Below are 72089 nucleotides of genomic sequence, written 5' to 3' on the forward strand. Positions count from 1 at the left end.
ATCCAGAGGCCTCCCTTCCCTAGCATTTTGATAAATAAACCCAATAACCACCAATGTACTACCATCGCTCCCAGGAAATCCTATAAAAACACTTTAGAGAAAGGGAATTAATATACCATCTTTCTGTGGTTTTTACAACTACATTCAAAGCAGTTTACATAGTATATACAGGTATTTATTTGTACCCGGGGCAATAGAGGGTTAAGTAACTTGGCCAGAGTCACAAGGAGCTGCAGTGGGAAGTGAACCCTGTTCCCTAGGATCAAAGTCCAACCACTGCACTAACCGCTAGGCTACTCCTCCACTTATGCAGTCAATATTCAAAGGGTTTTGGTGGTTAACATTTCAGTTAGCTGTGGAAACCCCAAGGTTTGGCTTTCCTACCCCTCGCAGTGGTTAAATTATATCTGCATAACTCCGTATGTACATAAGATTTAGCCACATAAAGAAAGGAGGTGTTGGAGGTATTCTTGAGTGTATTGTACCTGTGACCTCACCCTGGGCACGATACTTCACCCTACAATACCCTTAGAATACCTCGGGCAAAATATCGTGTATCGGACAGGGTTAAGGTACAGACATTAACACTAGCCACGTCTCCCTGTTTCTAAAACGGGGAGAGGAATGAAACTAAATTGGTTATATATTTTTTAATGTAACTCAGGAAAACAAATGACATTTACATTAATAATTCAATAACTTATTATTTTTATTTATATGATGGGTATGTGTAAAGTTCAGATCCGTTTAACAAATTCAATATTATTTCGATAATACAGCCGGGGACACCCAAATCTCAAATCTAAATGTTTAGATGGTCGACCTTAGAGATGGGCGACCTCAGTTTTCACCAAGGAAACCAAGGATGCCCATCTCAAAAACGACCAAATCCAAGCCATTTGGGCTTGGGAGGAGTCAGCATTCGTAGTGCACTGGTCCCCCTCACATGCCAGGACACCAACCGGGCACCCTAGGGGGCACTGCAGTGGACTTCACAAATTGCTCCCAGGTGCATAGCTCCCTTACCTTGTGTGCTGAGCCCCCCCAAAACCCACTCCCCACAACTGTACACTACTATCATAGCCCTTAGGGATGAAGGGGGGCACTTAGATGTGGGTACAGTGGGTTTGTGGTAGGTTTTGGAGGGCTCACATTTACCACCACAAGTTTAACAGGTGGGGGGGGGGGGGTGGGCCAGGGTTTGCCTGCCTGAAGTGCACTGCAGTACCCACTAAAACTGCTCCAGGGACCTGCATACTGCTGTCATGGAGCTGGGTATGATATTTGAGGCTGGCACAGAGGCTTGAAAAAATATTTAGAAAAATCTTTTAGGGTGGGAGGGGGTTAGTGACCACTGGGGGAGTAGGGGGACGTCATCCCCGATTCCCTCCGGTGGTCATCTGGTCATTTAGGGCACATTTTTGTGGCTTGGTCATAAAAAAAATGGACCAAGTAAAGTCGGCCAAGTGTTCGTCAGGGATTCCCTTCTTTTTTCCATTAACAGCCGAGGACGCCCATGTGTTAAGCACGCCCCAGTCCCACCTTCGCTATGCTTCTGACACGTCCCCATGAACTTTGGTCATCCCCGCCATAGAAAGCAGTTGAGGACACCCGAAATCGGCTTTCGATTATGCTGATTTGGGCAACCCTGGGAGAAGGACGCCCATCTCCTGATGTGTGTCGAAATATGGGCACCCTTCTCTTTTGAAAATAAGCCTGCTAGGCTGCTCCCTACAACATTCCCTCTGTTCATTAAAATAGGGGTGAAATTGGTTTTAAATTTTGATCCTGGATTTGCAAGTCAGAGGCAAGGAAAATGGATTGTTGGGTTTTTTATGTTTTGTTTATTTTGTTTGATGTAAAGTGCTTGCTTGCCTCTTTGAAAGCTAGTAGGCAGTGCATCACCGTGTCATAAACTGTCAAAACTTTGCAATTGAGAATGTAACTTATCCATTGGAGTCCCAACTAAAGATACATGGTACAATAATTGATTCCTACATGTTATTCAACATCCAAATTCAAGTAGTCATCACAAAAACCGGTTTGGGGGGAGGGGTGAAACTTTTTTGCCAATTCTTGAAAGATAACTGGTATGTGGGCTTTGTACCTTTCCTTTCCAAAAGTTTCAGACTGGATGTTAGCTGGTAGCTTAGCATATACTCTGCATTTTCTACATGTGACCAACTCTACATTCTCTACCCTCCAGTAGCTCCTTGCTGTGTGTGATGTGCTCCCTCACTGCCCCCATTCTCTCTCTCCTTTGTTGAAGCAGGCAGCCTTTGGTCCCTTGGAGCCAACAGATTCTTGCACCGCAAGTTCAAGGTAAGCTCATACCTCTACTTTCACCAGGTTCACGGGTATCCACAGCTGGTAGTTTTTCTCCCATTTTGCACCTCATGTATCTCCCCACTAGGTTCCATCCTTCTTTATGAGGTGAACCCCAGTCCCCTTTTATGAAGTGCCCACCCATTCTCAGGGTTGCTGGGGGGGGGGGGGGGGGAAGCATATATGCACTGAATGTCTTTTCCACATTATACAACACAGTCCTACAATCCTCCATAGTTATGGAACAACAACATTTCTAAATTCTATCCTGCAAACCATTTTCAAGGTGGCCACAGGTGCGTCCCTACCACAGCCTTGAGCCCTTAAGTCATGGTAAGGGAGAGGGGTTCTGGTTACAGTTCCTATTTTAAATTACCTGCAGGTGGCTACAGCCTGGTGCGTATATAATTCCCCTAGCCTGTGCCCTTCTGTATTATATTGCAATTGTGATGAAGTACACATCCATCTAATGCTTTTACCCTTGTTTTCCCTTTCTCCTCAGCACTATATACCATTGCTGATACCTTCAATATGAAAAGATGACCCAACTGTTTGTAGCTGCTTCCTGGCCCTCACCAATGTGGTTTGGTTGTGGGTAAGGGTGTCTGGTGATCAGAGAGCAAACATCGTCTACGCGCTACCTATGGTTATCTGCAAGTTTGTACACTAGTGCTAGACAACATACCTATTATTTACACAACTCTGTGCTGTAGGACTCTATGGTAAACAGAAATGCCCACCCAGCCTCATGCAGTTTAGAAGGAACAGGTGGCCTTCTGTATGGCCACACTTATGACACATATGTAACAAAGTTTCTCTGTCACACTTCACCTGTCATGCAACCCAGATTGCTGCCTCCTCTCACATCAACCCCAGCATTTGATAATATGTAGTGCACAAAGTAGAGACACACACCCTGTTATATGAAAAATATGAAATGTGTATTTAAGTAAACCAAAAAAATAAAACTATTTACATTGGTTTTTTCCCCCAAAAGTCTTTCAAGAGAGGCCACGTCCTCCTCCCTGCATGGCCTTGTACAGCAGGCTAATGAGCAGCACCAGGAGCAGCCTCTGTGCCCTGAAGTGCTGCTCGTTAGCCTGCCGCATCGCTGACACCTCCTGCAGCAACTGGTTTTTGGCTAGAGGTGCAGTGCTGGGGATGGGGATGGTGTGAAGATGGCTGGTGGTGTTGGGCCCTCCTCCTCCTCAAGGGGAGGCATATCATGCCAGGGGTCCTGCTCCTCCTCCTCCACCACTGATGCAGGCAGTCCTGCCTCCTCCTCCTGCTCCTCCTCCTCCTCCTGCTGGCGCCCTGTGTATGTAATAGGATTGTCCTTGAGATCAGCACATTCAACATGGCTTGCATAGTGCAGGTGCTGGCTGGCTGGCATAAGGCAGGAATGGGGAAAGGTGGGGTCAGTGGTGAGCCCTGGGCTAGACACATGGGGTCTGAGATGCATGAGATGACATGACAGGGACCCCTGGAAGCTGGTCTGAAAAAGGAGTACACTATAAGATGTGTTGACAGGGAACACTCATTCCTCAGCAGCATCTTAGCATTTTGAGTTGTGACTATGGTAGGATGACCATTTTTTTAGGGTGGGGGGGGGTGGAAGCACTATTTCTTTATACAACTTTCAAATCATTCTACGACATCCACTAAGAGCAGGACATCAGGCAAGAATACCATGAAACAGTATCCACCCCAGAAAGGGGGGTACAGAAGTGAGGCAAGTCATCTCATTCATCTCAGAGGAGGTGTCAGGTTCTCAGGTTCAGAGCCCGCGGGGCCGGGCTCTGGAGCAAACGTGAGCCCTTGGGCTGCTGCCGAGGAGCGACAGCAGCAGGCAAAACCCACCAACCAACACTGGGTAAGCACACCGGCAGGGACTGCAGGCACTGCCCAGCGAACCGGAACACCTGGACTGGAATCCCCCGGACTGGAGGACACAGGACTGGAACACTGGACAGCAATCCCCCGGACTGGAACACACACCGGACCGGAACACACTGGACTGGAGCTCACCAGACTGGAACACACACCGGACTGGAGCACACTGGACTGGTCCCCCGGACTGGAACACACACCGGACCGGAACACACTGGACTGGAGCACACCAGACTGGAACACACACCGGACCGGAACACACTGGACTGGAGCACACTGGACTGGTCCCCCGGACTGGAGGACACAGGACTGGAACACGGGACTGGAGCACACTGGACTGGTCCACACAGCTTCACCTGCACTTAGCTACTAAGCCCCCCAGAAGTTGAGCTCCTGGGTTCGAGTAGCCGACAGGACTTACTGGATACCGGATGACATAGGGACCAGGACTGGAAACAGAAGTGCTCCTAACCCTAAACTGATCTACGTGCTCCCAAGCCCTAAACCAGCAGGAGTGTTCCTAACAGTAAACTGACAAAAGGACTTCCTAAGCCCTATACTAAACATGAGCTCCTAATCCCTGCTCAAGAAATGGACTTCCTAAGCCCTAAACTAACAGAGCAGGGAACTAAACACAAAGCTAACACAGGTGCTACTAAGCACCAAGCTACAAGCAGAGCTTTACACTAATAAGCTAAACACAGAACTAACCAGCTACCTAAGCACTGCTCTAGCAAGCTAGATACAACTAACAAGGTGCTTCCTAAGCACTACTCTGGCAAGCAACCAGAAGAGCTCCTAGCACTAAAAGGGAAGACAGGGGAGCCACAAGGAAAAAGCAGTGAAGCTAACACATAAGCCAAAAGTGCTTCTAAAGCACCAAACACCAACAGCAAAGACTGCAATGCTCCCAATAGCACAAACACCAGAAGTACTTCTAACAGCAAACTCTGCAGTGTTCCTAACACCAAACCCTGAAGTACTTCTATCAGCAACAGAGCTTCCAAAGCCCTACCCACAGCAATGCTTCCAAAACCCAAGAGGGAACAGCAGGGGAACCAAAAGGGAAAAGCAGGAAAGCTAAACACACAGTCACCAGTGCACACTGCACTAACACTAACCTGGCCCTTAGCAAAAGCAAGCAGGGAAACTAGACACAAGGTCAGAAGTGCACACTGCACCACCCTACCTAAAGCAAACACCACTGTTGCAAAGGCCCTGAAGGAAACAACACCACTTCCTTATCAAGGCCCTCCCTGATGATGTCACACTCCCTAGACCTAGGCAAAAGCACACTGACCCAGAGAGGCCCAACCCACACCAATGCAAAACCGTGAAACACTTGAAGCCAGTACACCCAAAGAGAGTTAGAGCAACTCAGGCAACACACACACAGGTGCAGTAGTAAAGTAAAACAATTAACCCCATGCTGCTGGAAGCTGCCAGCACAGAGAGACAGAAGCCAGCTAAGAAGCTGACCCCCAGGAAAGAGGTGAGTTTGAGAGGGGTTCAGACCCCAATCATAACAGGAGGTTAGTTGGAAGTTACAGCCACACTCATGGGATGGTAGCTGTAACCTCAGGCCTTGATCTGGGACAGAGGTGTTATGACTTACTATTTGCCTACTAACCATATGGAAACTGAACATGAAATTTGCATTATTAAATAAATACATTTACAAAGGACTACAGGTGCCCTGTTTATAATACTTACGTCGAGCCCTGAGGCGCCATTGCACACTCCTAATTATATCGGGGTGGTCCCGCCGTATGCGCCAGAATCTTCTCCTCAGGGACTCCAGGTCCCTCCTGATGCCAAAACATCTGTAAGATACAAGTTTGTACACCAGGAGTCAGGGGATGGCCCTTCTTGCCTTCACAACATAAAATCAGTTGGCAACCACATTGTAGAGACACACAACACTGATGATGGGGGGGGGGGGGGGAGGAACATGACCTTGGTATAGGTATGTCATTGAGGTGGACATGAGGACAGAGAGTACCATTTGTGTGCAGTATTGTTGGGAAGTGAGAATGTTTTTCCTTTCTAGTACATTGATTCTATTAATGAATGTGGGTGTGCACCTACTGATTACCCTTGAATGCAGCCTACATTTAGTGCTTACAATGCTGAGGGAGCTCTTATATGTGGAACCTGATAGGCTCTTATATGACTCCAGGCTCTTATAGAGACAGTCCTGGGGGCAGGTGGTGGTGATGAATGAATAGTACCCGTCGGTGCCTTAGGTACAGCTCAATCAAGCGAAGATTTTCAGTGAGGCTGAAATTAGGCTCATGGTGCACAGACATGTTTGTCAGGGAATAACCGTTGGAAAACATGCATCGCCTTATATGGATGTCCATGCGTGATGGACATCCTTACATGCACAGGTCCATATATGGACGACCATCCCATGTATGGACAGGTCAGCACGTGGACGTCCTGGCACATATAATGGGTCCGCATGTGGACGACCGTCACGCATGGACATCCATGACATGAATGGGCCGTCGTCACGCGTGCGGGGTCTTATCTGGATGAGTACGTGTTCACAAGTGCGGAACCTTCCTTATATGGATCATTATCAAGTGTGCGAACCTTTTCATATATACACAATAAAATATGTATGTTCCTTATATTTCCCATAGCTCCATGTTCCACAAGTACAGTGCATGTAGTTACGGACATCCAGGTTTGGGAAATATTAGAAAAATTCAGAGTGATAGACATTAACGGACGTTTCTCACAGAACTGCCGAAGGACGTCCCTCTTACAGGCTCCTTCAGCAGGCCTAGTAAGATGGACGTCCATCGGCAGTTCTGAAAGAAACACGTCCTTCTTACTGTACTTTGTGTATGGTGTACAGCGCTGCATATGCCTTGTAGCGCTATAGAAGTGATAACTAGTAGTAGTACTTTGCACTTATGAATGTTCCTTATATTTCCTGTACCTGGATGTCCGCAACTACATGTGCTGTACTTGTGGAACAACCAGGTCCACCAAAGAAGTCCAAAGTATAGTAATAAGGACGTCTTTCCCGTAGAACCTGCGAGGGATGTTGATATGACAAATTGTCAAGTACAGTGAATGTTTTAGGGACGTCATTTCACGGTTCTGGAAGATGGGCGTCCTTTTTACTATACTTTGGGCATCCCTGATTTGGACGTTTCGCACTGCAATAATGGAATGTCTAAGGACGTCCATACTATTTTTTCGATTATACCTACTTGATTTTGGACGACTTTGCGAGGACGCCCCTCTATGTGTTTGTAGGATTATATTCCGATTATTGTTCTGGACCTACATGGGCCTACATAACCAGTTTAAAACTCTCTGGATTTTGAGAGGAAACAGCCCTAATTATCTTCAGAAAAAGCTAAAATGGTAAAATCATTCTAGTCTGATGACCTGCACGTTGTACGTGCAGGAAGTCAGACTAGAACGAAGCCTTGCGCGGGATTGGGAAGAAGAGGACCTTGGCTCGGCTGGCGGGGGTTGGGGTCCCCCGCCAGCAAAGGTAGGTGACGGCGGGTTGGCGGCGGGAGGGGGCGAGGCCCCCGTGGCCCCATACTGGCTATGCCACTGCGTGTGTCTTGTTTATTTTTAAAAATATTTTCTTCTTTATTGTTATTTTATAATCATTGTACACCACCCTGAAAGGATACTTTAGATGCAATATATCAAATCTGAATTTTAATAAATCTTGAATAAATTTGTGTTGGTATATAGAATTTTATTTTGTGCATCGCTAGGTTGATTCTCTATAAACTAGGAAAGCAGCAAATAAATATTTTAAAGAAATAAACAGCGGTTCACAATAAGGAAGTACTAAAATGGAGCACTATATTACTACTTCAGAAAATAATAATAATGGCTTCCCTCCTTCCATAATATATTAGAACGGAATCTATGTGGATGCATGAGGGCTTCTGGATATACCAACCTCTTTGAGTAAAAAGTGATTGTGGAGTCAGATGTTTGACTGTTTATAGTCAGATCTGTTCGTAGAGAGTCTATTGATGAACTCTTATGTGCTCCAAATTCTGTTTTTCAGGCTGTGATGAATATTTCAATGGTCTGATAATTATTTCATACATATTATCTTCTTCACAACAACTGGTATTTCTTTTGCTCTTGATATGTGGCCTCCTTAATCCAAAGATATTTTAGATGACTCTAGCTCATCTTTTCATCTTGTTTTGGGCATTGTGCATTCCTTTTTGATGGCTTGCCTGCAGTATGTTAAAAGCCATGGACCTAGTAGTGAACCGACCCGCATAACACATTAAGTACTAGAGCTTAACTTTTTATGCATTTTTAGCGATATTAGCTGTTTAAACAGCACCCTTGAATACATGTATGAGTGGTGACCATGTCACTGCACAATGCTGTTTTGCTGGCCTGTTTTGTGGTATAAGTCACATGCAGAGCAGTTGAATGTTTATCATTCTGCATAAAACTTCTGGCCCTACCTCTGGTATACCTTAGCCCCTCTTCCTCTTACAGGCATAACTTTTACATGTTTAGAGAGCTATACACACAAACATTATGCATGCATGCACTGGTAAGTTTTGCAAAAAAGGATTTGTACATTCATTGTCACCGCTGACCAAACTTCTAATCATTACTCTGCCAGTTCCTGGCTGCTATGATTCATGCAGGTTTGTTTTATACTGGGCTGCTAGTTGTTCCCGTGTTTATTTGGCATCCTTCAGCATTTTGAGATTTAGCCATTTCTACTGCTTATTGCATTTGTTTTGCAATTTTGGAATCTTTGACTATCAAAAGACCCCTGATGCAGGCCGTTTGGCCGAAACATGGACCGTGTTGTGTTTGTCTAATAAAACTTCTTGAGTTGGCGCTCCTATTCTTGAAGTTGTCTTGTGCTTTTGTATTTTTGCTCCTGTATGAGTGTACTTTGGTTTCCCTCTCCAGCATTGCTTGCAAATTCTTTCCAATAGCAGGTTCCTTAAATTCTGAATAGTGCTGTACCTTTAGACCAAGCTAGCAAAAGTCTCCCTCTAATCTATTCCCAATACATAGTGAAAAGGGCCACAGTGCACAAACAGCAGCATGTAGGGAGTATAAATATAATAGCAAGTGTATCCATTAAAGAACAGAGTGGGCAAGAAAAGACCAGCTCAGATTTCATTCAAAGTAGATGCTCTAAACAGAGGGATTACGAATGAGCAACTTTTACCAGCTGCTTAAAATGTTTACACAAAGTGAAATAAATGGGCCTTAATGTCCAAACACGCTCTTAGAAAGGAGCTCATTACTGAGAGGCTTAGACCCAGTGTCAGCCTCAGCAGGAAGCAGAGATTTTTAATAGCCTCACCAGATACAGAGAGAAGCCGAAGAGGTTCTGACCCTTATTAATAATCACTCAGGACACCAAGGAGTCTTGTTTGAGTCTAATTTTGTAGCAAAAATATATTAGAAATGATAGCATTAAAAGCTATTCCATATCTATGTTTACTCATTTGTTTCAGAAAATTAAACTTTCATCCTAGTTTTTGCTATTTGGATTGCAATTTTTTCACATTCAGCTCAATTCGCCACAGCTAGATAAATGGCTGCTAAATGTCTAGTTTCCCTGAATATCTACTGTTGTTGAAGCGGACATTTGGCAACCTTGGAAGGACCTATTAAGTGATATTTGGAACATGCAGGAGGCAGGGCTAAAGAAAACATTGCATTATTGAAAACTATTCCATCTTCAGCCCTTCCTGAAAGAATCAGTCACCTACCTTCTAGATATACAGGAGGGACTTTTACTGCGCTGACTTCCATGGGAAGAAAAAGACCCAGATTCTCAATTGAGGCACCAGGTATTGAATATTCAGGTCATTGACAGCTGCCAGAAGTGATTCAGGTGGCAGCCGATATTTAGACCAGAACCCACATAACAATTCTGATAATGTTAGGACAGCCTTTTTGCTGTCCTAACTTTATCCAGGGACTTACTGGGTTAGTGGACTGAAAATCATCCTTAACCATAAGTCCCGCCTTCTCCCTGACTCCTCCCCACACCATCCTGGCACTAGCCAGATAGTGCTGTGGTGGTCTACCAAGATATTCAGCAGCACTATCCTAACAGATGCCACTGACTATTTATTTATTTATAGCATTTGTATCCCACATTTTCCCACCAATTTGCAGGCTCAATGTGGCTTACATTTGCCGTAATGGCGATTGCCATTTCCGGTTAACAGAAATACAAATGGTATTGCATTAAGGTGCGTACATACGTACATGGTAAAGAATAGTACATTATGGTATTGCATATAAGTTCCTGAGTGGTAGATTGGATTGTAACAGGTATGAGCCTGTTAGCAGGAGATAACCGGGTAAGAGCCTTTCAATATCATCCCCTTAGCTTTTATTTGCCTCCCTGAAGCCCCAATCCCTCAAATATTTAATTCTGCTCAGAATAGTCTCTACGTTAAGAGGAAATTGTCTTACCATTGTGAGCTGGGTCTCCCTTCCACATGGTGGCCAGAGCTAATCCTGCTTAGCTTGGCTGACTGTTTCCCCGGTATGGGCTCCAAACCACCTCCTTGCTGCACGGCTTGTCCTGGTTTAACCGCTCCCCAGCTGACCTGCGCCCAGGATCAGCTCACGACCGGGACACACAAAACTTCAGCAGTCTTATAGTTCTTGAAAACCACAGGTCTTTATTTTCTCAGCACCTTTTAATACAGTCTTAATCTTCAAGCAGTTTCCTCATCAACAATGCAAGAGTCAGTTCAGTTTTTCCACATTCAGCTTACTAACACAGTCCAATCTTAACTCAGAATATCACAAACAGCAAATCTTTGTCTTGCTCCCAATTGTAGCCTCCCCTCATCAGCACTATCTTCTACCCTTTGATAGTTTATGGGTTAGCTTCTTCCACCAGTGGCTTCCCCACTGGATTATTTTCTCTTCTCCAAGTATACACAGCTTGGGCCACACTCCCGCCACCAGAGAGAGCCTTTATCTTTCCTGAGGAAGTTTGAGCAAGCCCTCCAACCTCCATGCACTCCTCCTCTTTCTCTTCTCCTCCTTCCTACTATATCCCATTCCATCTCCTCTTCCACCCTGGGTTCCCCCAGCTGCTGCTCTTTCCCTGGATCAGAACTCATTTCCCAATCATTCACCCCTCCCTCCACTTCCTGAGAGTCCTGCTGATGCCCTAGTGGTTTCTGGGACTGGTAGTTTCTCTCCCTAAGTAGTCGTTTCACTGGGGCTTTGACCACTAGAGGGTGAACCTTTTGTCTAGAAGGGATTAGTGAAGAAGAATCATTATATTTTAAAGGAAAACCTCTTCCCCATCCCGGTCTCAGCATGACTGGAACTGGACTCCTTTCAGAGTCCTCACACCATGCATGGAAAATTATGGGTGTCACCCTGTGCCTCCCTCTCCCCTTGTACTGCATCTGATTTCAATGAAATGGAACAAGTAAATATTTAAGGTAGGAGGTAGGCAAAAGTTCCATTTCAGAGCTATTTCTAAAGAGTCAGTACTGCAATTGTCATAGTATCCATGCCAGTATTAAGACGGGGATTCTTAACAGTGGTGCCCGCTTCCCCAAAGAGTACAGAAAGAGGTCAAATGAGGTGTGGAGAAGGGTCTTGAAATCTAAGGCAATTTATCAAAACATTCTAGACAAAGTGGAGGCAGTTATTAGAAAGAAGGGGAAGGGGATGGGATTTGATATACCACCTTTCTGTGGTTACAATCAACGCAGGTTTCATATCATATACAGGTACTTATTTTGTACCTGATGTAATGGCAGGTTAAGGTACCCTTTTACTAAGCTGCATAGGTGCCTACGCGCATCCTATGTACATCAATTTGAACTACCACATGGTAATTTCATTTTTTACACGTATCCACTAAGCGTGCCAGAAATTTTCTGGCGAGCGGTGCTAACCGGGCGGCAATCAGCATTGTACGCACATAGACCATTACTGCCCAGTTAACGCGTGAGACCTTACCACTAGGTCAATAGGTGGCGGTAAGGTCTCAGGCCCAAAATGGACGTGCGCCAATTTTTATTTTGATGCACATCCATTTTCAGCCCCCCAAAAAAGGCCTTTTTTGCAGGTGTGCTTAAAATGGACCTGCGCACATCCAATACACGTGTCTACACCAGCGCAGGCCACTTTTCAGCGCACCTTAGTAAAAGGTCCTCCATTAGAAGAGTTACTGGAAGTATAACTGTGTATTTCCGTACTTTTAGTGACATGTTAACAGTTACCACTTTCAGTGGCTAACAGCAACATATGTACCTGTCAGTACTCACTAGTGGACATATGGTTTAGGAAGGGGGTGTTTTCATTGATCAGTTAAGGGGTGTGGGAAACAAAAAAGGTTAAGAACCCCTGATCTAAGAGAACCAAATGGAAGAAAAGGTGTATAAACATAGGCGCCCGGTATAAGAGGCTTGGAGAGGCTAAGCCTCCCCCCTGCTGCAGCAGAATGGATCAGCTGTGGAGTCCAGCTGCTCTGAGGGGATTAAATTGTTGATTTACCTCCATCCTCACAGCAAGAGCTGCAGTGAAAACCCTCTAGCAGTTGTAGAAATTGGTTTATGGTTTGTTTACCTTACTGCTGGGAAAGCAGGGGGGGTTGGCTGGAGGTGTCCTGGGTTGCCAGGGAGATATTTAAGGAGGATGACTTCCTTACCTGCACTGAGGACAGATAGCAGCAGAACAGATACTGGGCCAGCATGATCAGAAAAAGTCACCAGACAACAAAGATAGAAAAGATCATTTTATTTTCATTATAGTGTTTGGAACATGTCCACTTTGAGAATCAGGTGCTCAACATTAAAAGCTTATATTTATTTACTTATTTATGGCATTTTATCCCACATTAAACATGAATTAGGGTGTTTTGTGGCTCTACATGAGAATTGTGATGATATGATCCCTTGTTTCATACTGTTGACAGTCTGCATTTTCTGTATGGGTGGTATATTGGTGTATTAGGTCTGCCCAGTGTAATATTTATGGTACAGTAAGGTTCTGAGTGTGTTTTTGGACAAAGTTGTGCATAGTGTTTTACAGTTGAGCGATTGTGGTTAGAATATGCTTTGAGCAACCACTTTCTTTGACATATAATACATATCTAATATCTAAATTTAATAAAAGGTATTAATTGTGACTTTTATTTTTATTTATTTATTTTTTCTGCGTTTTATCAGACAATGGGCGTGCAAGTGGCAGATGAAGTTCAATGTTGACAAGTGCAAAGTGATGCATGTGGGTAAGAGGAACCCGAATTATAGCTACGTCTTGCAAGGTTCCGCGTTAGGAGTTACGGATCAAGAAAGGGATCTGGGTGTCGTCGTCGATGATACGCTGAAACCTTCTGCTCAGTGTGCTGCTGCGGCTAGGAAAGCGAATAGAATGTTGGGTGTTATTAAGAAGGGTATGGAGTCCAGGTGTGCGGATGTTATAATGCCGTTGTATCGCTCCATGGTGCGACCGCACCTGGAGTATTGTGTTCAGTACTGGTCTCCGTATCTCAAAAAAGATATAGTAGAATTGGAAAAGGTACAGCGAAGGGCGACGAAAATGATAGTGGGGATGGGACGACTTTCCTATGAAGAGAGGCTGAGAAGGCTAGGGCTTTTCAGCTTGGAGAAGAGACGGCTGAGGGGAGATATGATAGAAGTGTATAAAATAATGAGTGGAATGGATCGGGTGGATGTGAAGCGACTGTTCACGCTATCCAAAAATACTAGGACTAGAGGGCATGAGTTGAAGCTACAGTGTGGTAAATTTAAAACGAATCGGAGAAAATTTTTCTTCACCCAACGTGTAATTAGACTCTGGAATTCATTGCCGGAGAACGTGGTACGGGCGGTTAGCTTGACGGAGTTTAAAAAGGGGTTAGATAGATTCCTAAAGGACAAGTCCATAGACCGCTATTAAATGGACTGGAAAAATTCCTCATTTTTAGGTATAACTTGTCTGGAATGTTTTTACGTTTGGGGAGCGTGCCAGGTGCCCTTGACCTGGATTGGCCACTGTCGGTGACAGGATGCTGGGCTAGATGGACCTTTGGTCTTTCCCAGTATGGCACTACTTATGTACTTATGTACTTATGTACAATTATGGATTTAAGCTCCACCCCTGGCCCCACCCCTAACCCCGCCCCCTTTAGCCTCCCCAAACAGTTGGGCCACCGACTGCCTATGTGTATAAAAATATATCCTGTGCTCTTTTCTCACAATTTGCAGTGGCCTGTCCTCATATTCCATTATTTCCAGTGCATTATTAAACAGATAGCTAAACAAGCCCAACATTCACCGAGTGACATTTTAGAAAGGACACTTAATTCAGAAAATGGATGTCCAAGTCTGCACATCACATGTGGATGTCCATTTCTCATGTATTTTTGAACAGAATCTGCTGAAATACAGCCTGTTCTAAAATACATGAGAAATGGACATCCATGTGCTAGAAACATCCAGCAGGAACATTAATTTTGCAAACTGAAGCATCAGAATTATGAATGGCGAAAAACAAGGGACAAACCTCATTGTGACTGTACAGGAATGTCCATATTATAAAATGGCTACATAGACATCCATATAGAGCAGAGGGTTAGCCTAGTGGGCTAAGACACATGGGACCCAGTTTCAAATCCCACCTTAGCTAACTGTGATTTTGTTTTTTTATTAAATGTTAATTCCAGAGACAGAAAAATACCTACTGTACCTGAATGTACACCACATAATAACCTTCAGTCTTGCAGGTTTCTTACACATTCAGGTACAATAGGTATTTTTCTGTCCCTGGAAGTCTCACAATTAAAAAAAAAAAAAGAGAGAAAAAGTTCAAGTGGGATTTGAACCTTGATTCTCACTGCACTAAGCATTAGGCTACTCCTCAGATTTACATGGAGGTCTATTAAGAATGTCCATAGTTTCTAAAGCCATTATAGAGCCTGGTATCCCTTGACAGTTTCATATTCAGGGGGAGGGAGGGGAAACGCAACCACTGGGGGTTTAGGTAGGTGATGTGCCTTTATCCCTCCAGTGGACAGCTGCTCAATCTGAGCACCTATCTGTAACTTGGACATGCAAAGTACCAAGTCTAAATAGCAACATCCATGTTTTGCGACATGAACATCCCTTCCCCTTCTGAAACTAGAGATGGATGTCCATTTTTTTTACCCCTCCCTAGTCCCACCCAGAATACTCCAGACCACGTCCCTTTATGGACATACTGTAGTTTTAGACATCCATATCTTGGTTTTATAAAATCAGGAATGCCAGTTTTCAGATATCTAAAACATGAATAGAGAAGAGCCTTAGTTTCCAACTGTTTAATACAGATAGGAAAAGACAATAGACTTACTACATGAAGATTGTTGAAACCAGATTGGGACAAAGTCTGCATGAATGAAATGTCTCAATTCAACAGTCACTGACAGGATGGACTGCTAAATTAGTTAAAGGACCTCTGTGGGAAATGAATGGAGATGAACGCTATGGTTGATGAATGTCAAACTGATGAAATTTTAAGGATGAAAAGGAGAAGAGAAGACTTGTAAGACCTTGCCTTGTTAAGCTGGAGCAAGATGGAGACTTTTTCTCAAGGGTGGGACTAGCTTTTCCAAAGTATCATTCCAATTCCCCTTTATCGATAGAAACAAGATTATATCATCCGCATAGATGTAAAATTGTATCTTTATCTAGCAACAATCCAAGTGGTTAGAGCGACACATTAAATAATAGGGGAGAGAGTGGGGACCCCTGAAGGACCCCACAATCTGGACTCCAAACCATAGACAGGACACCTGCTTTCTGCACTCTATATGTACGAGTAGTGAGCAGTGTTCTAAACCTACTTAAAACCTTCTTGTCTATCCCTTCTGCTCTAGCCCTGCCTGCTTTGTCTCCAGCTCCAGCCCTGCCTGCTTTGTCTTCTGCTCCAGTCCTACCTACCTCCAGCTGCAGCTCTGCCACTCTCCAGTTCCAGCCCTGTCTTGTCTCCAGCTCCAGCCCTGGTCACCTCCAGCTCCAGCCTGCTCTGTCTTCAGCCAAGCCCCGCCTGTCTTGTCTTTAGTCAAGCCTTGCCCACCTTGTCTTCATCCATGCCTTGTCTACCTTGTCTCCAGCCAAGACTTGCCTGCCTTGTCTGCCTCACCGATTTCCAGTGCGAGCCTGCCTGCCTAGTGCTGTGCCTAGCCCGAGTGACTCGCCTGCCGCTAGCTGGCCCTGGCGGTGGCCCAAGGGCTCACCTTCCCTGGGTTCATGATTGCAAACAAGCCTCAGTCTTCTATCTGGAGCAGACCAAAGCCCATACAATCCACCCAGCTTTTTGTTTCTTTTGACCCAAACCAAATGGTGATACCCATTGGCAAACACATGATTTCTAATTGGCTAGCAGATTGCATCTCCTTCTCTTATGCCCAGGCAGGGCTGACTCTAGAGGGTAATGTCAAGGCTCATAATGTCAGAGCCATGGCTATGTTGGTAGCCCACTTCAGGTCAGCCTCCATATAGGAAATTTGCAAAGCTGTGACGTGGTCATCTGTTCACACATTCACATCTCACTACTGCCTAGAGCAGGATACCCAACATGACAGCCAGTTTGGACAGGCAATCGTGAAGAATTTGTTTGGTGTCTGGAATCCAACTCCATCCTCCCTAGGCCCGGTTTTCTTCAGTTGCAGGCTGCACCTTCACAACTAGCATGTAAATAGTTTCAGGTTAATTGGCTTTGAGGCCTCAATGTTTCGAGTCCTTATTATCCTAGCATTGCTGTTTTCAGTGAGCCTGGTAGCTAGGGATTCCCAGCTGTGAGAATACTACTGGCCTGCTTGTCCTCGGAGAAAGCAAAATTACTCACCTGAGGTAGGTGGTCTCCGAGAACAGCAAGCCAAGTATTCTCACATACCCTCCCACTTCCCCTTGAAGTTGTATTCTTTAGCTATTGTTAGTCTCACTTACACACACAAGGACTGACACAGGCTGCACATACTGCAGCAGTACATGTTTATCCGCTCCTACCCTAGCTGAGATAATATTTAACCATCTCTCTGGCCTCAGGTGCACCTTTCTTTAAATTAGTCACCTTATTCTCTACCTCTTCTTACTCTCGTATCTATCTATGGACTAGGTTTACTAAGTGGCGCTATGGGCACGTTAGCATTTTTAATGTGCATAAATGGTGTACGCACGTTAAATGCTAATGCGCCCACAGAAATGTATAGGCGCGTTAGCGTTTAATGAGCCTTAAATTTACAGGCACATTAAAAACACTAATGCACCTTAGTAAACATACCCCTATATGTTAACCATCTCTCCAACCTCATGTGCAACTTTCTTTAAATTAGTCGTCTTATTTTCTAACTCCTCTTACTATGTTTCATCTTTGCTTATACCCTACACTGTTAATTAAAATGTTATATTATCTATTGTGTTGACATTGTAAGTAGTATTCTATGCCATACTTTGTATTGTTATTTGAATATTTTTACTGCTCTAATTGCCTATTGCTCATGTTTGATCTATTCTTACTGTACACCGCCTTGAGTGAATTCCTTCAAAAAGGCGGTAAATAAATCCTAATAAATAAATATGACAGAGGGACCCACACTTGTGCTTTGGGCGGGAAGACACCAGCACATGTGCAGTGGGAAGCTGCTAGAAAATTCTACATTACTTAGTTGACTTGTAAGCTTCTTCAACTTAAATACATATATAGGCACAAAGGCAAGTACATTCACATTTCTGTGTTAACATCTATCATCATTTTTCTTTCTTTCCGGTTTTCTAACAGCTGTACAGTTCAAAAACAAGATCAGATGAGTTTAGATACCACCTGCCTCTGCCATTTTTGTTACAGCAGACTAACACAGCTACCTGTTTTTATAATTTATATCAGATAAAAGCCTCTCCTGTCTGCTTAAACCACTTTGAATATCGAGCCAAATGAATTTTTGCCCCACTTATGAAGTTCACACAGCTTGTAGATATTTATACATTCTGTTCATACTTCCCAAACATGTTCCCAGTGGTCTCTTTTTCTAAATTGATTTCTCTGCTCTCAGGAGGTTCTTGCCCCATCAGCAGCATGGCAGAAGCACTAACAGCCATCCCCAATTTTTTTTTTTTACTGTCTTTTTTTATTATTTATTTTTTTCTGGATCCCTGCAGCTATCATGCTCCCCAAATGGAGCCACAAGTTCTACCCTATTCAGCAGCAACTCCTTGCCAAAATCCTTTCCCTTGCTCTCCTAGATCTTTTTTTTCTTATTCCCATCAGCAGCAGCAGGTTACAACCTCAAGTTTTATTCATTTACATTTAAGCCCAGCCCCCAATTACAGTAACAGTCCTGACCTTTTTAGCAATATGGCTGCCAGTCCCTCTGGATTAATTCTCCCTTGTTTGGGGCTGAGGCTCAAACCATGTTAGGGCTGCTTTGGATACGTTTCGGCCCCTTACGTTTGTGGGTCTCTGAAAACCTCAGGCACTGACATAGCTCAGTCAACTGCAATCTGTGGTCTCTTCCCAGATGTCGAAGCCCCTTTAACAGTGCTGCTGGAGCATGAATTTTGATGGCTCTGTGCCATTCCATTGCCGGTCCCGGGCAGCAGTCCAAAACCGCATGTGATCCAAGATTTTTTTAAATTATGTACACTATCTACTGGAACCATAAGTATTATCATAGTCTGAACATTCAGGTTTTCTGTGACCATTAACTACTGGTGCCAAATGTTGTAGCCAACTTTTTTCAGTCATGCCAAGATTCCCATATAGTATGGCGGACTGCATGTAAGCTCACATTTCAGAAGAGAGTGTCCTACTGAACAAATACTGATCTTTTGACATTTGTTATTTTTGTATATTTTAACTGTATTGTCAGGCTCGTGTTTTATATGTTTAATTAGTCGTCATTAATTAATGTGTCAATTTTCTGGCTTTGTTACATTTTATGCTAATTTTGTTGCATTGTACATGTGTCTGCTGTTAGAGGCTTAATTTACTGTAAATTGCTTTGGACAGTTTACAATAAATTAAATTAATCTTCAGTGGTGTCAATGATGTGTTTATAGAGTCTAACATTTTAAGCTGTGCTATTCTTTTTGCACTTACAGGTGGTAATGGTTATCTCCTGTTATCCAGTGAGCTGTTGCTTAAAACCTAACACTGGCGCTGGACTAGCACCAGCATTCGTGAGCTTACAACGCTCATAGGGCTCTAGCACAGGATACAATGTGCGCAAAGATTAGCACAAATAGCATGCAAATGTAGTCAAATGGATGTTAATGAGGTCATTTCCTATTCCCATCCCAGAGGGAGTACCTACTGACCTCATTAGCATCCATTTGAGTACATTTTAATGTAACTTGTGGCCATCTTTAACATCCACATTAAGACCGGTGCTCAAGCTCTCTGAGCATTGGGCACTTATAACGTGCATGTAAATCTAATAGTTCTGAGCATCAGCCCCTAAGGTCCTTGATCAACTGCACTTTTGGGCTGCACAACTCTATTTCACTTTTTAAACCTTTGCCAGACTTTTCTCATGCATTTTCCCTATCTGTTGAGGTAGCTTTGGAACTGTTTGTACACAGTGTGAGCTCTTTCCTGATAGATGTGTATTCTATTGGGAAAGAGCACACACTATCCCCCTAACTCTACAAAAATCACCAAAAATTGCAAGAATTTAAAATGAAAATTTGGGCACATGCCCAGTTTTCGCTTGAAATATAATTGAATAACAAGCTAATTAGTGCCAGTAATTGGCTTTTTAATAAGCAACTATTGACACTAATCAGATTTAATTGGAATTTATGCACATAAATTTAGGCAAGTGATCCGCACCTAAATTTTATGAGCAAGTAAAAATCAAGGGGGGTGGAAATGAGAGGGTCATGGGCAGAACGGGGGCATTCATAGCATTTGCACACATTGTTATAGAATAAGAGGGATGCATGGCCAATTTAGACGTGTACATTTGCACCACGTTTCAGTTGGTGCAAATGGCCGTGCCTAAAGTTAGGCACGATTCCCGGGCATAAGCGCTATTCTATAAACCGCACCTAACTTTAAGTATGGCTTATCTCAAAGACCGTTCAAATACTGTCCTATGGCAAGAGATACATTCTCAACCATTTTCCTTACTATGCGGAGTTCCACAGGATGCTATTCTTGCACCAATCCTTTTTAACAATTTCATGTCACCACTTTTGACACTTATTCAATCACTAGACCTGACGCCATTTGCATATGCATATGATATACAGATACTTTGTGTTTTGGATCATAATTCTCCTTATGACATTGCTATTCTTAATAATAAACTAGTTATTCACTCATAAACTTAAACTAAACCCAGATAAGACACAAGGAGTCCTTTTCCCCTGGAAGGGAGAGCCTAAATTGTCAGTCCCCATTAGTGTCGCTGGATCTACTATCACCCTCCAGCCAACAGTTAAGGTTTTAGGAATCACTTTGGATCAACATTTAACTTTTCGACCACAAATCTCAGCAGTTGTCTGATCTTACTTTTTCAAATTACGTATGTTATATTCAGTTTGACATTTATTTCAACAAGGATCCCTTTGTGTATTGATTCATGCTTTTGTCATTAGTAAGATGGATTACTATAATGCCCTCTTATTTGGCACTCGATCCTCTGATCTACGGCATTTGTCGATTGTACAAAACTCAGCAGTAAAGCTTCTCAACAACTTGCGAAAATTCCTCTATTATATCAGGAACACTGGCTGCACATTACATCTAGGATAACTTATAAACTTTTGACACTAACTCACAAAATATATCACTCCATTCAACCACTTTATTTTTCTCACTTTCTGATATCCTATACCCGTCACGACCACTTAGATCCTCATCTTAAAATCAGTTAGTTATTCCATTCTTTCAAATGATAAGACCAGACACCATCCCTTCATGGATTTTTAGTGTTGTAGCTTCTACTTTACGGAATTCACTGCCAAATTCTCTACAGTCTGAATCCACTCATGCATCATTTAAAACTGCATTAAAAACATTCCTATTTCAAGATGCCTTCCATTCCTAAGATATGATTATTTAATTACCCCTTTTGGGTTCCTCCTCGCCTTCGCTCCCCTGGGACTGGGACATCAGCTCCCACCTTCTGCCAATTTATGGCTCATTTTCATTTGTTTTTAGTATCTTTCTTCATTTTTTTCTTTCAACAATTGTAGTTTTTTCTTTTTCTGATTTTATATATATTGTAAACTACTCAGAAGGCCTAGCCATGGGCAGTATATCAAGATGCAAATAAACTAGAAACTTATAGAACAGCACTTTTTTTCAGCACCATATATAGAATTCACCCATATGTGACAGCAGCTCCCACCGTTTCCCGTCTCACCAGGTTCAGGGTCTCTACAGTCAGGATCAGGTTCCTACTTCTTGCCTTTATCTGTGTCGCTGGACATGTTTATGTTGAATTATAGATATCACACGACCCCTGACAAAGTCGCTGATCATTGGGGAGGAATATGTTTGGCATGTATTTGCATGCTACTTGCACTAAGAGCCCCATTCAGAGCCCATGAGCGCATTGTTTCACGCGCTCGTGGGCTCTGATCTTGGAGCGGTAGCAAACGTAGGTGCTAATATGGCACTAATAGCCTCTAGCACCTGCGTTTGCTTCTGATCATCGGCCCATGAATCTGGCCCATAGTGTGCACTCTTATCAGCGGACAGCATTTGTTTCAAAGGACAGCCCATCCCTACCCAAAACAATTTGGATTATTACTATATTTTTCTTCAACATTTCCTTGGTCTATCATCATGTTTTTAGGCACATGAGGGTCTTCCCTGTCTCTATAGGTTGTACAGAACAGTTGCCTGATACTGACACTTCTGTTAGTGATGCTGTTCTTGTCACAGTCGGCAATATCTAACCATTTCCAGCTCTGTGCTATAGAATCTGCATGTCTGTTTTAATTTTTTTTTATGCTGCCTGTGAACAATCTTTCCTCCACAAGTGTGAATGCTGAAGATTTCCTCATTTAAACCCATGAAGCCAGAGTGAATGTATTTCAGAGATCATGCAAATGAGACAATATGGAGCCTAAAGAGTGGATAGGCATTTCTGGCTTCTTATCCTTATTTTATTGAAAACTGATGAAAAGCTAGTGACTTTAGGAATGTTATTTTATAAACCACTTTTGTACATAAAATGCTGATTTACTTATTCAACTAGGCCATCTCTAAAAGTACACAGGGTGCAAGATAGTGCATACTTATATGATAGGCGTGCTCCTAGGCAGAGCTTGGTTGGAACTTGGTCAAAGTTGCAATATGGGCATGTATTTTATATAATATGCACAGCTGCATGCATTGTACTCCCCACTCCTTCAATCTAGTTATAATTTCTGCAGGATTTGTGCTAGTATTTTATAAAGACAGGTGGAGGAGCATTTTCAATAAATGTCCAAAATTCAATTGGGGAATATAGCCATTTTCAAAACAGAAAAACAACTATCTTTATTATTTGAAAATGGATATTTACTAGATGGTTTTGTGCTCTGTGCATTTATATTTTGGTCCATTAAAAAAAATGTTGAGGTGAAAAACGCACAAAATCAAGCCATTGGGGTGTAGGAGAAACCAGCATTCTTAGTAGACTGGCCACATAGACATCCTAGGAGAGCAATGGGGCACCCTAGGGGGCAGTGCTGTGGACTTCAAATAAATGCTCCCAGGTACACATCTCATCGTTACTCCCTTATCTTGTCTGCTAAATCCCCTAAAACCCACTATCCCCAAATGTACACTACTACAATAGCCCTTATGGGTGAAGGGGGCACCTATATGTGGGTACAGTGGGTTTATGGAGAGTTTTGGAGGGCTCACAGTTTATATCACAAATGTAACAGGTAGGGTGAGGTACGGGCCTGGGTCCACCTGTCTGCAGTGCACTGCACCCATGACTAGACTACTCCAGGGACCTGCATGCTGCTCTGATGGACCTGAGTATAACATCTGAGGCTGGCACAGAGGCTGGTAAGTGATGTTTTGGGGGTGGGAGGGGGTTAGTGACCATTGGGAAAGTAAGGAAAGGTCATCCCTGATTCCCTCTAGTGGTCAGCTGGTCTTTTAGGGCATTTTTTGTGGCTTATTTGTTAATAAAGCAGGTCCAGACAACATTCAACTTATAGCCCTGGATGTTCAATCTGTTCAAAATTCTGCTGCACGATTAATATTTCGCCAAAGTCGCTATGCCCATATCAGCCCTCTTCTGAAGTCACTTCACTGGCTCCCTATCCATTTCCGTATATAATTCAAGCTCCTCTTATTAACCTATAAGTGCATTCACTCTGCTGCCCCTCACTACCTCTCCACCCTCATCTCTCCTTACACTCCTTCCCAGGAACTCCGTTCACTAGGCAAATCTCTCCTAATTGTACCCTTCTCCTCCATCGCTAACTCCAGACTCGGTTCCTTTTATCTTGCCACACCTTATGCCTGGAATAGACTCCCTGAGCCATTACGTCAAGCTCCATCCCTGGCTGCCTTCAAATCCAGGCTTAAGGCCTACCTGTTTGATGCTGCTTTTAATTCCAAACTTATCACTTTCTCGTAACCTTTATCTTATCTTCCTCTCTTCAATAGTCCCTTTCCCCTTATGTCCTATCTGTCTATCCTACCCATATCCCTTATTTGTCCTATCTGTCTGTCTTGATTTAGATTGTAAGCTCTTTTGAGCAGGGACTGTCTTTTCTTCATGTTAAATTGTGAAGCGCTGCGTATGACTGGTAGCGTTATAGAAATGATTTATAGTAGTAGTAGTTTTTGTTTCATTCCATTATGGAGGAAAAACGTCCAAGTGTTAGGAACATTCAGATCCCGCCCTTAATACGCCCCCCCCTCCTGCATGATATGAATGCACTTTTGGCAGACTTCGTAAAAAAAACGTCTAAACATTTTGTGAGAAAAACGTCCAAACGCAGATATATGCCACTTTTTGGACATTTTTCTCTTTTGAACATGAGCCCTGTAGGATAAAATAGACATTTTCTTGCCTTATTAACCTAGGTACCCTCTTATAAAATTATTCCCTAGATGTTTGAAAAGGGATAATCATGCTGATATATAGAATAATGAGGCCGCTATACATTCCACATCTCAGAGCAGGGCAGGCTTGATTCTGTTTGTGCTCATTATATCTTAATTTGTCACTATCTGACCTTCCATAAAGCCTGTACTCTAGGTCTGAACAACATTTTTTTATTGCCTGCCTACTTCTAAGCCTTTTCTAAGAGAAGAAAAAAAAACTCTCTATGTGACTATCTTTTGCTGGGATTATATAGAGGCGTATTTTCAAAGCACTTAGACTTACAAAGTTACATGGAGGGGCATTTTCGATAGTGCATCTAAGTCGGACTTTGGACGTTTTGCGCTAAACGTACCAAATCCGAATAGGAAATACACCCATATTCGAAAAAAAGAAAAACATCTATCTTTATTTTCAAAAATATCATCTCAAACAAAGTTTTCTGCTTTGCGCATTTATCTTTTTAGGTCATTTTTGAAAGAAAAAAAACATACAAATTAAAAACACACAAAATATCAAGCCATTGGGATGTAGGAGGAGCCAGCATTTTTAGCAAACTGGTCCATCAGACATCCCAGGAAAGAAATGTGAGACCCAAGGGGGCACTGCTGTGCACTTCATATAAATGCTCCTAGGTACACATCTCACCATTACTCCCTTATCTTGTCTGCTGAGCCCTCCAAAACCCACTACCCCCAACCCCCAACTGTACACCACTACAATAACCCTTATGGGTGAAGGGGGCACCTATATGTGGGTACAGTGGGCTTCTGGTGAGTTTTGGAGCGCTCACAGTTTCCACCACAAATGTAACAGGTAGGAGGAGGTATGGGCCTGGGTCCGCCTGTCTACAGTGAACTGCATTCACCACTACACTACTCCAGGGACCTGCATGCTGCTCTAATGGATTTGGCTATAACATGAGAGACTGTCATAGAGGCTGGTTAGTACTATTTTTATTCACATTTTTTTGGGGTGGGAGGGGGTCGGTGACGACTGGAGGGAGTAAGGGGATGATCATCGCTGAATCCCTCCAGTGGTCATTTAGGGCACCTTTTTGAGTCTTATTCATTAGAAAAACAGGTCTAGACCAAGACATTGAAGTTTTCACCCTAGACATTTTGGATTTGTTCCATTATGGTTGTAAAACGTCCAAATGTTAGGCACTCCCTAATAGAGAATTCACAAACGTGGAGAACTCAAAGAAGTCCCATGGATAAATACAAAATAACAGAGAAGTGGGTAAAAACCCAGGAATCCCAGAGACTGGATCTCAGTGAAAATGAATTAAACTTTATTAAGCAGTATATCGACTCGACACAATGTTGTGTTTCGGCCAAAAGGCCTACATCAGGAGTCTACAAATAAAACAATACAAAAATAATATTTATAAAAACAATAATAAATGTAAATAATGACATGAAAAGAAACAGAATGCACATTCCTGGTTTTTTACCCACTTCTCTGTTATTTAGGCACTCCCTAATTCCACCTTTGAAATGCCCCTGACACACCCCTTGTGATTTGGATGCACTGAAGACAAAATGCATAGATAGACATCTGCAAAACACGTTTCAAAATTACCGATTTGGACGTTTAAAGAAGAAATTCGTCCAAATGGTGCTTTATGACACTTTGGATGTTTTTCTTTTTCAAAAATGAGCCCCGTGGAGGGGCATAATCGAAAGGGGCGCCCAAGTTTTCCTGAGGACATCCTCGCAAGACATCCCGGCGAAGGGGCGGGGAAACCCGTATTATCGATACAAGATGGGCGTCCATCTTTCATTTCGATAATATGTTCGGGGACGCCCAAATCTTGACATATAGGTCGTCCCTAGAGATGGTCGTCCTTAGACTTGGTCGTTTCTGATTTTCAGCAATAATGGAAACCAAGGACACCCATCTCAGAAACGACCAAATGCAAGCCCTCTGGTCATGGGAGGAGCCAGCATTCATAGTGCACTGGTCCCCCTGACATGCCAGGACACCAACCAGGCACCCTAGGGGGCACTGCAGTGGACTTCAGAAAAAGCTCCCAGGTACATAGCTCCCTTACCTTGTGTGCTGAGTCCCCCAAATCCCACTCCCAACAACTGTACACCACTACCATAGCACTTATGGGTGAAGGGGGGCACCTAGATGTGGGTACAGTGGGTTTCGGGTGGGTTTTGAAGGGCTCACATTTACCACCATAAGGGGAGGTCATCCCCAATTCCCTCTGGTGGTCATCTGGTCAGTTCGGGCACCTTTTTGTGGCTTGGTCGTAAGAAAAAAAGAACCAGGTAAAGTCCAAGTGTTCATCAGGGATGCTCTTTTTGTTTTCCATTATGGGTCGAGGACGCCCATGTGTTAAGCATGCCCAAGTCCCGCCTTCGCTACGCCTCCGACATGCCCCTGGGAAATGTGGTCGTCCGCACAACAGAAAGCAGTTGGGGATGCCCAAAATTGGCTTTCCATTATACCGATTTGGGCAACCCTGTGAGAAGGACGCCCATCTTGCGATTTGTGTCGAAAGATGGGCGTCCTTCTCTTTTGAAAATAAGCCTGATAGTAACCATGGTGACTTGAAACATGGAATAGAAGATCATTTGTAGGTTTATTGATAAAATCTGTTTTAATATCATTCAAAAACATTAGTTATTTGTTTTTTTAAATAAGCTAAAAGTCTTTTCTCAGTATAAATTTGTTAGAGCCATAGAGCAATTTCTCATGTCTAAACTGCCTTAATTCAGTCTTCTTTCCCACACCACCTCCTTAATTTCCACTTCCATTCCTAATGCCCACTCCAGGCACATCTCTAATTATAGTCAACAATTCCAATTGGGAGGACAAGAGTGGAATCTCTCACAACAGGGTATTTTCATCAGCGAGTGATCTGCCCTAAACAACAATTGAGAAGCAAACACAAAATAAAAGCATAAATAAAAAATAATCTTGAGTTCCCTTATATTAGTTCAGCTATCCCTACTCCGTTAGCAAGATTTTTTTTAAAACTAAACAATTCACCAACACTGACATGCAGATAGCAATGAGGAGGAGGCAGCTATCTTGATAATTGTGGGTACCAACGACACAGGAAAATGTGGTAGTTTGGTTCTGGAAACTAAATTTAGGCTCTAGGTAGAAAGTTGAAATCCAGAACCTCCAGGGTAGCACTCGGAAATGCTTCCTGTTCTATGCTCAGGACCCAAGAGGCAGATAGAACTCAAGAGTCTCCATGCGTGGATGAGACAATGGTGCAGGGAAGAGGGATTTAGAGTTCTTAGGCATTGGGCAACATTCTGGAGAAGGGGGAGCATATTCCAAAAAGATGGGTTCCACCTTAATTGGGGTGGAACCAGGCTACTCATGCTAATGTTTAAAAAGGAGATAGAGCAGCTTTTAAACTAGAACCTGGGGAAAAGCCGACAGTTGCTCAGGAGGGCTTGCTTGGAGTGAGATATTTTTGAAGGATATTATCATAAGAGGAACGTTAGATCATCCATTGCCCCATGTAAGCCGCATTGAGCCTGCCATGAGTGGGAAAGCGCGGGGTACAAATGTAACAAAAATTAAAAAATAAAAATAAAACAAAAAAAAATAAAAATCCTCATAGAGAGGTTGCACTAAAGGCATAGGTAAGCCAGCTGCCTTTAAGGAAAGAGCAGCCAGAGAGGATGGCTGTAAATTATCCCTGTCAACTGCTAAACAGCTTATAGAAACAAACAAAAAGCACACTTTCAAATGTCTGTACACAAATGCTAAAATCAACAGGAAGACCCAAACCAAAACGTTTAGGGTAAACAACCGATGGAGGAAAGAATAAAATATGACACCAGTATAGCACACCAAAATAAATTTACTCAATGAACATAGACCCAACATGGCCATATATCGGTAGTTGCTTGATCAGGGATATAATCTTGACTTTGCACCAAACTAAAATGTTGGTGAATGGACAAACAGACCTTGGTCTTTGATATAAATCTACCACAGCTTGATCAGAGGTTGCACAGACTGCTGACATGGAGAAACTAGTTTTAAAAAAGCCTAAAAACCAAGATGGAAGAATTAGAATATATAGTATGAGGTATATATATTATACACCTCAGAGATCTCGTAGATGGAGGATAACCAATGGGACATTGTGGTACTAGGGTACAAATTATCACAATGATGGGACGGGTCAAATTGGAAGGCTGCTTTTGCTGTATGTTAAAAATGAATTGATCCAGACAGAATAAAATTCAGCAGGGAACATCGCAATGTGGAATCCTTATGGATAGAAATTGAATGTATGAACAAATACAAAGTGATGTTATGGTAGAGTAAGGTTCATGTGTAAAAGACACATTAGGGAATCGTAGAGAGGAAGAGTTATTATATATCCATTACGGGCTTTGGTTTCATTATGTTGCAGGGTACAGGCATTTAAGTTGGGCCGGTAGGGTAGGGCTATACTACCATCTGCTTGGCCTCAACAAACAGACAGATGATGAAATGTTAACAGACATTAGAGGACCTAATAAATTTGGCACACTACAATAATGGGTGATTTTAATTTCCACGAAAACCAACTGTTCATCTGAAGTATAACAAAATTAAAATTAGTTCTTAGTGATTTCCAGAATCAATTATCCAAATATCGACTAGATAAATATTATATTACAAAATGCTAGGAATGTAAAGTTACTCTCAGGCTCATTTTCGAAAGAGATGGATGTCCATCTTTTGACATAAATCGGAAAATGGACGTCCTTCTCCCAGGGACGTCCAAATCAGTATAATCAAAACCCGATTTTGGACATCTCCAACTGCAGTCCGTTGTGAGGACGTCCAAATTTCAAAGGGGCATGTCAGAGGCGTGGTGAAGGCAGGACTTGGGCGTGCTTAACACTTGGACGTCTTTGAATCATAATCAAAAAAAGCAGGGACATCCTAAAGTAAAACTTGGACGTTTTTACCTGGACCTGTTTTTTTTTTAAGAATAAGCCACAAAAAGGTGGCCGAAATGACCAGATGACCACCAGAGGGAATCGAGGATGACCTCCCGTTACTCCCCCAGTGGTCACTAACCCTCTCCCACCTTCAAAAAACATCTTTAAAAATATTTTGTGCCAGCCTCAGATGTCATACTCAGGTCCATGACAACGCATGCGGGTCCCTGGAGCAGTTTTAGTGGATGCAGTGCACTTCAGACAGGCAGACCCAGGCCCATACTCCCCCACACACCTGTTACATTTGTGGAGGAAACAGTGAGTCCTCCAAAACCCACCACAAACCCAATGTACCCACATCTAGGTGCCTCCCTTCACCTGTAAGGGTTATGGTAGTGGTGTACAGTTGAGGGTAGTGGGTTTTAGGTGGGGGGGTTGGGGGGCTCAGCACACACGGTAAGGGAGCTATGTTCCTGGAAGCAATTTATGAAGTCCACTGCAGTGCCCCCTAGGGTGCCCGGTTGGTGTACTGGCATATCAGAGGGACCAGTGCACTATAAATACTGGCTCCTCTCACGTCCAAATGGCTTGCATTTGGACAATTTTGACATGGACGTCTTTGGTTTCGAAAATCACCAAAAGTCAAAGACGTCCATGTCTAAGGACATCCAAATCCAAGGACATCCTTAGTATTTTCGAAACGAAAGATGGACGTCCATCTTTTTTCGAAAATACGGTTTTCCCCGCCCCCAGATTTGGACGTTTTACAAAGACGTCCAAATCCCAACTTGGACGTTTCTTTTGAAAATGCCCCTCTAAATGAACTAAACAATTGCTTCATGGAGCAGCTGGTTCAGAAACCAATAAGAGATGGAACTAGCCCTAATGGATGCAGGATTTGGTGCAAGAGGTAGCAGTTTGGGTCCACTTGGCAATAGAAATCCCTTGTTCTGCTGCTTGCTGTTGAGAGTCTTGGGACATCTAGCAGGAGGGTACTGTTGCACATAACTAAAACTTTTCTTTATTCTGTGCAATTTCCTTTTCTATATTTTATAGATATATGTAAACTGCTCAGAAGGATAGCCAATGGGCAGTATATAAAGCATTGATTAAACTTGAGTTAATATCTGGACTGAAGACATTAAGGAAATCTATTGTGTCAGTATTTAACTTTCAAAAGGGCAACTTTGATAAAATGAGGAAAATGGTTTTTAAAAAGCTAAAATTAGCTGCTGCAAATGTTAGTTTAAATCAGGCATAGACATTGTTTAAAAATACCATCTTGAAGCCCAGTCCAGATATATCCCAAGTATTAATAAAGGTGTATGGTCAAACAACAGCCATCAAGGTTAAAAGGTGAGGTGAAAGAGGCTATAAGAATCAGAAGAACATCTTTCAAAAAATGGAAAAAGGATCCAAATGAAGAAAACAGGAAGTAGCAAAAGAACTTGCAACTTACATGCATATCATTGATAAGGCTGAAAGAGAATTTGAAAAGAAGCCTGTACTTTTTCAGGTACATGAGAAGCAGAAAGCCTGTGACGGAGTCAGTTGGACCATTAGATCACGAAGGAGTAAAAGGGGTGCTCAGGGAGGACAAGGCCATAGATGACAGACTAAATTATTTGCTTGAGAAGGATGTAAGGGATCTACCTGTTCCAGAAATGGTATCTAAAGGTGATGATACAGAGGAACTGAAACAAATCTTGGTAAATCTGGAAGATGTTATAAGCCTGATCGACAAGCTAAAGTATAGTAAGTCATCTGGACCAGACACTATACACCCTAGATTACTGAAAGAAATCAAAAATTAAACTTCAGATCTACTGTTGGTAATCTGTAACCTATCTTTAAAATTGTCCATGGTACCTGAAGATTGGAAGTGGCCAATGTAATGCCAATTTATTAAAAGGGTTCCAGGGGTGATGTCCACCTGTCAAAGAAGGGAAGAAGTGTCTTCAGCAGCAGACTGGCTACAAAGGAGCAACATCTGGAAAGCAGTATATACTAGTGCCCATAGTAAGGGAAATAAGGTTTCAGATCTAGAGGCTGTGATGGAAGACGCTGATTTGGATTTAGTGGCAGTCATGGAGATATGGTTCACAGAGAGCCATGACTGGGATATAGTTATACCTAGCTATAATGTGTTCAGGAAAGACAGGGTAGGAAGAAAAGGAGGGAGTGTGGCATTATATGTTAAAGATAATATTAAAGCCACACAATTGCAGAGCCTACAGGGTAAGGAAGAGGCTCTGAGGGTCAATCTGGAAAAAGGGAATTGAAAATGTATTTACACTGGTGCAAGATATAGGCCTCCTTCACATACTGAAGAAATGGACAGAGATTTAATTGAAGATATTCAAAATATAGCTATGAAAAGAGAAGTACTACTAACAGGTGATCTTAATATGCCAGATGTTGATTGTGGTATCCCTGTTTCAGGCTCTTCTAGAAGTAGGGAGATCCTGGATTCTCTATAGGGAGAATTATTCCAGCAATTAGTAATTGAACCCATGTGGGATGGGGGCTATACTTAGTGCTTACAAATGGGGAGAGTGTTTCTGATGTTCTAGTGGGTAATCATCTGGCATCCAGTGATTACCAGATGGTGTGGTTTAATATTAAGATAGGTGTGCAGAGGATTCATTCAAAAGTGAAAGTTTTAGACTTCAAAAACCTAACTTTGTTCAGATGTTGATGTCAGGATGGGAACATCTGGCTGAAGTAGGAAAGCAGTGGGCAAAACTGTAAAAAGCTATTGTAAGAGCAACAAACCTTTTGTAAAGAAAGTAAATAAAAGTAAGAGGAAAAAAAGGCTGCTTTGGTTCTCAAAAGTAGTAGCTGAAAAGGTAAGGAAAAAGAAGTTAGCCTTCGTAAACTACAAGAGATCACAGAAAGAGACAATGCCTGGAAAAGCTAAGAGAAGCTGGTAGAGTAGCCAGGAAAGCAAAAATGCAAATAAAAGAGCAAATAACTAATACAGTAAAATGAAAAGACAAGATATTTTTTAATGTTAGTAATAAGAGGAAGTGTAAAAGTGGCATTGTGAAACTCAAAGGTGAAGGGGAGGAATATATAGAAGCTGATAAAGATAAGGCAGAATTGCTTAACAAATATTTCTGTTCTGCATTCATAGCTGAAGGGCCAGAAGGAAGACCACAGAAGACAAACACAAATAGGAAAGAAGGTGTGGTACTCCCTGAATAATTTTCAGAGGACTGCATTTGTGAGGAACTAGCTAAACTAAATGTGGACAAAGTGGTGGGGCCAGATGGCATACATTCGAGGATACTGAAGGAACTTAGTGAAGATCTGGCAGCTCCACTGACTGACCTTTTCAATTCTTCTCTAGAGTCAGGAGTGTCACAGAGGGCTGGAGAAAGGCAGATATGGTCCCTTTCCACAAAAGCAGAAGTAAGAAAGAGGTTGGGAACTATAGGACAAGTTTGATTTCTGTGGTAAGTAAAATAATGGAAACATTTTTAAAACAGAGAATAGTAAAGTTTTTGTACTCCAATAGATTACAGGCAACATTAACTAGAGTCAGGTCTTGTCAGACAATTTGATTCATTTCTTTGACTGGGTAACTAGAGAGTTGGATCAAGGGAGAGCACTAGATGTGATGTATTTAGATTTTAGCAAAGCTTTGGATATGGTCTTGATGGACGACTAATAAATTGCAGCACACCACTGGTATCATCCCTTTTCTCAAAGTGAGCTCCATTTACCACTATCCTCTGTTGCCTTTCAGTCAACCAGTTCCTTACCTAGTCAGTCACTTTAGGACTTATACTGAGGGCAAAAATGAGTGTGAACACATGGTCAGTGTATAGGAAGAGTAGCTGCAATCACTAACAGGCCTCAGCACCTAACAGGGGTTGTCTAGATCTAGAAATCTACTTTGTAGTTCTGATTGTCTTTAGGATGTATAAAGTTGGTTATAATCATCCCCATTTGTAGCTTCGTGTGTCAAACATGTATTTATTAGCCTCAAGAGACTGCAGAGCATACCCGATCCAAGAGGTTCTCTGGCTGACTCTTCTGGCAAGAGATTTATTGTGGCCCCTGTATCCAACTGGATCTCAAAGGAAAACAGAAAAACAATTCTCCACAGGAAACAAACAAGAAAAAGAAACAGTGAAGAAGACAAATTTCAAATCATACACCAAAATTGCTCAAATGTCCTTTAATAAAATCTTCACTTGACTTGACACGGGCCATGTTGTGGCTAAATGGCCTGCATCAGGAGTCTAAGATATACATATACTTCAAAATATAATAGTCTAAAATATACATATACATCAAATATAAACATACAAATAATAATATACCAACTGAAACAATGTATAAAGCCATCAAGACATATTTCAAAATGCTTATATAGATCATAATATTGCATAACTTTTTGAAAAAAATAGAGGGGTTACTACATTCTACTTTGAAACAACTTCTAAAAGTACTCAAAAACATTTAAGAATATTTCTAAAAAGGAGAGATAAGTAGAGTACTTTTATATATCTAATGATAAATGTAAAACATCCAAAAGTAATATGTAAGAAACATACATTATATAACACTTCATAATTTACATTTAAAATATATACTTCCAATTAAAGGAAAATCATTGTTATGATTATATACATATAAAAATATTAACAACCATATATAATAGTACTTAAAATCAAAACTAATATCAATCCTACGAACAGCGCACCGACTGGAACCTCACCAGCTTGTCTCCAACCTGTAAGGGTCTGTATAAATTCTTCAAGTTTCCGTTTTACCTCTTCTTAAGGCTAAAAGGCTTTCTCTATAATAATTATTATCAGCCAGTGAATGTACATTAAGCTGGCTTCTTGCAGAGTTTCTCATATGACGAGCATGCTTCCTTCTTTGCCTCATGACGACTGCCATTATAGTAGTAACATATACCCTTCTGGCCAGCTTCTAGCCACCTAAAATCTCATTATCCTTGTGGTCACCTGAGCTCTTGACTTTTGCTGGAATAGTGCTTCCCTGATCATGTCCTTCATATGCTTAGAAGCAACCTTGATCATGCAGCCTTTTGGTCTGGAGAAGCTTTCACCAAGTACTGTCATCCCTGATGCTGATAACAATTCTATCTCATGTGATCGAGTCTTCTAGATCTCTGTCATGACTTTATTAGATAAGTACATAAGTACATAAGTAGTGCCATACTGGGAAAGACCAAAGGTCCATCTAGCCCAGCAGTGGCCAATCCAGGTCAAGGGCACCTGGCACGCTCCCCAAACGTAAAAACATTCCAGACAAGTTATACCTAAAAATGAGGAATTTTTCCAGTCCATTTAATAGCGGTCTATGGACTTGTCCTTTAGGAATCTATCTAACCCCTTTTTAAACTCCGTCAAGCTAACCGCCCGTACCACGTTCTCCGGCAATGAATTCCAGAGTCTAATTACACGTTGGGTGAAGAAAAATTTTCTCCGATTCGTTTTAAATTTACCACACTGTAGCTTCAACTCATGCCCTCTAGTCCTAGTATTTTTGGATAGCGTGAACAGTCGCTTCACATCCACCCGATCCATTCCACTCATTATTTTATACACTTCTATCATATCTCCCCTCAGCCGTCTCTTCTCCAAGCTGAAAAGCCCTAGCCTTCTCAGCCTCTCTTCATAGGAAAGTCGTCCCATCCCCACTATCATTTTCGTCGCCCTTCGCTGTACCTTTTCCAATTCTACTATATCTTTTTTGAGATACGGAGACCAGTACTGAACACAATACTCCAGGTGCGGTCGCACCATGGAGCGATACAACGGCATTATAACATCCGCACACCTGGACTCCATACCCTTCTTAATAACACCCAACATTCTATTCGCTTTCCTAGCCGCAGCAGCACACTGAGCAGAAGGTTTCAGCGTATCATCGACGACGACACCCAGATCCCTTTCTTGATCCGTAACTCCTAACGCGGAACCTTGCAAGACGTAGCTATAATTCGGGTTCCTCTTACCCATATGCATCACTTTGCACTTGTCAACATTGAACTTCATCTGCCACTTGCACGCCCATTCTCCCAGTCTCGCAAGGTCCTCCTGTAATCGTTCACATTCCTCCTGCTTAACTTCTGTTAGATATGTTTGAAAAGATTTATTTTTTCCTGCAGCCTGTTAATCAGAGCGTACCTTTTGTAAGTCACATTTGTTTCTCTGATGCAGTAATTTTCAGAAGCAACCAGAATTTTGTTCACATTAGTTTCTCCAAGGTTAGAGTCATATAGGCTTCAGCATCAGCCAGGAAATGGCAGAATGTTTCTTCATCAGCTGTTCCTCCAGGTCAGTTGCAATTTCACAATTTTGCCACTGGTTCCTGAAACACTTAAAATTTATAGTGCAATTTTCTGCCAAACTCAGCTGAATTGGAATTGATGTGCTGCCTTCCATTGCTAACTTATTTCTGCCATCATGTAACATATTGAAACACTCCCTGTCTAAAGAGTCACAACTTGCTTTATTTTCCACCACAGCAACATGAGGAAGTGAGATAGTCTACCCAAGTACACCTTCCAGTTCCTTGAGAGATCATAGAGATTTATATAACAGTTGGCAATACCTGTGATTGGAGGAATTGAGAGGACAATGATGGAGGGGGTTGGAAAAAAGAAAGAAGGAAGGGGAAAGTGAAAGATGAAGGAATGTAAGAAGAGAAGAAAGAGGAAGGAAAGAATGGAGGATAAATAAGAGAAAAACAGAGAAAGAAGAAGGCAAGAAAAGAAAGATGATAAAAAAGAGGAAAGGAGTGATTTGAGTAAGGAAGGATAAGGGCAAGTAGCAGAAATGAGTGGAAAGTAATAGAAGTAGAAGAGGGAAGGCAAGGAGAGCTGGAGAAGCACAAGGAAAAGAAAAGCAAGAAAAACAGACCCTAGGATTAACATAAGCAAAAGAAATGATGAATTAATAAGGAAAGGTTAGAAAATTAAAATAAATCTAAATGAAAGAATAGAGAAAACTAGAAAGAAACTGAAGAGAGATCAAGAGAGAAGCATGAAGTAAAATAATAAAAAGAATAGATCAATAAATACAAAGGTCTGAAGATATTTTATTTATTGCCCTCCTCCAGCTATAACTGAACAGGTGAGGGTTGAAGCTAGTGTTAAGCCTTTGGCAGGAGAAGGAGAAAGTGTATGGTTAAGAATGGGAAAGTAATGAGTGTCAGCGGGGGAGCCCCAATGGGCTTTGGAACCCGCTCCAAATTTTTCTACTGGGCCCCAGGAACATGAAGTTAATCCCATGACAATTTTGGGGTGGAAAACATTCACACGTCTTGCCAATTTGATCTGTTTACTCTTTTACCCCCCCCCCCCCCCCCCATCCCCGCCACAATACAATGTAGGTAAACTATGTCTATTCTCTACTTTCTCCGCATCCTTCATGCCCTGGAATTCCAGTTGTTATAGAATGAGTCTGTTCCAACATACTCTAGAACAAGGTATATCACGAACTTAAAATAGGATTTCATCTAGTATATAGGGCTTTTCTTCTTGATAATTGTAAGCCACTTTGAACCGAAACTTGCTTTTGGACAATAGCTGGATACAAGAATGAATAAATAAATATAGCTTGAGACAGAGAGTTTGTAGCATCTCCGCAGTTAAAGGATAAGTAGAACAGTAGCTGAGTAGAAAGCAACTAGTACATAATACAGACAACAGGTAAGAAGAAATATCTATCCCCTTCACTTGTACCTTTAGCTGAACAGTGCCACCCAGTGGCCTCATAATAGAGTGCAGCCTTTTTTATTGAAATTTTGAAACAAATACATCTCAAAAACAAGAAAAACAACTGGTTATAGTACCAACCAGTCCATATCATGAGAAGAGTTTGTACATCACAAAGCAACAAATTACAGTAAACCAAAGATGAAGAAAAACTGCAGGCTTTAATTCACAGCTGTTGCATATCTCGTTACCCCTTCCCAAAAGCCAAAGATTGACTTTATTTATTAGTGTCACGTAATGCCAAAATATGCCTTTCTTGCAATAACAGAAGAAACATTCTGGATTTCTGCTCCAGAGTAGAGCCACTCAGAGGTAATGAGTGGGTGGGCTAGTCTTGGTAGAAGGTGTACTTTAAAATTGGAAAGAAGTATAGAGGTGAGTGTTGGCAGGAAGGTGGCCAGTGCCATCTACACCCCAAAGGGAATCCAAAGCTGTAGGGCATGCAGGAGTGAGCTGCCTGCCCAGGGGCCCAGCAAGGACCTTGGTCCTCTGCCCCAAAGGCTGAGGAGAAGGAGAAGGGATGAACAAATAAAGCCTGTTTTGTTTTTTAGCTCTGTGCTTCTGGGTCCAATTTTTTGTTGCTGTCCATTTTGATGTGGCCTTCACTTCTCCAGGTGTTACAGTACATATTGGAGGGAATTTTACAAGATAGATGCTAACAATTACATGCGTATTATACACGTAAAATGTTTAGAATAATAGCCTTGATGCATGAATATGTGCACATAGGTGCATAACTACCAAAATTTCATGTAAGTGATATTCTGTAAATACACACTTAACCTACATAATACATATTTATTTACAAGGGAGTGTTCACATCGGCAAAGCCTGAACAGGACTCTTACTTATATGCAGAACTTATAGAATACTGTAACTCCAAAACTGACTTTGGGAAAATCCACTGCTATTTCTGGGATAAGCAGCATAAAATGTTTTGTACTTTTTGGGGGATCTTGCCAGATATTTGTGACCTGGATTGGCCACTGTTGGAAACAAGATGCTGGGTTTGATGGACCTTTGGTCTGTCCCAGTGTGGCAATACTTATGACATTTATGAGCCAACACTTATAACACCTCCATGGCAGGAATAACTGCTCATGCCTAACGTACAGGCACGTATCTAACCTGTTAGAGGAGTAGCCTAATGGTTAGTGCAGTAGCCTAAGAACCAGGGGAGCCATCTTTGCTCACACCCCATGTTTTCTATTAAAATGTTTTATTTTCTATTGTGTTGACATTGTAATGTAGTATACTATTGGGCTCATTTTCGAAACAGAAGGACGCCCATCTTTCGACATAAATCGGAAGATGGGCGTCCTTCTCCCAGGGTCGCCCAAATCGGTATAATCGAAAGCCGATTTTGGACATCCCCAACTGTTTCCGTCGCAGGGATGGACAAAGTTCAAGGGGGCGTATCAGAGGCATTGCGAAGACGGGATTTGGGCGTGCCTAACACATGGACGTCCTTGACCCATAATGGAAAAAAAGGGCATCCCTGACGAGCACTTGGACGACTTTACCTGTTCCTGTTCCTCCTCTTACTCCCCCAGTGGTCACTAACCCCCTTCCACCCTCAAAAAACATCTTTAAAAATATTTTTTGCTAACCTCAGTTGATATACTCAGGTCCATCACAGCAGTATACAGGTACCTAGAGCAGTTTTAGCGGGTGCAGTGAACTTCTCAGGCCCATCCCCCTTCCCTACCTGTTACGTTTGTGGAGGAAACAGTGAGCCCTCAAAACCCACCACAAACCCACTGTACCCACATCTAAGTGCCCCCCTTCACCCATAAGGGCTATGGTAGTGGTGTACAGTTGTGGGTAGTGGGTTTTAGGGGGGGGTTGGGGGGGCTCAGCAGACAAGGTAAGGGAGCTATGTACCTGGGAGCAATTTATGAAGTCCACTGCAGTGCCCCCTAGGGTGCCCAGTTGGTGTCCTGGCATGTCAGGGGGACCAGTGCACTACAAATGCTGGCTCCTCCCACAACCAAAGGGCTTGTATTTGGTCATTTCTGAGATGGGCGTCCTTGGTTTCCATTATCGCTGAAAAACAGAAACAACCAAGTCTAGGGACGACCATCTCTAAGGACGACCAAAATGTCAAGATTTGGGAGTCCCCGACCGTATTATCGAAATGAAAGATGGACGTCCATCTTGTTTCGATAATACGGGTTTCCCCACCCCTCCATCGGGACATTTTGCGAGGATGTCCATCTTTTGGTTTGAAAATACCGTCAGGGAAGTCCAAATCCTTAAATTTTGCCGTCCCTAGATTTGGACATCCCTAGACATGGACGTTTCTGATTTTCGGCGATTTCGAAACCAAGGATGTCCATCTCAGAAACAACCAAATGCAAGCCATTTGGTCGTGGGAGGAGCCAGTATTTGTAGTGCACTGGTCCCCCTGACAACCAGGACACCAACCGGGCACCCTACGGGGTACTGCAATGTACTTCATAAATTGCTCCCAGGAACATAGCTCCCTTACCTTGTGTGCTGAGCCCCCCATAACCCACTACCCACAACTGTACACCACTACCATAGCCCTTACAGGTGAAGGGGACACCTAGATGTGGGTACAGTGGGTTTCTGGTAGGTTTTGGAGGGCTCGCTATTTCCTCCACAAACGTAACAGGTGGGGAGGGAATGGTGCTGGGTCCGCCTGTCTGAAGTGCACTCACCCACTAAAACTGCTCCAGGGACCTGCATACTGCTGTCATGGACCTGAATATGACATCTGAGGCTGGCATAGAGGATGGCACAAAATATTTTTACAGATGATTTTTGAGGGTGGGAGAGGGATAGTGACCACTGGGGGAGTAACGGGAGGTCATCCCCGATTCTCTCCGGTGGTCATCTGGTCATTTCGGGCACCTTTTTGTGCCTTAGTCGTAAGAAAAACAGGTCCAGGTGAAAATGTCCAAGTGCTTGTCAGGGACTTTTTTTCGATTATGGGTCAAGGACATCCAAGTGTTAGGCACGCCCAAGTCCCGCCTTCACCACGCCTCCAACATGCCCCCTTGAACTTTGGCCGTCCCTGCGACGGAGTGCAGTTGGGGACGTCCAAAATCGGCTTTCGATTATACCGATTTGGATGTTTCGGTGAGAAGGACGTCCATCTTCCGATTTATGTCGAAAGATGGACGTCCTTCTCTTTCAAAAATTAGCCCGAAAGAGAAACTAGAAAGTGTAGAAGAAGTGTGTGTGTACTGCTTATGCTGTAGAACCAGCCCATCATCAACAGATGCCACATATGGAAACCTAGAAAAGATCTCTACAATTCCAAGAATTTCACAAAAAGTACATTTTCAACCACATCTTAAACTTAGTGGCACTATTCAGTCTCCTAACTAACTAAGGGGTCCTTTTAGCAAGCCTCAGTAAAAATGGCTCTGCGGTAGTGACAGGGGCCATTTTTCCAGTGCGCCAGAGCCCTTTTTACTGCAGCAGGTAAAAAGCCCCTAAAAATAAAATGGCCATGTGGTAAGATTACTCTTACCGTATGTCCATGTGGTAGGGAGTACTTACCGTCCCCATTGAGGTGGTGGTATGAGAAATGTGTAAATATATTGCTTTTTCACTTAATATAATTGCAAAGATAGAATATATATAGTTTATACCCTAACTATAGTTGTGTAGGCCCTTTCTAGCAGAGATCACCACATTATAGCTTTCTAAATTAACAAAAGGAACTGTGTTTCTCTGTGTTAGTCTAAAGAGACATGTACAAATTGATAAGAAGCTGAGACAGGAGAGAGAGAAAGGGGGGGGGGGGTGTAAGAAGCCAAAACTGCTGAGACACAGAGAAACAGGCCCTAGAGCTAAGATAAAATGTAGCCAGGCATGAAACCATGATTGAACATCTGCGAGATAAACTGTGAAACTATAAACAAAGGGAATAGAAGAGAGGGGAAGTTGGGGGGGAGGTGAAATATGCCATGTGCAAGACTGCTAAGGCAGAGCTCTCACATGGAAGTCTGAAGATAAGAAAATGCAAACTGAGCAGAACTAACAATGGACAGAGGATCAGGCTTGGTCGATGGAAAATTTTAGAGGGGGCTGTCATATGATAATTAGCAATGATGCAGTGGGGGGGGGAGGTAAATGTGATAAATATCCAATGAGAAACTTAGGGGCAGACACCTAATGTAAAGGATATGTAATCTGTAAACCTTAAGGAAGTGTGTGCCTGCTTACTTTCAGAGACACCCATTCTTGCAAGAGTGTATTTTTTATTTTTGACAATAAATTAATTAAGACTTGCTTCACCAATCTGATTTTGTAAGTCCTTTTTGGTACAGGTTCTCAAGTTATCTGGGGGCTGTTTATAACAGTGGTAAGGGCTCCAGGTAACCGTGCAGCGCATGGTACTGCCCGATTACCACTGGGTTAGCGCCGCGGTAAAAATAACAAAAATATGGCACAAGCTTAAGGCAGAACTACTGCTGGCAGCCACGTTGGGCCAGAAGTAATCCCGGGTTGCGATGCGGCAACCCTTTCGTAAAAGGGCCCTTCAGTCAGCAGGTAAAGTTAGGACAGCAAAAAAGCTTCCTAACTTTATCTACCAAGTTATCCGGGCACCAGTCTGAATACTGGCCGGTGCCCAGTTAACTTCCAGGTTGCTGCATTAAGCCAGACATTCAGTGTCAGAGGCTGGATATACCCCAGCATTGAATATCCATGGTTAATTCAGCCTGCAACTGTGAACAACTTACAAGTTGCTTAATGCCGCTGGCTGAATATCAGGCCCAATATTCTTTACTTTCAATCTAAGGGACCTGTTTACTAAGCTGCACTGTAGGCACGCTAACTTTTAAGCGCATGCTAAAGACACCGATATGGGTGTCTCTAGCATTAGCACGCACTAAAGAGTTAGCACCCCTTATAGTGTGGCTTAGTAAACAGGGCCCTAAATGCATAAGTTTGAATAAGAAAACCACCAATAGATTCTGATGAACAGATCTATGAGGAGCTATCAGATGGGACAAAATAGTTGGAGCCATGAATCATATATTTTATGTACCAACATCAGTATCTTAAATGGAATACGAGATGATAAAGGGATGGGGGGATACATGTTGTGAATAACAATGTTCTTTGGGAGTGGGGATCATTATGGAGGGAAGACCTTGTTCTTGGGAAGGGGAGAGGACAGTGGCATAGGAAGGGGGGCGGGAGGGGCGGTCCGCCCCGGGTGCACGCGCTGGGGGGGTGCCGGCTCCTCGTTCCCTGCTCCCTCTGCCCCGGAACAGGTTACTTCCTGTTCCGGGGGAGAGAGCAGGGAACCAGCGGGGCCGACGCAGCTCCAAGTGACGTGCACTTGGGGCGGATCGGCCCTCCCGCAGGTAAGAATGCGGTCCGGGGGGTTGCTCCGGAGGGGGGGTGCGCCGCAGAGGGGGAGGGGTCGCGCCGTGCTGCACCCGGGGGGGTGCGCAGCGGCAACCTGCCCCGGGTGTCATTAGCCCTCGCTACGGCACTGGGAGGGGAGATTCTGGGGTTGGAGAGCCTGACCAGCTATCCTTATGCAGATCCCACCCTATATTCAGCCGGGACCCATATAAGTTCCAGCAGCCAGAAGAAGTCCAGTCAGACCCAGATATTTAATGCCAATCCTCAAACATGGCCTTCCATTAAATATCTGGGTCTAATTTAGCCATCAACAGTCAGCGCATAAGAAAACATTAAACACAAATGGCTGAGATCAGATTAAATTTAAAGTTTCTTACTGTCATTTTGATTTGAAAAGAAAAATGTCATTTATTTTATTTATTGCATTTGTATCCCACATTATCCCACCTCTTTGCAGGCTCAATGTGGCTTACAATTCAACATGGGTACTGGAAATAGCAGAGAATATACATTTGGTTTTACAGAGGGTTATGTGTTACATGGTGGTGAAATACATGATAGTGTTAAAGCAAAAGACATTATAAGACAATTCTAGAAGTTTTAAAGATTATACAGTTACACATGTTGATCTTTGTGATATATCTTTTCTAAGAGATAGGTTTTCAGTAGTTTACGGAAATTGGTCAGTTCATAGACCGTTTTCAGGTTACGTGGCAACGCGTTCCAGAGTTGCGTGCTCGTATAGCAAAAGGTAGATGCGTGCATTAATTTGTATTTCAGACCATTACATTTGGGAGGATGAAGATTAAGGAATGTGCGAGAAGATTATTTTGCGTTCCTGGGTGGTAGTTCTATTAGGTCTCACATGTAGGCTGGGGCGTTACCATGGATGATTTTATGGACTAGGGTGCAAAGTTTGAACGTGATGCGTTCATTTACATTTCCTATATCATTTCAAATGAATGCACATCCCTAGTAAGGCCTTGTGTGAAAAACACAGCCACTCATGCACAGGGCCGGCCCTGAGTATTTGTCTAGCAGTTGTCTAGGAGAAGGAAGAGAGAGAAAAAAAACGTGTTTTAGAAACCTACTCTTTTAATTATTTGTTTTCTTTGTCCAGTATCTTAGGAGATACATGTTTTGATGTGTTTTGCCTATACTTTTCTACAATTTAATTTCTGTTGTCCTGAGGTAATGTGGAAACAAGTTCTAACTTTTTGTCCTGGATACTTTGAATAAACCTTCTCCATACTATCTTTGAAAATATTTGTATGATGAGATGCTATTTGCTGCTGCTAGCTACTTGCTCAGACCAGAGTGTACTAACCCTGGGAAGTGGCCAGAGAAAAGGCTAGCCATTTCCAAAAACTTCAAATGAAACAACCAAAAGGGCAAAAACTCCCACAGCACAAATAACAAAACCAAGAAGAACAAGGAAGCTATACAACTAAGCTGGTATAGTCACAAAGTTATTTTTTAATTAAAAAAATAATAATAAAATAAAAATGACCTGACACAGTCATGTTTTGGTGTACAGCCACCTGCAGCAAACACAGGAATGTAGCAGGAACAACCAAGATGCTCATATGTCAATGTATCATTTATATATAGCTATATCCCCTTCTGGGTTCACTGCGGTTTATATAAAATAATAAATTAAAATGAAATACAGGAAAAAATACTATAAAATATATATTTTAATTAATATGTGATGCATAGAAAACCAAACAGCAAGTATTCAACAATTATAAAATTAAAAAGGTTTTCAATTTCTTTCAAAAAGACAAACAATTAGCCTCCGATCTAATAGGAAAGAGTAGAACATTCAGAAAACAGACCGCTGCAGAGGTAACCAATGTATTGAAAATTCTCAAAAAGCGAACACCTTTAAAATTAGGAGGACAAAGCAACAGCAAAGTGTGCAAACAAGGCAAGCGACTAGACATCAAAATATTCAAAAGGGTCATCAACAATTCTGATGTAATCCCATAAATTACTTGAAAAAGGGGACAGTTATATCGCTTTCTCAGCACCTCAAACCCATTTCAGAACAGGGTAGAGGACTTGCTGCTCTCAAAACAATTCAATTGTCTGCTATATCTCTGTGTTTAAACTTTGTTTTTGTAATTCCCATATATTCCCAGATGCAGGTGGCTGTACGCTGAAACAGTACCATGTTCGGTTGTTTAACTTTGTGCTTTGTTGTGTCTCTCCCCTGCTCTTCTTTGTTTTGTTCCTTTCCAAAAATACTACAAGGTCATTATCTTTTCTGAGCCTTCTAGTTGCTTGATTTTGCCTGAAAAATTTCAAAGTTGAATGTATTTTACTCCAAAGAATCTTTTCTTGTATCATCTACATATTGAATCTTTCAGTTCTAAGGATTTGGGTGGAATTTGATCATAATTTATAAATACTTTTTTGAAATTATTTTGCTCATTCCAGCTGGAGGTAGTAATGTGATAAAAATAAGCAGACTAAAGGCCTATATTTTGTATAGGATGTTTCAGTCCAAAAATTGATGTTTAGGCACATGAGTTCAAAAAAAAAAAAACTTTAGCATTTGATAAAAGGATCATTGAACACAACTCCAATTCCAGACTCCATTCTTTTTATCTTGCTGTACCGTACGCTTGGAACAGACTTCCTGAGTCAGTACGTCAAGCTCCAGCTCTGGCCGCACTCATATCTAGGCTAAAAGCCCAACGTTTTGAGGCTGCTTTTAACTCCTAACTCCTATTCACTTGTTCAGTATCTATGTCTGTCTTCATTTCCAACATAAGCAATTCCCTTATCCCTTATTTGTCCTGTTTGTCTGTCTTGATAAGTACATAAGTACATAAGTAGTGCCATACTGGGAAAGACCAAAGGTCCATCTAGCCCAGCATCCTGTCACCGACAGTGGCCAATCCAGGTCAAGGGCACCTGGCACGCTCCCCAAACGTAAAAACATTCCAGACAAGTTATACCTAAAAATGAGGAATTTTTCCAGTCACATTGTAAACTCTATCGAAGGGAGAGGGGAAAGATGGTGACCTGAAGCTCATACACTCAACGGCCCAGCTGTCCTCTGAAGTTCAGTTTTTGTTCAGAAATTTCCTCTCTGTGTTGCAGTTGCCTTAACAGAGGAAGGGGACAATGGGGGGTCAGCCGCCGATGACCAGCGTTTTGTCCCCTGTGCAGCAAGTGTGGGACTGCTGTGTGACGAGCTGCCCATAGATGACTGGGTTGATGAGTCCTTTGATTAGCGCCGATGAAGGAGCGTCGATGCTCTTGGACCTGGAAACAACTTCATCGCTCAAAAATCATTTAACCACCATGCCCAAAGGAGTGGAGGAGTGAGTCAGGAGTGTATGCTGAAACGGAAGTCGTTTACAGCTGAACCCGTGTTGGCGGTGCTACTCCTAAACCCTTAAGAGTTATCAGCTTGGAATTTTTGGCTCCCGTGGAGGTTGCATTGAATGTCATCTGGAGGGTGCTCCAGGACCTGACGGTGGTAGAGAATGACTTTGCTTCAGATATAGTCTTGTTAATGAGCCACATGGATAATCTAATCGAATCCTTTGAGAATATACAGCAAATGAAGTTCTACTGAAGTAGGAAACGGTTAAGATTTGAAAATGATAAAAGACCAGAAAAATTTGAACAAAATGAATATTGTTACAGATGATTAATATCGAGATTGTTGTTTTCCCAGAGTTCCGGGTATGACTCCTAATGTTTTTTTTTCCTCTGAAATGATTCCTCTTAATATATTAATTCAAAAGGAGTGAAGCCTGTGAAACTGGGATTACTTTAATCAGCGGGAATTGGATTGGAGATTCAAGGGTTTGTATTGTTAAACAATTTCTGGTTTTAAAAGGGGAAAAAAATGAAATCAAGTGTATTACTTTCACTAATATTGGACAATAAGTATGTTTCCAATGAAATTGATGGATTATGCACCATTATGGTCTTGAAGAAACCAACCAGATGATCAATGTGGAATAATGATTTAGATAAATAATAACTGGGGATAATCGGGTTAATACCACGTTTTCTTTGTTTGCTGTTGTTTAAATTGATCTCCTTGTCTTGTTTCACTCTCCCTATTTATTTTGTGGTCTAAGAAAGAGAAAGATTGTATAAAATCCATTTATCTTGTTGAGATTGTACATTAAAACAATATTAGAAGAAAACAATCATCTCTGTTTTACTGTTTTGCAAGTGATCCTTGTAAAATGAAAAAAATTATAAATAAATGATTCAAAAAAACTCTAACGAGCAGGAACTGTCTCTTACCTGTTTAGTATACATAAAAAGACAAAAATAGCCTTAATGAGTCAGACCAATGGTCCATCAAGCCCAGTATCTGCTTCCAACAGTGACCAATCCAGGCCATAAGTACCTAGCAGAAACCAAATTAGTAGCAACATTCCATGCTATCAATCCCAGGCAAGCAGTGGCTTCCCCCATGTCCATCTCAATAACAGACTGTGGACTTTTCCTCCAGGAACTTGTCCAAACCATTTTTAAACCAGATACGATAACCACTGCTACCACTCTGGCAAGTTCCAGAGCTTAACTAGTCTTTGAGTGAAAAAATATTTCTTCCTATTTGTTTTAAAAGTATTTCCATGTAATTTCATCGCGTGCCCTGGTCTTTGTACTTTATGAAAGAGTAAAAAATCCATTCATTTTTACCCGTTCTACACCACTCAGGATTTTGTAGACCTTAATCATCTAGTCAATCATCTAGTAGTGCTAGTAACACAAAGAGATTGACAGTCAACCAGAAATGGCTCTTGGCTGGTGAAATCATCTGTTTGGGGCTAACTGTGAATTTTCAGCTTTCAGCAGCATTTAACCAGTTAGTGCTGCTGAAAATAACCGGTTAATGCCAAACTCAAAACCAGCTATTTTGGAGGCATTCCAGAGGCAGAGCTGACACTTGGCTGGTTAAGTGCCAATATTTAGCACTTAAGTGGCCAAGTTAATTGCATAAATAGACCGCATAAAAGTCAGTCTTATCTTTATGCAGTAACCCATAGCTGGTTAAATACTGAATATGGCGCTTAGCGTTAGCTGGCTCCAGAAACCCGGAAATTCAATACCAGTGCATGGAAATGGCCCGGCATTGAATTTCTGGGTTTTGTGCCAGCGGCAGTTAGCAAAACACTGATTGTTGCTGTCTGAATATCAAGCCCAAAGTCTTCTATAAAAAATATGTATATAATGCTACTGAAGAAGCACATGTCTTTGACAGCATGCACACCAGGAGATGCCATTTTGTTTTTTAAAAACCTGTTTTATAAAAGCAGCATCACTAGGAGGTTTACACGTATGAAAGGCACTATGTATAGTTTAAGTAATGGTTTTGTTACTTTTACCATAAGTGACAGCATTAACACAAGTTAATAGCAGATTTTGCAAAACTGCATATCCAGGGGAATTTGATTAAGGAGCCCAGCTGCTAAATGTAAAATGTTTGCTTTTCACAGTGGTTTTGAAAACCATCAGGTAAGGGCAATTCCCCCTCAATCACCTCTCCAAGCAAGAAGATACCTGGAGGTTATATATGACTCGGAGCAAGTAGATATGTTGATGTGGAAATTTTCAATCAGATATGTGAATTACCACTTTCAAATATGGAATGCACATATACTAATTGGTCAAATGCACAAAAAAACAGAAGAACTACCCTCCACAGATACCACACAGAACAAACAAAACAGTGGAGGAGACCAAAAAACATCTCATACCAAGGGCGTCAAAAGAAGCACTTTATCAGATCTTCACCAAGACCCGACACGAATCATTTTTCATGCAGATGGTCTTCTTCAGAAGTCTAGATGATCAGTAGTAAATACAAAATGCAAACATCGAATAACTGATTGGAAAACTGTCCAACTGGTACCTCTCCACTCAACAGTATGGGAGACCTTCCACCAGAAACAAGGGCACCCTCACATGGAACAGTATTTGAGAATCTTTTGACATTTGGTTCCACAACCCTATTCAGAGCTCAGCCTCCACCTACTCCAGCTCTTGTAACTCCAACCTCTGCCAGTGACACTTCTTGTGACCTTGAGTATTTCACTTTGGGGTCCTTCTACTAAGGTGTGCTAATGGATTTAGTGTGCACTAATGAATTAGTGTGTGTTAAGTGCCATATAGCCCATAGGTAGGCTAAATATGTTAGCACACTTTAGTAAAAGGACCCCTTTATCTTCCTTTGCCTCAGGTACCCACTTGGGACCCAATATTTAAAGAATTTATGCTCCTAACTTTGAGAGTTTCTCTCCTATATTGGCCTCTTTGAAAATTTACTAGGGCTGAGTGCATACAATTTTAGTCAAAATTTCACTAAACTCTTATATTTAGGAGCATAAAAAGTGGGTAGCAACAAGGGCAGATTTAAAGCATAGAAAAAAGTTAGGAGCTTAGCACTGGTTATCAATAGAAATCAAACAAAATAAAACATGGAAAAGAAAATAAGATGATACCTTTTTTATTGGACATAACTTAATACATTTCTTGATTAGCTTTCGAAGGTTGCCCTTCTTCGTCAGATCAGAAATAAGCATAACAACTTGCATCACAGAGCTTAGCACTGATTTTCAGCATTAGGGGCCAGTTCCAAATATAAGGTGCCTAAAAAGTCCACACGACCAACATTTCCAGCTAAGTGTATTATATAAGCGGCACCTAGATTTAGGTGTGGTATATAGTATATGGTTAGTTGATATCCCAGCACCTAAAACTACGCACCTCCATTTACAGCAACAAAAATGTGGCAGAAATTTATGCGCACTGGGCCATATTCTATAACTACATGTAATGCCCATGAAGCTCCCATTTGCCCACCCATAACCATGTCCCTTTAGAACTGCAAGCATTAGAATTTAGCCGCAGTTCATTACAGAATACGCTTAGTGAGTTGTGCACATAAATTCTAATTGTTGCCAATTAGTGCTCATTATTGATTGTTAGGCACTGCTATCAACACTGATTAGCTTGTTAAGCCAATTAAGGGGCCTTTTTACTAAGCTGCGGAGGCACCTATGCATACCCAATGCACGCCACATTGGAGTTACCGCCCGGTTACCGCATGGCCCTTGCGGTAATTTCAATTTTGGCGCACTTCCGCAACACGCGACTGAAAAATATTTGTTATTTCCTGGCGCGTGGCAGCTACACGCATCAAGTGGCATTTGAAGCGTGTAGACCATTACCACCCGGTTGCCACGTGAGACCTTACTGCTAGGTCAATGGCTTGCGGTAAGGTCTCAGACTCAAAATGGACGCACGGCAGTTTTCATTTTGCCGCACGTCCGTTTTCAGCAAAAACAAAAGGCATTTTTTTGTATGTGAGCTAAAAAATAATTCTTCACCTGCCCAAAACACGTGTCTATACTACCGCAGGCCATTTTTCAGCGCACCTTAGTAAAAGTACCCCTTAGTGATGTGAGTTGTTATGAGGCTCATAAATGTAGACAAATGAATGGCAGGCCTACATTCATAAGCATAGCTTCTAAGCTCCTAAAGTAAGATAAATTTTCAGATGAAAATAGGACACAATTCTAGGAGGCTAATTTAACAGCATAAGATTAGGAGCTCAGCTTTTTTTGAATATCAGCCCTTACATTTTAAGCTTCCTGGGGCCAAGACGTGTTATACCCAGTGCGTTTTAGCTTGCAAAAAAGGTGCCGGTACTCAAATGCTAGGCCACCATTCAGGGGTAGGGTGATCACTGAGGGACCCACCCCACAATAGCCAGGCCCCCTGCAACCAGTCACAGAATCTATGACAAGGCAGAATTGGTGTGTAGAGCCTGAGCTCTTTCATTAAAACTTGGGGACCATGGGTCAATTTTAACAGACAATGGAATAGGTGCCAGTACTCAGCCCATCTTATCTGTAAAGCTAAACAACGTGATCATCCACCTTATAATCGAAAGAGAAAAACGCCCATATTCCGACCTAAATCGGGAGATGGACGTCTTTCTCTTGCGGGCGCCCAAATCGGTATAATCGAAAGCCGATTTTGGGCGTCTTCAACTGCCCTCCGTCGCAGGAACGAATAAAGTTGAAAGGGGCGTGTCAGAGGCGTGGCGAAGGCGGGACTGGGGCATGGTTATCGAACTAGGAGAGATGGGCATCTTTAGCTGATAATCGAAAAAAAGGCGTTTTTACCGCGATTTTGGGTCACTTTTTTTTACCCTTTTTTTTCATGAACAAGTCCCAAAAAAGTGCCCCAACTGACCAGATGACCACTGGAGGGAATCGGGGATCACCTGCCCTGACTCCCCCAGTGGTCACTAACCCCCTCCCACCAAAAAAAAAACCACTTTACAAACTTTTTTTCCCAGCCTGTATGCCAGCCTCAAATTCCGTACCCACCTCCATGACAGCAGAATGTGTTCTATCCTCTGACAGCCTTTCCCTGGTTCTGATGTGGGTCTCGGGTGAGTGTGACACCTTTTCTGTTAAGGGCACTGCAGAATCACATCAGCAATGCATTGTGGTGGGTGTAGGATATTGGGCTCCGTGATTCAACTAGCTTGTGTTACATGCTCAGGATGTTGGTAGTTGGTAGGCTCTACTCCCATGGTGCTTTTCCCTCTGCTTACTGGGTCAGAGTGTGCCCTGTTTTGTTTCCGGTAGTCCATGAGGTAGCGGCTATTTTTGCCTCAGGGATCGGTGCTGGGGCCGATTCTGTTCAATATATTTGTGAGTGACATTGCCGAAGGGTTAGAAGGTAAAGTTTGCCTATTTGCGGATGATACTAAGATTTGTAACACAGTGGACACCCCGGAGGGAGTGGAAAACATGAAAAAGGATCTGAAAAAGCTAGAAGAATGGTCTAAGGTTTGGCAATTAAAATTCAATGCGAAGAAATGCAAAGTGATGCACTTAGGGAGTAGAAATCCAAGAGAGGCGTATGTGTTAGGCGGTGAAAGTCTGCTAGGTACGGATGGGGAGAGGGATCTTGGGGTCATAGTATCTGAGGATCTGAAGGCGATGAAACAGTGTGACAAGGCGGTGGCCGTAGCTAGAAGGTTACTAGGCTGTATATAGAGAGGTGTGACCAGCAGAAGAAAAGAGGTGTTGATGCCCCTGTACAAGTCGTTGGTGAGGCCCCACCTGGAGTATTGTGTTCAGTTTTGGAGGCCGTATCTTGCTAAGGATGTAAAAAGAATTGAAGAGGTGCAAAGAAAAGCTACGAGGATGGTATGGGATTTGCGTTACAAGACGTATGAGGAGAGACTTGCGGACCTGAACATGTATAACCTGGAGGAAAAAAGAAACAGGGGTGATATGATACAGACTATGTTACTATGTAAGCCAGTTTTAGATCCCGTTCATGTGTTAGCCAAGTTATAGCACTTAGTTCTTACCTTGAATGTGGCTGAAAGAGGGCATTGTACACCATTCTGCCAGCTCGGACCTACTGCTAATCTCAGTACCAGCGAGACTCGTTGCCAGTGGGGCACAACCTCTGATCTGCAGTTAACTGTGAGTAAACATGCTCCCACGACCAAATGGCTTGGATTAGGACATTTCTGAGCTGGACGTTTTTATTTTCCATTATCGCAAAAAAAAAAAAAAACACCCAGCTCAGAAAGGACCAAATACATGGCATTTGGTCTGTCCAAACCGTATTTTCAAAACAAAAAATGGACGCCCATTTTTTTTTTCGAAAATACGGTCTGTCCGCTTCTTCACGTACCCGTTTTCGGACATAGATGCCCATGGAGATGGGCGTTCGCGTTCGATTATGCCCCCTCCATGTCTCTCCACTGTTACAACGTTTATATTGGCTTCCAGTTCAATACCGGATTAAATTCAAAATTCTTGTGATGACATTCAAAACACTGTATACCGCTACCACTTCTTATCTGGCAACTCAGGTCATCCCTTACTCTCTGCTCTTTAATGGATAATACAGCAAGGACAAAATGGGAATCCACGCAATCCACTGCATTTTTTTTCCTTGCCCCAGTCCTTTGACACTCACTTCCTCAAAATCTTAGATTAGAGAATTCATATACTACTTTCTGTACACTCCTGAAAACACATTTTTTTCAATCTGGCCTTTGGATTATGAAAGGAGCTTTGATTTAGCTCTAGGATGTCTTTTTAGTCAACTGATCGATTACTGCAATTGAGGGGAGGGAAGACATGAAGGAAATAACTGATGTTTTATAATGATATTGATATATCTGTATCAAAGTTCGTCGTTTTGGTCTGTCTGTGAATGATTGTAAGTGAATGCCTGTTTATTGAATGTCTGGCCTGAGTAATTGAGCTTTACTATCTATATTGGAGTTCCTTGTACTATATATCTATGTTCATATATACATGTTTTGATTTTATTGTAAACTGTTTTGATTTGACTACAAGAGAAACGGTATATCAAAAATAATACTTGATAAATGATATATACTCACAAAAAGGCTACATCTGCATGATTCTGTAAATGTGACAGTTTATTTGTAGCAATAAGTTCCTATCGGTTGTTCTGTTACAAATCTAAACACTAATAATTATGTCTTAGATAAAACCAAACATAACCAGTACCAACTTGGTCTGACACAACACTTCACAGAGCAATAAAACACTCCTAACTATCACCAGTGCTAAAAGAATTATAACAGCCTTCCAACTTCTGATTCCAGGAATGAACTGAGTCTTGTCTCAGGAATGGTGAAGCAGAAACAAAGAGTACAGAACTTGGACAAGATACTTCTCAGTGAGGTCTGAGAGTTATAGGCTGGCTATCAAAGTTGTCAGGTCAAAATGAATATGCCTGTATGCACTTCAAAGAATGTCCTGGGAAAAAGCCTATAAGAAAGTGGTTCCCAAACCTGGTCCCGGAGGCACTCCAGCCAGTCAGGTTTTCAGAATAGCCACAATGAATATTCATGAGAGAGATTTGCATACAGTGGAGGCAGTGCATGCAAATCTCTCTCATTAATATTCATTGTGAATATCCTGAAAACCTGACTGGCTGGGGTGCCTCCAGGACAGGTTTGGGAACCATTACTGTAAGAAAAGTAATGACAGTGTGCCAAGGCAAGCGGAAATGTTTCTCTCTCTCTCTCTCTCTCTCTCTCTCTCTCTCTCTTGCTCTCTCTCTCTCTCTCCAGAGCAATTAGTAGATTTCAGGCATCCATGCTGTTTGTCCACACTCTGTAAAACAGTCATCTTGATTGGTTGCATTGGAAATTGTGGAGGCTTACAAAGCTAATCCAGGAGCCTCCCTCCATGTGGGTGTGTAAGGTATGGTGTTTTCAACTTGGAGGGACTGAATGTTGTAGAAGATGTTTTGTCTTTCATGGCCAGTTCATATATATAAAAAGGGGCTTATAATCAAGAGAAAAAAAGTCCAAAAAATGGTCTAAGTGGCAGATGGACATGTTTCTCACACAAAAACGTTTAAACCATATAGACATTTTTTTTTAATATTTAAATCCAATAGGTGAAAAAAAGAAGCACAAAGAAAGTCCAAAGTAAAGATAAGTCTGCACCTCCATGTACAGCAAAAGAAAGGACATTGAGAAATCATTTAATTCATTAAACTTACCTTTTCTAGAAACTGGTTCTAGGTGTCTGTACCTGAAAGACATAAAATAGATCACAAGGAATCAATTCTTAAGACATACACTACAAAGGAAAGTTGTAGCTATAGAGTAAAAGAAAGAAAATAAGATTGTTTGGTCAACACTTAGCTGATGGTTTCACTATTGTTCCAAAGCAATACTACTGTACCTGTTAAAGAAATTTAAGTTGTTAGTTAAATTAGTGTTCTACCAGAATAATTGTTTCTGAATATGTGTTTATGCAGCTAAAGAATCAATTTTGTTAACTTGAACACCTTGTTTATACCCCTAATTGGGTTTAAAATAAAACCAAGTAACTTACACTTACCATCTGTCTGGTTACTGGGTCTTAAAATCCTTTTAGTTTCCATTCCTCTCCATAGTTTAGGATTTTGGAGACGAGGTTAGTTTAATTGTCTCTGAGCTCAGAGGTGAATTGCAAGTTTGAGGTATTTGGCGATAGGTACTGGTAGAGCTCACAGGACCGTCTCAGACTCAGACGCTACAATTTTTGGTGTAGCCAGTAGGATTTTTGGCCTTTTGAACCCTCTGGGGTTTAAATTTTTTTCAAGTTTTGTCCTGAAGATTGAACTAGAGCTTGAGCTATAACCTGAAAAATTTCCCAGCAGGTTCAAGTAAGGGTTGCGGTTCCAGAGTAATGAAGTTTGTTTTGAGTGTGGTCTTGTTTGCTGGGGTTTACCTTTCCTGATCAGCATCCACTGACGGATGGAGAGGAACATGAAGATAGACAGTCCAGGTGAAGGAGAAGAAAGTAGCCAGAGAGAGACGAATTTCAGGAGCTGAGACATTGGATAGAGGACAGATTGGTGCCACAAATAATCACCATCAGAGTCGTGATTCCTCAGGAGAAGACAATACCCAAATTTTGTGGTTTTCCTTACAAGCTGGAAGACCTAAGAGTAGAAGATTGGATTGATAAAGTAAAGATTGCCTTGAAAATTCTTAAGGCTCCTGCCGAAGATCAGGTGGAGGTTGTGCACGACCTAGTGAAAGGCTTGGCTGCTGACACCATCAAGTATACAGTGCCAAGGAGGGAATGTCGACTTGAATCAATCTTCAAAGCCTTGAGAGAAGTTTACAGAGATAAGGTTCCACTGGTTGTCCGAATCCTGGAGTTCTTTAACCGTAAGCAGGAGGGAAATGAGATGATATGTGTATTCGTTTATAAGCTACTAGAGAAGTTGGAAGTGGTGCTTAAAAGGAACAGAAATCATTTGGGTGAACCTGATGAGGCCCTCAAGGAACAGTTCGTGTATGGGCTAAAGGATGAGAGTCTGAAAAGAGAAATGATCAGCAAGATTGAAGAACATCCTGGCATCCATTTCACTGACTTGATCATGTCCACCATTAAGTGGACAAGAGAAGAGAGAATTCCCCACAAGTCTGAAGAAGTGGTACCAGTTTAGGTCTTACAGAGGAATAGAGGGGCAGAAGATGCCTCAATGTCATCTCAAGGTGAATCAAATGCTGTGGGTACAATAGGGCAGCTGGTTCGAATTATTGAAGAAGAGTGGGCATATCAACAGAGAAAGGGAAAGAGAGAGAGAGAACAGAGCAATTTCAGAAGTAACGGAATGCCTACTTTTTGGCTATGTGAGTAACCATGACAGAAGACAGCTACCCAAAATGGTGGTGGGGATCTTATTTGCTACAAGTGTGGAAAACCAGGACACATTGCCAGGCCATGTCAACATGAGTGAGCACAGCTGCAAAGAAGAGACCATGATAAAGGACAGACTAGCCCGTATGAAGGTTCTGAAGTGGCAAGTACAAGTTCTGACAACGTGTCCCGAAAAACTGTCTCTGATATGGCTGGTGCCTCTGGAGATGGTGGAATTGGCAAAACATTGGTAAGAGCTCTGAATCTTGGGCCTTGCAAGGAGCAAGAGGCAGAAGAATGGGAGCAACTCTGAGAACAAGAAATTGGAGAAAGTCCTAAGGCAAATATCAAGACTGATGGGGTAAATACACTGTGTGTAGTGGATACGGGATCTACAGTCTCTACTATATATGCAAGTCACTTCTATAAGCATTTCAAAAACCCTGCTGAGCACAAGGAGGTCAACTGGATTACAGTGTCCATGGCAAATGTCACCGAACTACCAGTATTGGGCTGCATCTTTGTGGATGTCCAATTAACGAGATAGGTAGTTCCTTCACGTTGCATTTTTATAGTGGGTGACAACTTCAGAAATGGAAAAGTAGAGGAGACCGTAGCTCCAGGAATCCTTGGTATGAATGTAATCAAGCATCTGGAAGGTGTGTTTAAGAACATTATGTCCTTCACTGAGAAGTCAGGTCAAGTTTCTAGAATTATGATCGATATAGCAGAAGCAAAAAAATTTGATGAGTGGGATACCGATGAACGTGTGGGTTTTGTGAAATTGGCTAGCAGAAGTCTGATAATTATCCCACCCATGTCAGAAAAGATCCTCACAGGAAAGTGTCAAAGAGTAAGAGGATTTCAGGCCTGCAATGTGCTGGTCCCAGCTACCAGAAAAGTTAACCTGCCAGATAAAGTATTGGTTGCTAATGCTGTAGCAAGTCCAAATCAAGGCTTTGTGACTATGAGAATGATGAATGTGAGTGAGACAAACATTGTTCTTCCCACTAGAACCAAAGTGGCAGAGTTGTTTAAGCCAAGTGAAGTGCTAACATCAGGCAGAGAGGCAATAATCACTGAAGAAATTCCTGAGAACACTGATGAGGAGTGGATGCAACAACTTCCTCCAATGAACGTTGATTGGGAGATGCAGGATAAATCACAGTTCTTTGCATTAGAATAGATTGTTGTGGAAGCATTGCCATGCTTTCTCTGAGAGCGGTGCTGATATAGTGTATACCATGCTTATTACTCATGAGATACACACCGGAGGGGTGGCACCTATTAAACAACCCTATTGGAGAGTGTCACTGCACAAATTTGATCAGTTTAAGAAGCATGTCCAAGACTTGGTCGATCAGAGCATTCTGATGAAAAGCTGCAGTCCATGGGCTTCACCTGAAGTTGTTATAAAGAAAAAGGATGGGAGACTGCACTTCCATGTGGCCTACAGGAAGCTCAGTGCTATAACAATCAAAGATGCATATCCATTGCCCCAAATCAACAACTCTCTGGATGAGTTGGGAAGCACAAAGTGGTTTACATCTTTGGACCTCACCTCAGAGTATTTTCAGATAGAGATGCACCCTCGAGATATGGAAAAAATGTCAGTCACAACTCCATTTGGCATATTCGAATGGACATGAATGCCTTTCGGCCTGTGTAATGCCCCAGCAATCTTCCAATGCTTGATAGAGACAGTGCTGGAGGAATATGTCTTCAAAATACTACTACTGCTCTATCTGGATGATGTCCTAGTATATGCTTCAACTTTTGAACAGTATCTGCAGCATTAGATAAGGTGTTCACCAGACTGGCCAAATGTGGGTTGAAGCTGAAACCAGCAAAATGCAAGTTATCATGCAAGAGCATAAAATTCCGTGGATGTGTGGTATCAGAGGAGGGGGTATCTACTGACAAAGAAAAGATCCAAGCATTACAAACTTGGAAAGTCCCAACAACCTAAATGGAAGCAAGAAGTTTCCTGGGATTTGCACATTTTTACCAATGCTTTGTCCCAAATTTTGCTGAAATTGCTGCTCTGCTTCACCAATTAACTTGAAAGACAGAGAAGTCAAAGGTAGAGACCCCTCTCAACTGGACTCTTCAATGCCAGGCGGCACACAGAGAAACAGCTCACAGCTGAGCTACAGCACAAGTAGACAAAGGAGCGAGCTCCCACAGACTAAGACAGGAAATACAGAAAGTAAAGGGTTAAAGACAAACCACACAGCTCACAGCTGAGCTACAGCTCAAGTAGAGGAAGGAGCAAGTTGTCACAAACAGCAAATACAGAAAGCAAAGGATTAAAGACTAACCACACAGAGAGAGAACTCACACTGTGCCACTCACACAGACAACAGGTAATCACAAGGTAAGCTCACAGCTGAGGGAATTAACGCTATAGCATCCTGTGCAAGCAGAGGTAGGTTTAAATAGGGTCTGGCATCTGACATCACCTGCCTCAGACATCAGCCCAATCCCTGACAAAGCCAATCAGGACCGAGACCCTGTCGCTACCATGCTTGTCCCAGTAGGATTATAACAGCAGCCCAGTACCTCAGGAAGTAATCCCTAAGAAAAAGTCTGTAATGGTTGAAAAAGATACTGTAAAACCTGAAAAAACAGCAACTGAACAAAAATGGTGTAATACATATGGTCATATTAGAACTGAGAATCTGAATAGAGAGACAGAATCTGTTGTGGCTGATTTTGAGAATGTGAGAAGTGACACAAAATCTGATGTGACTCATACAAATGTAAAAGAGAGAACAATTGAGCCTACATGTTGTTCTACAAGGTCAACAAAAGGGAAATGTCCTACCTTTCTTAGCGAACATTATGTCTTGAAATGAAACTGGTTGTAAGAAATGTAGCACCTGTTTTGATCTGAAGTTGGTTACTTTGTACTTCATGTTGGTGATAATTATTGGGAATTTGTAAGTTGGAATGTTTGTGTGAAACGATGAGGACGACATTTGGTTAAAGGGGGCACGAATTTAACCCGATGGATTGTATTTTTTTTCTTTTCTTTTTTTTTAACCTGGGAGGAGAGGGAATGAAAGGAGGGAGGCTGTATCGAGGGTGGGACGGGGATTGTGGAGGTAAAAAAAGAAAAAGTTATGTGGGTCTCAGCCAATATTCAGCCACAGCCTGTATAACTATCTTAACCAGGTCAGTCTGAATATCAGCCAGGACCCACATAAGCTCCAGCGGCCAACTCTGCTTAAATTAGCCCCAGATATTCAGTGCCAATGTCCAGACATAGCTTGGCACTGAATATCTGAGACTAATTGTGCCTACAGCTGTCAGCATTTTTATAAATGCTGACCACTGTTACCTTGTGCTATAATTGTTGTTTTCACTCTCAAAAAAGACGTGTTAAAATTTTAAAAAAAAATGACCCCCCCCAAAGTGACATGACAAAATCACACAATAATAGGAAAGATTTGAACTTGTTGCTCTTGTGTGAAGTGTAGCTAATGGTTTTCACTACTATACCTTCTCTTCTCCATTTTCAGAATATTACCCCCTAATTCTATATAATGTGCCACGAATTATGGGCCAATTAGGTGCTCAAGTGGCAGTTAGGTGCCAAAATAGGGATAAATGGCAGTTAGGTGCTATTCTATAAGTTAGCAGCTAAGAGCTTTAGCGTGTAACTGCAAAGGGAGCATACATGTGGGAGGGGCGTGGGCGGGTCACACACTAAGGTACCAAACTTATAGAATACTATAAGTTATATGTCTAGGTGCCAACATTTAGGCGCTAACATTTACACCTGCTTTTTACATAAGTACACAAGTATTGCCATACTGGGAAAGACCAAAGGTCCATCAAGCCCAACATCCTGTTTCCAACAGTGGCCAATCCAGGTCACAAATACCTGGCAAGATCCCAAAAAAAGTACAATAGTGGATTTTCCCCAAGTCCATTTAATAACAGTCTAAGGACTTTTCCTTTAGGAAACCATCCAAACCTTTTTTAAACTCTGCTAAGCTAACCGCCTTTAACAAATTGTCTAGCAGCGAATTCAAGAGTTTAATTACACATTGAGTGAAGAAACATTTTATCTGATTTGTTTTAAATTTACTACATTGTAGCTTCATCGCATGCCCCCTAGTCCTAGTACTTTTGGAAAGCGTAAACAGATGCTTCCCATCTACCCGTTCAACTCCACTCATTATTTTATAGACCTCTATCATATCTCCCCTCAGCCGCCTTTTCTCTAAGCTGAAGAGCCCTAGCCGCTTTAGCCTTTTCTCATAAGGAAGTCGTCCCAGCCCCGTTATCATTTTCGTTGCCCTTCTCTGCACCTTTTCTAATTCCACTGTATCTTTTTTGAGATGCGGTGACCACAATTGAACACAATTTTCGAGGTGCGGTCACACCATGGAGCGATACAAAGGCATTATAACATCCTCATTTTTGTTTTCCATTCCTTTCCTAATAATACCTAACATTCTATTTGCTTTCTTAGCCGCAGCAGCACACTGAGCAGAAGGTTTCAACGTATCATCGATGACGACACCTAGATCCCTTTCTTGGTCCGTGACTCCTAACGTGGAACCTTGCATGATGTAGCTATAATTCCCACATGTATCACTTTGCACTTGCTCATATTAAACATCATCTGCCATTTAGACGCCCAGTCTCCCAGTCTCGTAAGATCTTCTTGTAATTTTTCACAATCCTCCCACGATTTAACGACTTTGAATAACTTTGTGTCATCAGCAAATTTAATTACCTCACTAGTTACTCCCATCTCTGGGTCATTTATAAATATGTTAAAAAGCAGCAGTCCAAGCACAGACCCCTGGGGAACCCCACTAACTACCCTTCTCCATTGAGAATACTGACCATTTAACCCTACTCTCTGTTTTCTATCTTTTAACCAGTTTTTAATCCACAATAGAACACTACCTCCTATCCCATGACTCTCCAGTTTCCTCTGGAGTCTTTCATGAGGTACTTTGTCAAACGCCTTCTGAAAATTGAGCCTGCAAATAGGTGGGATACAAATGCAACAAATAAATCCAGATACACAATCCAGCTTATAATCGAAAGAGAAAAACGCCTATATTTCGACCCAAATCGGGAGATGGGCGTTTTTCTCGCAAAAGCGGCCAAATCGGTATAATCGAAAGCCGATTTTGGGCGTTTCTAACTACACTCCGTCGCGGAAAGGAATAAAGTTGACGGGGGCGTGTCGGAGGCGTGGTGGAGGCGGGACTGGGGAGTGGTTATCAGCCGAGGAGAGATGGGCGTCTTTAGCTGATAATCGAAAAAAAAGGCGTTTTTACCGCGATTTTGGGTCACTTTTTTTGGACCCTTTTTTTTCACGAACAAGTCCCAAAAAAGTGCCCCAACTGCCCAGATGACCACTGCAGGCAGGGCCGTGCCGATGCGGTAAGCGAGGTAAGCGCCGCAGGGGACGCCCACCTCTGGAGGGCGCCACCGCGGTGCTTACCCTCACCCCGCGCCGCCGAGGACTTTAAATCTTTTACCTCGGTCGCAGCAGCGTCGGTGAAAGCGCTGCCGACGTCTCCCTTCCCTTGCACTCATTGGTTCCCTCAGTGTCCCGCCTTCTTAGAAGGCGGACACTGAGGGAACCAAGAGCGCGGTGGGAGCGGTCCGCCCCGGGTGTCAGCGGGTGGGGGGGTGCTCCGCTCCCGCTGCTCCCACCCTACCTTCTTAAAAAAAAAAAGAAATCAGTAAAGCGGCCTGGCAGGCAGCGCAGCTTCGCGTCTGCCCTGCTTGTAAAACAAGTAGATCTCCTCGTCGGGCCTTCGCTCACTGGGTCCCGCCCTCGAGGAAATAGGAAGTTACCTCAGAGGAGGGCGGGACCCAGTGAGCGAAGGCCCGACGAGGAGATCTACTTGTTTTACAAGCAGGGCAGACGCGAAGCTGCGCTGCCTGCCACGCCGCTTTACTGATTTATTTTTTAAAAGAAGGTAGGGTGGGAGCAGCGGGAGCGGAGCACCCCCCCCCCCACCCGCTGTCATCTCGACGGAGCTCGTAGTTGGGTCGGATCAGGGGTGCCCAGATGACAGATGGCAGAAGGGGATGGGAGCCCAGATGACAGAAGGGGATGGGGAGGGGAGCCCAGATGGCAGAAGGGGATGGGGTGGGGTGCCCAGATGACAGAAGGGGATGGGGTGGGGTGCCCAGATGACAGAAGGGGATGGGGTGGGGAGCCCAGATGGCAGAAGGGGATGGGGTGGCCAGATGGGAGAAGGGGATGGGGTGCCAAGATGGGAGAAGGGGATGGGGAGGGGAGCCCAGATGACAGAAGGGGATGGGAGCCCAGATGACAGAAGGGGATGGGGTGGGGTGCCCAGATGACAGAAGGGGATGGGGTGGGGAGCCCAGATGGCAGAAGGGAATGGGGTGGGGAGCCCAGATGGCAGAAGGGGATGGGGTGGCCAGATGGGAGAAGGGGATGGGGTGCCCAGATGGGAGAAGGGGATGGGGAGGGGAGCCCTGATGGCAGAAGGGGATGGAGAGGGGTGCCCAGATGACAGAAGGGGATGGGGAGGGGAGCCCAGATGGCAGAAGGGGATGGGGAGGGGATGGGGAGGGGAGCCCAGATGACAGAAGGGGATGGGGAGGGGAGCCCAGATGGCAGAAGGGGATGGGGTGGGGTGCCCAGATGACAGAAGGGGATGGGGTGGGGTGCCCAGATGACAAAAAGGGATGGGGAGGGGAGCCCAGATGACAGAAGGGGATGGGGAGGGGAGCCCAGATGACAGAAGGGGATGGGGTGGAGTGCCCAGATGACAGAAGGGGATGGGGAGGGGAGCCCAGATGACAGAAGGGGATGGGAGCCCAGATGACAGAAGGGGATGGGGAGGGGAGCCCAGATGGCAGAAGGGGATGGGGTGGGGTGCCCAGATGACAGAAGGGGATGGGGTGGGGTGCCCAGATGACAGAAGGGAATGGGGTGGGGAGCCCAGATGGCAGAAGGGGATGGGGTGGCCAGATGGGAGAAGGGGATGGGGTGCCCAGATGGGAGAAGGGGATGGGGAGGGGAGCCCAGATGGGGTCTGGGGCTGAAAGGGGAGGCCCTAATGCAAGGCATGTGGATGAAGGGAGCTGGAACTGGGGGCTGAAAAGGAGGGTAGGTGGGATAAGGGGGCTAGTACTGGGACTGGGGGATGAAAAGGGACAAGAGCTGAAACTGTGGGGACTGGGGGCTGAAAAGAAGACAGGGAGAAGTGGCTGGGGCTGAAGCTCGGGACTAGTGAGAGAAAAGGGCTGGGTTTGAAACTGGGGGCTGAAAAGGGGACAGGGACAAGTGGCTGGGGGCCGAAGCTCAAGACTGGTGGGAGAAAAGGGCTAGGGCTGAAACTGGGGACTGGTGGGATAGTGGGGCTGGAACTGGGGGCTGAAAAAAAGGGGCAAAGAGAGGGGACAGATCCTAGATGGAAGGGGGAGTGAGAGGGAGGGCAGACCCTAGATGGATGGGAGAGGGAGGGCAAATGGTGGATTGAGCGGACAGAGAGAAAGGGCAGACAGTGGATGGAAGCGATAGAAAGGGCAGACAGTGAATGGAAGGGGGAGAGAGAGAGGGCAGACAGGGGCAGATGGTGGATGGAAGGGGCAGAGATAGAGGGCAGATGTAGATGGAAGGAGCAGGGAGAGAGGGCAGACATTGGATGAAGGGGACAGCAGAGAGGGCAGACACTGGATGGCAGAGAGAGAACAAAGACAGATGCTGGATGGAAGGAAGGAAGACAGTGAAAAGAAGATGAGGAAAGCAGAAACCAGAGACAACAAACTGTAAATAAAATATTTACTTTTATTTTTTTTCTTTAGGATATAGTAGTATTGTAGCTGTGTTAATAAATGTTTATAATAGGTAATCTTTTTATTGGACTAATTTTAATACATTTTGACTAACTTTCGGAGAACAAAACCCCCTTCCTCAGGTCAGGATAGGATACTGTAACAGCACTATACTGTATTGACCTGAGGAAGGATGTTTTGGCCTCTGAAAGCTAAATGTATTAGTCCAATAAAATGGTATTATTTTATTTTCTATATTTATTTTATTTCTATTTGTTAATTTGTAAAGTGGTGATTGGTTCTTGTTAGTTTTTTTCAAATTTACATCTGCAGTCTTTATATTTTGCACAGTACTAGGGGACATTTTCTGTTTCTGTGGTGTTGCATTGTATGCAGAGTCTGGCATCTTGGGGGTTCAGTTTAATTTTGTCTAAATAGCGTTTGGAATATGTCCACTTTGAGAATTTACATCTGCTATCTTATTTTGCAATGTATAGCAATTTGTTTCTAAGAATATTGCTGACAATTCCTGTCAGTGTGGCAAGTGGTGAGCGATCATTTTCACCGGGGGGGGGGGGCGGGATCATTTTCACAGGGGGTAGGGGCGCCAACTGATAGTCTGCAGGGGGGCGCCAGAGACCCTAGGCACGGCCCTGACTGGAGGGAATCGGGGATGACCTCCCCAGACTCCCCCAGTGGTCACCAACCCTCTCCCACCAAAAAAACCCCTCTTTAAAAACTTTTTTTCCAGCCTCTATGCCAGCCTCAAATGCCGTACCCACCTCCATGACAGCAGAATGTGTTCAATCCTCTCACAGCCTTTCCCTGGGTCAGATGTGGCTCTCGGGTGCACTACAGGGTCACATCAGCATTGCATTGTGGTGGGTGTAGGGTATTGGGCTCTGTGATTTCACTAGCTTGTGTTACAGTCTCACGATGTTGGTAGTTGGTAGGCTCTTCTCCCATGGTGCTTTTCCCCCTGCCTACTGGGTCAGAGAGTGTGTCCAGTTTTGTTTCCGGTATTCCACGAGGTAGTGGCCATTTTTGTAAGCCAGTTTTAGATCCCTTTCATGTGTTAGCCACGTTAGAGAACTTAGTTCTTACCTTGAATGTGGCTGAAAGAGGGCATTGTACACCATTCTGCCAGCTCTGACCTACTGCTAATCTCAGTACCAAGGAGACTCGTTGCCAGTGGGGCACAACCTCTGATCTGCAGTTAACTGTGAGTAAACGTGCTTATTCCAATAAAGGACGTTTTCGGAGAGATTAGTCTTCAGGTGTCAAATGGTGTGCCAATGTTATACAGCAGCAACAAGTCCTAGAGGCCTGCGTGTATGCAGGTCCCTGGAGCACTTTTAGTGGGTACCGCAGTGCACTTCAGCCAGGTGGACCCAGGCCCATCCCCCCCTACCTGTAACACTTGTTCTGGTAAATGGGAGGCCTCCAAAACCCACTGTACCCACATGTAGGTGCCCCCTTCACCCCTAAGAGCTATGGTAGTGTTGTACATTTGTGGGTAGTGGGTTTTGGGGGAGGGGGGTTGGGAGCTCAGCACCCGTGGTAAGGGAGCTATGCATGTGGGAGCTTTTTCTGAAGTCCACCGCACTGACCTAGGGTGCCCAGTTGGTGTCCTGGCATATCAGGGGGGGCCAGTGTACTATGAATCCTGGCCCCTCCCACGACCAAATGGCTCGGATTAGGACATTTTTGAGCTGGGCGTTTGTAGTTTCCATTATCGCTAAAAAAAACAAACGCCCAGCTCAAAAACGTCCATTTTTTTCGAAAATACGGTTCGGCCCGCCCCTTCACGGACCCGTTCTTGGAGATAAACGCCCATGGAGATAGGCGTTTGCGTTCAATTATGCCCCTCCACATCAACCGGCTCACATTTATCCACATGTGTGTCTTTTAAACAGTTTTTAATCCACAATAGAACACTACCTCCTATCCCATGACTTTCCAGTTTCCTCTGGAGTCTTTCATGAAGTACTTTGTCAAATGCCTTCTGAAAATCCAGATACACAATATCAACCGGCTCACATTTATCCACATATTTGTCTTTTAACCAGTTTTTAACCCACAATAGAACACTACCTCCTATCCCATGACTTGCCAGTTTCTTCTGGAGTCTTTCATGAAGCACTTTGTCAAACGCCTTCTGAAAATCCAGATACACAATATCAACCGACTCACATTTATCCACATGTTTGTTCACCCCTTCAAAGAAATGTAGTAGATTGGTGAGGCAAGATTTCCCTTCACTAAATCCATGTTGACTTTGTCTCATTAATCCATGCTTTTGAATATGCTCTGTAATTTTGTTCTTAATAATAGTCTCTACCATTTTGCCTGGCACAGACATCAGACTCACCGGTCTATAATGTCCCGGATCTCCTCTGGAACCTTTTTTAAAAATCGGCGTTACATTGGCCACCCTCCAAACTTCCGGTACCACGCTCGATTTTAAGGATAAATTACATATTTCTAACAATAGCTCCACAAGCTCATTTTTCAGTTCTATCAGTACTCTGGGATGAATACCATCCGGTCCAGGAGATTTGCTATTCTTCAGTTTGTAGAACTGCCCCATTACATCCTCCAGGTTTACAGAGAATTCATTAAGTTTCTCTGATTCATCAGCTTTGAATACCATTTCCAGCACTGGAATCCCACCCAAATATTCCTCGGTGAAGACCGAAGCACAGAATTCATTTAAACTCTCCGCTACAGCTTTGTCTTCCCTGATGTCCCCTTTTACTCCTCGATCATCTAGCGATCCAACCAATTCTTTTGCCGGCTTCCTGCTTTTAATATACCTAAAAAAAATTTTACTATGTGTTTTTGCCTCCAACGCAATATTTTTTTCGAAGTCCCTCTTAGCCTTCCTTATCAGTGCTTTGCATTCGACTTGACATTCCTTATGCTGTTTCTTATTATTTTCAGTCGGTTCCTTCTTCCATTTTCTGAAGGATTTTCTTTTAGCTCTAATAGCTTCCTTCACCTCACTTTTTAACCACGCCGGCTGTCGTTTGATCTTCCGTCCTCCTTTTTTAATACGCAGAATATATTTGGCCTGGGCTTCTAGGATGGTGTTTTTGAACAGCATCCACACCTGATGTAAATTTTTGACCCTCGCAGTCACTCCTTTAAGTTTTTTTTTAACCGTTCTTCTCATTTTATCATAGTCTCCTTTTTTTTAAAGTTAAATGCTAATGTATTTGATTTCCCATGTATACTGTAAACAGGCCCGCTGCTCCAGTATGGGGAAGGAAGCTGCCTCCCATGAATAGCCAGAACTTCACAAAACTGCCACCAGGAAATACTTCAAATCATTCCTTTATTTTCCAAATTCACAAACAAAACTTCACTCCAGAGTACAGACTTGCTTCTCAGACCAGGCTGTTCTGCCTTGCTTAGTACATCAGCCAATTACACAAAGACTTTGCCCCCTTCCCGGAGGGGAATGCAATAGTCCTTTGGAAATCCCTGCTTTTTTGGTCCCAGTCAGTAGCAAACAAATAGTACTTGTCCCACAAGCAGGATTTCCCCTCAAGACAGTGTTAATCACCAAGCAGCCTTTACTTTCAGGAGGTTCAATACTTTTGGGACTTCCTTCCACCCAAGGTATTTCAGCCTGCTTCAGTTCTTTAGGGACCTGTCTTGCCCAAGGATTTTCAGCCTGCACTGCTCCTCTCCTCCTGAACTGAACCCCTCTTCCCACCAGGCAGCCCTCCTTCAAAAACAAGCCTTCCAACTTCAGAGGTTCTCACAATAATCAGGTTTCAAACAGGGTAGTAATTCCCCTACCACTCAGGGTTTCCCCAAAAGAAAACCAGGCTTCTCTACTTAAGCAGGGTTTAAACCAAAATAAATTCCCAAAACCATGTAGGTTTCCAAACCTTCAGGGGCTGCCTTCCTCAGCCCTCAAGCTCCCATTCCGTTCTGCTTTCTTCCCCTACTCAGGCTGATTAATTCCCTCTTCCATCCAATCCTCCTCCTGCTTCTCAGCCCACCCCTCCCTATTACAGGTGGGCAGCATGATATACAGATTGCTGGTCCCGGGAACTGGCTCCTTCATTCACCCTCCCTCGTTTGGTCAGAGACGGTATATGGCCAGCTTGCCTATCCCCTGGGATCTCACTGCTAGGACTAGAAATGCATTCTGGGATATGTAGTTCATGGTTCTGCTGCTTCACTCTATACATCAGGGATGTAGCCTTGTCACAATACTTACTTCAAAGCTAATATCAAATCCGATCATATTATGATCACTGTTATCAAGCGGCACCAGCACCATTACCTCCCGCACCAGATCATGTGCTCCACTAACGACTAGGTCTAGAATTTTTCCTTCTCTCATCAGCTCCTGTACCAGCTGCTCCATAAAGCTGTCCTTGATTTCATCAAGGAATTTTACCTCCCTAGCATGTCCCGATGATACATTTACCCAGTCAATATTGAAATCACCCATTATTATTGTGTTGCCCAGTTTGTTTGTGTCCCTAATTTCCTTTAACATTTCTGCATCCGTCTGTTCATCCTGGCCAGGCGGACGGTAGTACACTCCTATCACTATCTTTTTCCCCTTTACACATGGAATTTCAATCCACAGTGATTCCAATAAGTGTTTGTTTCCTGCAGAATTTTCAATCTATTTGATTCAAGGCTCTCGTTAATATACAATGCTACCCCTCCACCAATTTGATCCACCCTATCACTACGATATAATTTGCACCCCAGTATGACAGTGTCCCACTGGTTATCCTCCTTCCACCAGGTCTCAGAGATGCCTATTATATCAAATTTTTCATTTAGTGCAATATATTCTAACTCTCCCATCTTATTTCTTCGGCTCCTGGCATTCGCATATAGGCATTTCAAACTGTGTTTGTTGTTCCTAATTACATCATGCTTAGGACTTGACAGTATAAATTTGCAATCTTTTGTCTGATTTTTATTTTTATTTAAGGACACCTGATCTACTCTTGCAACCTCACTATCAGGATACCCTATCTTCCCTGTTTTGGTGATATCTTTGAAAGATACCTTATCCCGAACCAAGCGCTTTTGAGCGACTGTCGGCCTTCCCCCATTTCTAGTTTAAAAGCTACTCTATCTCCTTTTTAAATGCCAATGCCAGCAGCCTGGTCCCACCCTGGTTAAGGTGGAGCCTATCCTTTCGGAATAGGCTCCCCGTTCCCCAGAATGTTGCCCAGTTCCTAACAAATCTAAAACCTTCCTCCCTGCACCATCATCTCATCCACGCATTCAGACTCCAGAGCTCTGCCTCAGGTGCGTAGCTACGGGTGGGCCTGGGTGGGCCCAGGCCCACCCAATCTCGATTCAGGCCCACCCAGTTTACAACAGCTGAGTAGCCAGCCACAGACTTATTTTATTCTGTTGGTCTGCGGCGCCGCGCGGTCCGCTCAGCCACCTCCCACCTGCTTTTATCGGCAGAAAGCACGAGAGCTCCTCCTCGTCGGCTAGTGGCCGCCTCTTGTTATCTTGTGCTGTGTGCAGCTAAACACAGTTTCCCGGAGTTGCAGATTCGCGGCTGCTGTTAGCAACCTCTGCTGTGCACGCGCACGACGCCACCACACTGTACTCACTGCCGTCTCCCTCCTCGGGACCGGCTGGGGCTCGCCCCGCACGCATGGCATGATGGCGCTGCGGCTGCACCGCATGCAGTGCCAATGGGAAAGGTCAGGGTGTGGGCGGCTCCTAATCCATTCTGTGCCTGCTTGTTCCCTGCCGGTTCGTTGGATCACAGTAGCTCTCCCCCGCGGCACCACTCAGCTACAGAAGCCAGGTAATATGACGTTTTGTACGGCTTTGGAAATGTACTTGTGTGAAACATAGGTTCTGGGTAAAGTCTGAGGAAGCTGCCCAACAGCTGCCCTGCATCAATATAAACCACATACATACTTAAAAACCGATATTTGTAAATATAGTTACATTATGCCATATCAAACTTGACCAGAAGCCCACCACCAGACCAGAGCCATCATTTTGATTACAAGAATAATCAAATGCTAGCTGGTAGTGGACTTCTGGGTGGGGGGTGGGCTCTTCACTGCATTGGATGAAAAAAAGGTATATTTTAATCATTAAATATACCTCTTTTGCCCTAGGTAGTGAAGTGCTTACCCCACCCAGAAGTCCACTACCAGCCAGCATTTTGATTATTCTTGTAATCAAAATGATGGCTCTGGTCTGGTGGTGGGCTTCTGGTCAAGTTTGATATGGCAGAATGTAACTATATTTACAAATATCGGTTTTTAAGTATGTATGTGGTTTATATTGATGCAGGGCAGCTGTTGGGCAGCATTCTAAGGCATTAGTTTGTAGTATCCCAAGAAGCACTACTCATACCTATATACATAGTGCCCACCCATATTAGCTCTGGGCCCACCCAAAAAGTCAGGTCTGGCTACGCCACTGCTCTGCCTGTCTCTTGGGCCCTGTGCATGGAACGGGTAGCATTTCAGAAAAGGCTACCCTAGAGGATCTGGATTTGAGCTTTCTACCTAAGAGCCTAAATTTGACTTCCAGAACTTCTCACCCACATTTTCTTATGTCATGGTCTTTTTATTATTTTTGCTGTTGTTTTATGCTTGAGATTCTGACTTTTCTTTAGGAATTGGAGTTAAAAGTATATTTCCAAGATAAGAGGGAAAAAGTTCCTGAGTTAATAAAAATGTCAACCAATCATAGATTTTCAGCTTAAATTCTAAAGAAGCTGATTTCGTGAAGCCTGAGGGACAGGAATCTAGCTGGCAATGTGATTTATCAAATTTATTAATCAGCTGATTCATATCATTCCATTTAAACTTCATGAAATTCTCTCCAAGTCATATCTACTGGGACTCCATCTACATTAAATTTAAAATATGAGTGATCTTCCAGCTGACTTCCAATGAACTGTGCCCAAATATTAAGTATCTTGTCCCTAAAAAATTGTGCAAGTTGGTCGCTGTGGGAGCAGGGTCATGAGCCGTAGTAGTTATTTGTTCAGTATCAAATAATTTATGTACTATTGACAAAAGATGTTGTACATTAAAATTATCATTCCCAATCAATTTAGAAAAATATAATTTCTTTGTTTAGGTTAAAACTTTTTAATATTTACTAACTGCTTGTCTCCACATATTTCTATCCAGATTAACTCTGTTCTTTTCCACTGTTTTTCCAATTTTCTACACATTCTTTTTAAAAGTAAAGGTTCAAAATGGAACCCTTTGGCTTTCCTACAATTAGATTTATATTTAATCTGCTGAGGAGGAATCTCATCTAATACATTTTTACTCACTATATTCCAATTAATCAATCCATCTAATTCAAGTTGATAATTTGCATAGTAGTTGTCAACCTTCTCCCAATAAAGTTTAGCATCAACTCTACCCCTAGTCTCATAACACATATTTTCATCACATGGTTTACATTGTTGGTTTCCTTTACCACTAGGCTGCCATCTTAATATGAAGACTAACAAATAATGATCAGACCACAAAGATGGTGTCCATTGACCTATTTCAATCAACAAATTATTTGATAAATTGGTAATGTAGGCTATTACGTGCAATTGATGGCCCTTAACATGAGTAGTTTGAGAAGGGGGAAGATAAAATCCTAATGACCTAAGATAGCCAACTAGGTCTCACACCTTAGCACTAGGTGTATTTTCTAAGTGTGAGTTTATATTTTATTTATTTAGATCATTTATACCCTGCTTTTAACCACATAAAGCAGCCTCTAAGCGGCTTACAATGAACCAAAGAAACAATTACAATGACAGTAGAGACTGGGGTAGAGGGAACGGAGGGAGAAGGGAAGGGAATATAAATACAATATTTAAACAAATAAGTAGGCAAGGAAAAGAAAACAGAAAGAGGAAAAAGTAAGGAGGGAGTCCAAAATCAGGTCTTGACTCACTGAGACACATTAAGGCAGAAGTTTGTGCAGCGCTGCGTACGCTTTGTAGCGCTATAGAAATGCTAAATAGTAGTAGTAGTAAGGCAATCAGTTCATGCGAACAGGACGGGAATGCGGGCGATGGCCAACGGCTGGAATCAGTGATCCAGGAGGAAACAGGGCCCCTTCAAACGTGCAGCACTCTCCAAGCTCAAAGCAGCCGCAGAATAGATGAACAGCAGCCAACATCGCCGAGGATGACCACCACAGACCAGCAGCAAAGCCAAGAAGGTATGACTCATAGTGACAGCCATGGCCTGGAGACAAAGCAGAGCAGAAGTCGACACTGGCGAAGCACACCAAAAGAGAACCCACAGTGCGGGAGACGCCAGTAGACCATTGGAAAAGCTGGTGAAGAATCGAGGCATATAGGTAGTTGGCTTTCCGAGAGAGGCCAGTCTGAGGGAAATTCCAGATGCTGTGACGCTCTTCCTCTCTATTTCTTTCCAGCTGTTCTCAGACCATTTGCTCTTTGGCTGTTTCTGCTCATATCACCCACTAAAATAGTATTATGCACAGTACTAGTGTGATTAGCCACAAAATCATAAAATTCTCCACTTGACTGTGACCATTTCCCAGGAGGATTATAAAATAGCAAACATACTAAAAAAAATCACTCAGAGTAGTATCCTCAGTCCTACAGGCCAAGATCTCTAAATCACCAGACGTAAAAGCAATGCATTTTTTCTAGCAGAAAAGGTGCCGGTACTCAAATGCTAGGCCACCCTTCAGGGGTGGCGTATTCACTGAGGAACTCACCCCACAATAGCCAGGCCCCCTGCAACCAGTCACAGAATCTATGACAAAGC

Source organism: Microcaecilia unicolor, chromosome 1, assembly GCF_901765095.1.
Source record: "Microcaecilia unicolor chromosome 1, aMicUni1.1, whole genome shotgun sequence".
Lineage (NCBI taxonomy): Eukaryota > Metazoa > Chordata > Amphibia > Gymnophiona > Siphonopidae > Microcaecilia > Microcaecilia unicolor.